The sequence below is a fragment of the Pituophis catenifer genome, unplaced genomic scaffold (genome assembly GCF_029215685.1).
Source record: "Pituophis catenifer annectens isolate HBS135680 unplaced genomic scaffold, rPitCat1.0.hap2 SCAF_18, whole genome shotgun sequence".
NCBI classification, from domain to species: Eukaryota; Metazoa; Chordata; class Lepidosauria; order Squamata; family Colubridae; genus Pituophis; species Pituophis catenifer.
The window spans coordinates 1,949,600-2,014,455 of record NW_027256898.1 but is presented as its reverse complement, the minus strand read 5'-3'; the positions used below and the strand labels follow the sequence as shown (position 1 = coordinate 2,014,455).

The 64,856-nt window shown below is 45.8% G+C and overlaps 1 protein-coding gene across 1 annotated transcript; it reads left to right on the top strand.

The window, feature by feature from the left end:
• Nucleotides 1-4,590: 4,590 nt before the first annotated feature.
• On the top strand, nucleotides 4,591-49,264 carry TP73 (tumor protein p73). The gene is given in 16 exon segments (XM_070956249.1): nucleotides 4,591-4,628; nucleotides 4,795-4,832; nucleotides 4,835-5,057; nucleotides 7,730-7,819; nucleotides 10,437-10,560; nucleotides 21,562-21,807; nucleotides 39,255-39,441; nucleotides 40,517-40,632; nucleotides 42,418-42,527; nucleotides 43,306-43,448; nucleotides 43,822-43,910; nucleotides 44,243-44,367; nucleotides 45,669-45,823; nucleotides 46,641-46,773; nucleotides 47,861-47,954; nucleotides 48,944-49,264. Coding segments are annotated over 16 exon segments (2,232 nt in total).
• The last annotated feature ends 15,592 nt before the right edge of the window (nucleotides 49,265-64,856 follow it).

Genomic DNA, 64,856 nt, shown 5'->3' with positions numbered 1-64,856 from the left:
GACTTTTTTTAAGGGGTGGGGAATCTGGTTACGCAGGCAATTGCTGTTGAGGGTAATGTATCCAGGTTAAAGATATCGGATACCTGGGTTTGAAAACGCAACAGAAATAAGCTTAAAAGGTTATTCCCCCAGTGAAAAGAAGGGGGGGGAAAAACACACCAGAGGCTTCCAAAAGATTTAATAGGAGTGCATCTGTTGCTTGCGAGGCTTTTAAATTAATTATCTGCAGGCAATAAATAAATAAATAAATAAATAAAATACAAAAACCCGGTAAGAAATATTTCAAAGCCTTCTTTCCAAATTCTTGACTAAACTGACTTGTTGGCAAAGCCAACATTTTCAAAAGTCCAAAATCCGAAGCACACAACATTTAAACCCCCATCGAGCTTCACTACCCTGGTTTCGTCCATCAAGCCAATCCCTCCCTAAACCAGGATTTTAGGATTTCCTCACGATTCACAAAACCCAACCAACAAAAAAAAAGCATTTAGTATTTTCTGAGATGCCTACAAAGAAACGCTCGAAATTGTTTTCTGCTTGTCTACTGATTGGTAATATTTCCGTGCAGGCAAAGGGAAAATCCGCGGGAAGATTTCCCATCAACTTTAAAAATAACTCAATAATAATAATAATAATAATAATAATAATAATAATAATAATAATAATAATAATAATAATAATAGAAGAGGAGGAGGAGGGACGGGGAGAGGGGGGAGGAGGAGGAGAAAAGAGAGGGGGAGAAGGAGAAGAAGGAGGAGGAGGAGGAAGAGGAAGAGGAGGAGAAAAGAGAGGGGGAGGAGGAGGAGAAGAAAAGAGGGAGAGGGAAGGGGAGGGGAAGAAGGAGATGGAGAAGTAGAAGGAGGAGGAGGAGGAGGAGGAGGAGGAGAAGAAGAAGAAGAAGAAGAAGAGAAGAAGAAGAGAAGAAGAAGAAGAAAGAAGAAGAAGAAGAAGAAGAAAGAAGAAGAAGAAGAAGAAGAAGAGAAGGAGGAGGAGAGGGAAGAGGAGGAGAAAAGAGAGGTGAGAGTGGAAGGCGGAGGAGAAGGAGGAGGAGGAGAAGAGGAGGAGGAGGAGGAGAAAAGAGAGGGGGAGGAGGAGAAGAAGAGGGGAAGAGGGAGGGGGAGGGGAAGAAGGAGAAGGAGAAGTAGAAAAGGAGGAGGAGGAGAAGAAAGACGAAGAAGAAGAAGAAGAAGAAGAAGAAGAAGAAGAAGAAGAAGAAGAAGAAGAAGAAGAAGAAGAAGAAGAAGAAGAAGAAGAAGAAGAAGAAGAAGAAGAGGAGGAGGAGGAGGAGGGGGGAGGGGGAGGAGAAAAGGGGGAGGAGAAGGAGAAGGGGAAGAAGAAGAAGAGGAGGAGGAGGAAGAGAAAAGAGAGAGGGAGGTGGGAGGGAAGGGGAAGGGGAAGGGGAAGGGGAAGGGGAAGGAGAAGGAGAAGAAGAAGAAGAAGAAGAAGAAGAAGAAGAAGAAGAAGAAGAGGAAGAGGAAGAGGAAGAAGAAGAAGAAGAGGAAGAAGAAAAACTCGGTCGATCCAGGTTAAAGATATCGGATATCGGATAAGATGCTGGCAGCAACCCGTATCAACCATCAGCGCCGGTCAATAATATTTGCAATACATTTTTACATGTTCAGTCGACTTGAGCGTCATGTTTAATGAATAAAATAATAACAACAGCGACAACAACAACAATAACAACAACGCAGGTCTCACGGACAAAAAAATCAGCAAAGATCTTCCGGCAGAGGCCGAGAAACGGATCCGTTATCTAAAAATAAAAAATAATAAATGCCCAGCTCCCCGTTTGCAAATTCTTTTGACACCGACCCCTACCCCAAATGAAAAAGAGACACACCCTTCCTTCATCCCTGAACGACAGAAAGAGAGAGGAAGAGGCAGGGAAGGGCAGTTAAGACGGGGACGTGTGTGTGTGTTGTTTCTGGGGTGCTGGGGGGGGGGTCCTCCCCACCGATCTCGCACAGGTGTTCCATTCAGGGCCCGTTTCCAGATGGAGAATTAATTCACCTTTTCTGCCTTTGCCGGGGCCGATGGAGTCTTTTAATTGCTCACCTGCTGTTTGGGGGAGGGGCCCGGGGACCCTCCGGGGAGGCCGCGTTCCTTGGAGGGTCCTAGCGGTGGGGAGAAATTTTTCTCCGCAGTGGGGGCAAGCACCGGGGGGGGGGGGGGTTTCCAGCTGTCCTAGCGGTGGGGCCACCGAGGGAGAGTGGTAGCATGGTGTGCTCGGAAGGGCCCCCCATAACACGACCGCACTTGAGCTCCGCGTTTTCCGCTGCGAAGGGTCTGCGAAAAATGTCCCCATTTTACGACCCTTTCGCCGCTGTTGTTAAGTGAATTCCTGCCGTCACACGTTGTTGTTAAGTGAGTCGGGCTTCCCCATCGACTTTGCTCGTCCGAAAGGGATGACGTGACCTCAAGACACGACAACCCGTCCATAAGTATGAGCCAGATTTTGATCACGTCACCATGGGGATGCTGCAACGGTCGTTAAGTGTGAAAAACGTCCGTAAGTCGCTTTTTTCCGGTGCCGTTGTTCACTTCAAATGGTCATTAAACAAACGGATGTAAGTCAAGGAAGGATCTGGAAAAGTATCGAATGTTTAAGCTGGAAGGGGTCCTCGGAGGTCATCCAATCCAACCCCATCCAGGCTTGAAACCAGCCACTTACAAGCATTCCCAACATTTGGTTGCCTGTTTAAGCATCTCACCCCAAAGAGACTTCGACGCCGTTTCCGTTGTTAAAATGTTGTGCCACCAACATTAATCAGACTGAAAGGAAAAAAATTAAAAAGTGACTTGCAAAGATGCTAGTTCTGATGAAGGAATGGACGCTGCAAAAAAAAAATTCAGATGTTCCTGCCGGCTTTGCCAGGGGGGTGGAGGAAAAATACATTATTTATCATTGGGAAGGACTGTGCACGCTTCTAGTAACCAAAATCTTTACTTTTCTCAAAGAATAAACTCTACTTTTCCATTCTGGGAATGTTTGTTCTCGGCGGCCACAGGGGGGAGAAACAGGCCTAAAATTCAGCCATTTAACCAACCCCGCTCTCCTTAAAAAAAAAACAAAAAAGTCTTAAAAATAAATCTTGTGAATAAAAATGCTGTGTTTAAGTCTTAAAAAGTCATGTTAAAAAATCTTGTTAATAAAAAACGGTGTCTTAATTCTTAAAAAGTCTTTTAAAAAAAATCTTGTTCATAAAAAACGGTGCCGTAAGTCTTAAAAAATCTTGTTAAAAAATCTTGTTAGTAAAAAAAGACTTTTTAAAAAATCTTGTTAATAAAAACAGTCCACAAAGATTACTGGGTGCAAATAGAAATTCGCACTATTTCCATAGCAAGGAAGATAAAGCAGGAATGGCTAAACGGATGATTTTATTCAAAGAGGAATATATATATATTCCTCTTTGAATAAATATATATTATTTATTTGGATATCACTTCTGGATTTTGCGCTAGTGATGGAAAAAGAAGCGAAACTATATCTTTCGTCTTTCCTGTTCTAAAAACGGCTAGTTATATATTAACGTGTAAAAGCCAAAATGTTAAGGGTTTTTTTATCTTGTACTGTGCTAAGAAGAGCCTTTTTTTAAACTTTTCTTTTGTATTTCACACCCCTTTTCCCTGCTCCTTTTCCTTCCCTTCATTTCCTATTTTTATTTTTTGACAAATAAAAATTGCCAAAGGACAATGTCTTAAAACAAACAAACAAATAAACACCCATTGATTCCGCTCGGTTGTAATTAAGAAAAAGAAAAAAAAATCTCCCACAATATTGCCCCTTCTATTTTGAACGGCAAAACGTGTTCCGACTTGTCGCTCCGATTCTCCATTTCTTGATCGCGGCTAATTATGGGTTGTAACGAGCGATCAAGTCAATCACGGGAGGCTCCGAGAATTATTCCCTTCGCTTTGTCGGGCTAGAACCAAGTTGGTAAACAATGCGTTAATTGGGTTAAAAAAAAAACAGAGAGAGAGAGAGACCAGGAAATCTCTTGGCAAGCCGTCCAGTCAGGGATGTAACGTCGACTCGATTGGCCGAGTTGAATTAAATTTATTAACTTTATTTATTTATTTAATTTATTTATTAGAATTTGCCAAACAAAAACGAGAACAATAATAAAAGAATAAAAACACAGTGGCAGGGACGATAGGCCCGTTAGTACACTTATGCACGCCCCTCGCCCCCTCTACTAATCACTTAAGTATGACGTAAGGTCCACGGAAGTAAATTTGTGACCGAAACTGAGGAAATGTGTAGCTGAAACAAAATACAGGAAGTCCTCGACTTACGGCCACGAGGGAGGCCAACGTTTCTCCGTCGCTAAAGTGAGACAATTGTCAAGCGAACGTCGCCTTGTTCTACAACTTTTCTGGCCACCGTCGTTCAGCGAATCCCTGCAATGGTTAAAGTTAGGTTGTTAAGTGAATTTGGTGTCCCCGTCGACTTGGCCAGAAGTGCAAAATTGCTGATGAATTTGAGGCAGAAAAACGGAAGCCTCAGGCCCAGCGAGTGCAAAATTCCTGGATGGATTTGAGGCAGAAAAACGGAAGCCTCAGGCCCAGCGAGTGCAAAATTCCTGGATGGATTTGAGGCAGAAAAACGGAAGCCTCAGGCCCAGCGAGTGCAAAATTCCTGGATGGATTTGAGGCAGAAAAACGGAAGCCTCGGGCCCAGAAGTGCAAAATTCCTGGATGGATTTGAGGCAGAAAAACGGAAGCCTCGGGCCCAGCAAGTGCAAAATTGTCGGATGGATTTGAGGCAGAAAAACGGAAGCCTCAGGCCCAGCGAGTGCAAAATTGCCGGACGGATTTTAGCATTAGGCTGAGCAAACCGAACTCATGGGCTGGTCCATGCTCCCTCCCTCCGTTGCGTGTTCCAGGAAGGAGTGTGCAAAGCCACAATTTTGGCATAGCTTTGAAGAGCTCGACCGCCATCTCCTTGGTGACGGGGACGCTCCTTGGCCGCTGGCGCCCGGGTGAGAATTGCAAATCCTTCCATGCCCCTGACACTTTCTCAAAGGGACACGCGAACGCCAACGGCCGAACAGGTAGGCCTTTATCCCCTCCCCCCTCCCTCTCCTCTCCTCCCCTCCCAAGCCCAGACCTCTGAAAAGCAAACCTCTGCAAAAACTGTTTCTTTACCCCCCCCCCCAAAAAAAGGTTTCAAATCTTCCCCTTTTCTCAGCCAAGAACCCGAACTCGGTGCAAAATGGCCATTGGGTGTTTTTTAAAGGGAAAAGGAATTTATTTTCAGAAGTTTAATCCCTTGGCACCGGTGTGTGTGTGGGGGGTGCAATTCCTTCCAAGGTGGGCCACGACTTAATCTCCCCTCCCTCTTAACAACGACAGACGGAGTTGGCCTTCCCAGCCGACGGGGAAACTTTGGTTTTAACTCTTTGGCGTCTTTGCGTTACGGGGCGAGCCGACTGTCCCTCTGGATAACTCGACACCCAGGGCGGCCATGCAGTTATGCGCCTGGACAGAAGGAGGACGTAGAAGGTGGAATAACAAAGAGTTGGAAGGGGCCTGGGAGGACTTCTAGACTGACCCCCTGCTCGAGCAGGAAACCCTAGGCCATTTCAATCAATCAATCAAAGAATAGAGGTGGAAGGGACCTTGGAGGTCTTCTAGTCCAGCCCTCTGCTCGAACAGGAGAACTTAGGCCATTTCAATCAATCAATCGATCAATCAATCAATCAATCAATCAATCAATCAGAATAGTGCTGGAAGGGACCTTAGAGGTCTTTTAGTCCAACCCCCTTCTCAAGCAGGAGATCCTACAGCATATCCATCCATCCATCCATCCATCCATCCATCAATCAATCGGAATAGAGCTGGAAGGGATCTGGGGGGGAACGCTGCGACGGTCATAAACTGAGTCAGTTGCCAAGTGTCCGTATTTTGATCCCGTGACCAGGGGGAAGCTGGAAGGGTCGTAACCGCGAAAAACGGTCTTAAGTCCCTTTTTTTTCAGGGCTGCTGCAAGGTTGAACGGTCACTAATCGGACTGTGGCAAGTCAAGGACTGCCTGTATTGTTTTCAATTTTCCTTGCTAAGCAGGAGATGGACGGACGCCTACCAAGAATTTGATGAAAGGATTTCAAAATCGCTTCTGAATAATTCCAGAGTTGTTGTTGTAGTTGTTGTCTCCTCCTCCTTCCTCTCCTCCTCCTCCTCCTCCTCTTCTTCTTCTTCTCCTCTCCTCTTTTCTTCTTTCTCCTCCACCTCTTCCTTCTCCTTCCTCTCCTCTTCTTCCTCCTACTCAATCTCCTCCTCCTCATTCTCCTTCCTCTCCTCCTCCTCCCTTGTTCTTCTTCCTCTCCTCCTCCTCCTCCTTCCTCTCTTCCTCTTCTTCTCCTCTCCTCCTTTCTTCTTCCTCCTCCTCCTCCTCCTCTTCTTCTCCTCTCCTTTCTTCTTTCTCCTCCTCCTCTTCCTTCTCCTTCCTCTCCTCCTCTTCCTCCTCCTCTTCTTCCTCCTCCTCCCCAATCTCCTCCTCCTCATTCTTCTTCCTCTCCTCCTCTTTCTCCTCCCTTGTTCTTCTTCCTCTCCTCCTCCTCTTCTTCTCCTCTCATCCTTTCTTCTTTCTCCTCCTCCTCTTCCTCTTCTTCTCCTCTCCTCCTTTTTTCTTTCTCCTCCACCTCTTCCTTCTCCTTCCTCTCCTCTTCTTCCTCCTACTCAATCTCCTCCTCCTCATTCTCCTTCCTCTCCTCCTCCTCCCTTGTTCTTCTTCCTCTCCTCCTCCTCCTCCTTCCTCTCTTCCTCTTCTTCTCCTCTCCTCCTTTCTTCTTCTTCCTCCTCCTCCTCCTCTTCTTCTCCTCTCCTTTCTTCTTTCTCCTCCTCCTCTTCCTTCTCCTTCCTCTCCTCCTCTTCCTCCTCCTCTTCTTCCTCCTCCTCCCCAATCTCCTCCTCCTCATTCTTCTTCCTCTCCTCCTCTTTCTCCTCCCTTGTTCTTCTTCCTCTCCTCCTCCTCTTCTTCTCCTCTCATCCTTTCTTCTTTCTCCTCCTCCTCTTCCTCTTCTTCTCCTCTCCTCCTTTTTTCTTTCTCCTCCACCTCTTCCTTCTCCTTCCTCTCCTCTTCTTCCTCCTACTCAATCTCCTCCTCCTCATTCTCCTTCCTCTCCTCCTCCTCCCTTGTTCTTCTTCCTCTCCTCCTCCTCCTCCTTCCTCTCTTCCTCTTCTTCTCCTCTCCTCCTTTCTTCTTCCTCCTCCTCCTCCTCCTCTTCTTCTCCTCTCCTTTCTTCTTTCTCCTCCTCCTCTTCCTTCTCCTTCCTCTCCTCCTCTTCCTCCTCCTCTTCTTCCTCCTCCTCCCCAATCTCCTCCTCCTCATTCTTCTTCCTCTCCTCCTCTTTCTCCTCCCTTGTTCTTCTTCCTCTCCTCCTCCTCTTCTTCTCCTCTCATCCTTTCTTCTTTCTCCTCCTCCTCTTCTTCTCCTCTCCTCCTTTTTTCTTTCTCCTCCACCTCTTCCTTCTCCTCTTCTTCCTCCTACTCAATCTCCACCTCATTCTCCTTCCTCTTCCTCCTCCCTTGTTCTTCTTCCTCTCCTCCTCCTCTTCTTCTTCTCCTCTCCTCCTTTCTTTCTCCTCCTCCTCCTCCTCTTCTTCTTCCTCCTCCTCAATCTCCTCCTCCTCATTCTCTTTCCTCTCCTCCTCCTCCTCTCTTCCTCTCCTCCTCCTCCTCCTTCTTCTTCACAATCTAACACAGCTTGTCTTTTCTCCGACAGGGCCACCTATCCTTCTCCAAGTTCGCTGAAGATGTCTCGGGCTTCTCCAGCAGATGAAGGCACAACCTTTGAGCATCTCTGGAGTACCTTGTAAGTAAGAGGAGGGGGCTCCATTGAAACTCACGGGGGCACTCGCAAAATGGTGGCACAACGGAGCAGCGGTCTGGTCCTCCAAGGGCAGCTGAGTTTGGGCTTGGCCTGATCTGGGGAGGAAGGAATTAGCATCTTTGCGACGGCCTCTGATATAGGTAGTCCTCAACTTACGACCGTCCATTTAGTGACCGTTCAAAGTTACAACGGCGCCGAAAATAGGGACTTGTGATCAGTTTTCACACATCTTGCGGCATCCCCCATGATCCTGCCATCAAAATTCAGAAGCTCGGCAGCTGATTCATAGATACGACAGTTGCAGTGCCCACACGATCCCCTTTGGGATCTTCTGACGAGCAAAGTCCACGGGGAAGGCCAGATTCACTTAACAACCAGGTCACTAATTTAACGACTGAAGTGTTTCACTTAACAACCGAGGCAAGGAAGGTCGTAAAATGGGGCAAAATTCACACACGTCTCACTTAGCAACAGAAAATATGTGGTTATAAATCGAGGACTACCTCTCCAATAATCTTTGGAATCTGAAGAGCCCATTAATCACCTGGGTTCCTTCATCACCGTTACTGAATTATTAACTGACTTCACACAACCTCACTAAATCCTAAACTAGCCCACAAACCAGGTTCATAAACCAGGATCAAACATGAAACATTAGAAAAAGGCTACCATGAACATCCCAGTTTACAAAGTAGTCCTCGTACCTTACGACGGTCCATTTAACAACGGTACGGTGGAGACAAAAAAGTGACTTACGACTTCTACTCACCCTTCCAACTATCCTTGAATTCACAGGATGCCGATTTGTATCTTTCGGGCCGATAGCCGGCAAGAAAAAAACCCCACTCCCCACCCTTGGAGGGAGCTGGCTTCATTTAAGGACCGGCTCAATTCATTTAACGACCCCCGTAGAAACGGTGATAAAATTTAAGTTCGACTCGACTCACAACTATTAACAACTCCCAACTGGTCCCCAAAAGTCAAGGATTAACCTAGATCACTAAAACCACGTTTTGCATTCCCATAACAACGTCGGCTGTGCATTATTGGGGTTGTGTCGATTTGGGGCCAAACTCAGCTGGCGTTTGCTTTGATCCATTAAGAAATCCACCCAACTTCTGGATCCAGTCTGATCCAATCTTATTTGGTGATCCGGTGAAAGCCCCCTTTGGCTGAAGCCAGCCGGGAGAATTCAGCACCTCGGCCAGCGCCTTGTCAGCCATTGTTGGCCCTCCATTTTAAATTTCTGGGGTTTTAAATTGAGCCGAATTATTTAATAATTTTAAATTATTTTCATTGATGTTTGTCTTGTGCTTTTAACAGGCTGTACACCGCCCTGAGTCCTTCGGGAGAAGGGCGGTATAGAAATAAAATTATTCTTATTCTTCTTATTCTTCCATCCAAGCGACCATCAAACTTTAAACGCAAACTTGAAGCTCCCACAACTTCTGAATAACAGAATAATAACAGAGTTGGAAGGGACCTTGTAGGTCATCTAGTCCAACCCCCATCTCAAGCAGTCATTTCTGACAGAGGGCAGTCTAATCTCTTCTATGATGAAGCTCCCACAACTTCCAAAGGCAACTTCTGTTCCATCGGTTGATGGTTCTCACTGCCAGAAAATTCCTCCTTATTTCTAGGTTGAATCAGTTTCCATCCATTCTTCCTTCTCTGGCCTTCAGATGCTTTAGAAAATAGCTTGACCCCCCCTTCCTCTCTGTGGCAGCCCCTCACTCAAATATTGGACGATGCTATCCTGTCTCCCCTGGTCCTTCTCTTCAAAGCCATTGAGGATGTCAACGCTAATTCTCTGTTTATTCCACTTTTATAGTTCCCCTTATCACATTCCTGACTCCGGAGGCCTTTCGCCCTTCGAAAGAAACCTCATTCCTTGCCTTTAGCAAAGCTGGAATTTTTGGGTTTCCTTTTTTTTTAACTCGAAGGACACAGAACGGAGTCCGTCTACAAGGCAAGAAGTATCCAAATTGCCCACTAAAAGGCCTGTGGACTTCAACTCCCAGAATTCCCCAGCCAATCGGCCCAATGGTTACAAATCACGACCATGTGACTTGGACGATGGTTATAAGTGGGAGTTAAGAGGTCATAAATCACATTTTTTTCCCCCACCGTGAATTTTAAACCGTTTATTTATTTATTTATTCAAATTTCTATCCCGCCCTTCTCCTAGTGGACTCAGGGCGGGTGGAGTCTGGGCAACTGAATGGAGCTAGTAGAGTGTTTTACTGGCCGGATGCCTTTCCTGTTGCCAGTGTGGAGTTTTGTTCAGCAGATCTATTTCTCATTGTGCCCAGAGAGAGAGAAATATCAGCCTCTACCTAGGATCGAACTCACAAACCTCCTGATTGTGAGGCCAGAGCTCCGCCTCTAAGTCCACTGCACCCACTCTTTCTGCTGACACCTTTATATGTACTCCTAATTAAAGGCAATTATTATTTGAAATCTGGGCCCCTCTGGCCAAAACATGGAACATGACCACAGCTTGGGTTACAAAAGAACACGCAAAATTTAGGGTTGAGATTGCGGCAAGTTTTTCAATCGAGCGCAAAGATTTGATGTTGTGTTTCCTTCTCTGGGACAGGGAGCCGGACAGTACCTATTTTGACCTCCCCCAGTCGGGAAATAGGGGAGAAGGTGAACCTCACAATCAGACAGAAGTCACCATGGACGTTTTCCAGATGAGGAGCATGGATGATTCAGTAATGGTAAGTTTTGGAAAAGCGGCGATAGAAAATGTACGAAAATCGGTGCAATTAGGATGCTGGAGATGGGGAAAAAAAATATGGTGCTGTGCTATTCCTCGAGTTACAATCGTTCGTTTAGTGGCCCTTGGAAGTTAGAACGGCACTGAAAAAAGGGACTTACGACCGCTCCTCGGACTTACAACCGTTGCGGCATCCGTTACCGTCGCGCGATCAAAATCCATGCGTTTGTCTTTACAATTTGCAGCGTCCCGGAGGGAGGGGTGTCTTGCGCTCGCCATTGGCCTTCGTCGCGGCGAGTAAAATCAACGAGGGAATGCCGGATTCGCTTAGCTACCATGCGATTCATTTAACAGCCCTGGGAGATTCACTTAACAACTGGGGCAAAGGTTGTGAAACCAGGGGGGAGGGGAGATGCGGCTCGCTGAATTTGCTTAGCGCCGGAAATTCTGGTCGTGCTTGTTAATTGAGAGCTGTAAGTTGTGCTTTCAGGTTTTGGTACAAAAATCCAGGTTTGGTGACCACGTTCCAAAAAAAAAAAGAGGTTGAGTCTTTTTGGAAAAGTGCAGAGAAGAGCAACTAGGAGAATAAAATATATGAAGAACGGGAGGATTTGAGTTTGGCCAGTCTAGAGCATGGGTCTGCAACCTTAAACACTCAAAGAGCCATTTGCACCCATTTCCCACAGAAAAAAAAAAAACAGCGGGAGCCACAAAAACCCTTCCAGTGCCTGACTATTTCTTGAGCGGCCACAAAACTAGCTACGTTGTTGAATTAAACGTTCTCTTTTCTTCTGAAACTTTTCTTTTCTTGGATTTATCCATGATTAGCCTACCGGGTGTTGAAAAGCTCAATAAATTGCGTGCCGACGGGTGTCGCACATTGGCGGTTGTGACGCATATTTTGAGTGACGGGGAGCCGCAGCAGAGGGGTGAAAGAGCCACATGCGGCTCCAGAGCCGCAGGTTGCTGACCCGACATGACAGCAATTGTTGTTTCAATTGTAGTTTGGTCGTCTGTTTTGTGCTATTTTCTCTCGGAACAAGTACTGTGTTTAGTTGTGAGTTCCCCAGTATTATTTGCAAGCTGGGCAGGGCCCTTTCCATTCGATCCAATGAAAGAAAGAAAAGAATGAATCCATACCAAATACGAATGGGTTTTCGACAGCTGTTCGACCGCTTCAAACGTTTGCACATTGCAATTCTTTAGTCTGAATTGTGTCACAATTGTGCGAGGGAGCCATTCGGGGCAGCCGTGGGCAGGACCCCACATTTTGTGCTTTGCGGGGGCTACATTTTTGGGGTACCGGCGGAAAACGATGAAGGCATGGATCAAAATTTCTCCCCAATTTTTTCTATGGGGCTGATCTTGGGAAGGTCTACTATAATAATAATAATAATAATAATAATAATAATAATAATAATAATAATAATAATAATAATAACAACAACAACAACTACTTACATCCTCCAACGATACCTTAACAGTTCCTAGGTCCTTGGTTAGGACTCGAGCTGCTGAGCTATTAACCAGCCTCAAAGGCTGTGAATCTCACTAAAGATTAAATAATAATAATAATAATAATAATAATAATAATAATAATAACAACAACAACAACAACAACAACAACTACTTACATCCTCCAACGATACCTTAACAGTTCCTAGGTCCTTGGTTAGGACTCGAGCTGCTGAACTATTAACCAGCCTCAAAGGCTGTGAATCTCACTAAAGATTAAATAATAATAATAATAATAATAATAATAATAATAATAATAATAATAATAATAATAATAATAATAATTTAAAAAGACCTGTGTATGGTTTGCCAATTGCACAGTGGCAGATAGGACAGGGCTCCAGAGGGTTAACATCATTGCCCATAGCAGGGGTCTCCAACCTTGGCAACTTTAAGACTTGTGGACTTCAACTCCCAGAGTTCCTCAGCCAGCTTTCCTTTGCTGGCTGTGGAACTCTGGGAGTTGAAGTCCACAAGTCTTAAAGTTGCCAAGGTTGGACACCCCTGACCCAGAGGATCATGGGTTGCCCTCTCTTCTCCTTGGAAGAGCTTTATAGCTCCCGCTGCTGTAAGAAAGTTCAAAACATTCTTAAAGATCCATCTCATCCTTTTTTTTTTTAAACTATTACCATCTGGCAGCCGGTACAGGACAATAAAAAACAAGGACAAATAGACTGAAAAAACAGCTTCTATCCCAGAGCAGTAACTATATTGAATTCTACTGTAATAGTATAATATTAATGCAATATCAGGGGGTTTCAATTTCTTTATTTATGTATGTATGTATGTATGTATATATATATATGTATGTATGTATGTATGTATGTATGTATGTATGTATTTATTTATTTATTTATTTATTTATTTATTTATTTATTAAATTTTTATACCGCCCCCTCTCCCGAAGGACTCGGGGCGGTGAACAGCCCAAATTAGAAAACATACAATATAAACATCAATTGCAATTAATTCAATTGCATAGAATGCGAAGGAGGTGTGTTTGTGTTTTATTTTTTTTTATGGTTATAATGTACACGGAAGACGGCATTTAATTTCATTGTGCGAGGTGCAATGACAATAAAGTCCACTAAACTTTAAAAAAAAAACAGACCAGGGATGACATGATAGCAGTCTTCCAATATTTGAGGGGCTGCCCCAGAGAGGAGGAAGGGGGTCAATCTATTTTCCAAAACACCCAAAGGTGTTTTGACAAGGAATAAGCGATGGAAACTGATCAAGGAGAGACTCAACCTAGAAATAAGGAGGAATTTCCCCAAAATTAGAAGAACAATTAATCCGCGGAACAGCTTGCCACCAGAACTTGTGAATGCTCCAACACTGGATGTTTTTAAATAAGAGACTCAAGAGACTTATCTGAAATCGCATAGGGGGTCTCCTCTTTGAGCAGGGGGTTGGACTAGTAGACCTCCAAGGTCCCTTCACACCCTGTCATTCTATGTTCTATGACAATAATCAGAGTTCTCCAACCGAACACACCCCAGGGGCCCCTGCGCACGACGTATGCTCTCTTTTCCCCCCTACCCATCGGGGTCCATGCTGGGCGTGTTTCCAAGATTTGCCCCATGCCACCGTGGGAATAAAACCTGCATCGCCGGCGACAAAGGCCTATTTTGCCACGTCTCCGTTGCCACCAGGTGCCTCGATTTCATTCCCACCAGGGCAGGGACCACCCCTGGATGTCGTTGACCGCCCCGGGAGGGCAATCTCAACCACCTTGTTTGCAGAGGGCAGGACGGGCATTCGCACCGAGCGTGGTTGCATTGCGCGCCAGCTCTGCCCACGTCTCTCCCTCCCCCCCATGGGGCACCCTTGGTACTGTCCAATCTTCCAACGGGCATGTTGAAACTTGCCTTGACTTTAATGAATAGTCATAAGGGAGGAAAAGGAGGTTGGCTACGGAGCGTTGGTTGTTAGATGCAACTCAATGACAGCACCGCAATCTAACGGGTGGGGAGGGGGGAACAAGAGAGAGTCATCTAGGCTACCACGAACAAGCCAGCTTCGAATCGGGCCCCCGGCCTCTGTCCTTCTGGCTGTCGGCACCCTCTTGGTGGACCCCCGAAACCTCCATCCTCTGTGGTGACCCTTCAACCCTCATGACTCCAGAGGCGAGACGCTGTCTTGTCATCATCTTCAAACCCCACATAGATAAATATGCTGTATGTTAGCAACTCGGTGCAGCCTTACACTACGGTAGGTGCTGTTTTTTTTTCCGGGGGTTTTTTTTTTAGGAAGCGGGCTAGGAAGTAGGAGAACCTCAACTGGCTTCTGAAAGGCCACCAAGACAGACAGACAGACAGATAGATAGATAGATAGATAGATAGATAGATAGATAGATAGATAGATAGACAGACAGACAGACAGACAGACAGACAGACAGACAGACAGACAGACAGATAGATGAGAGAGAGAGGGGAAGAAATGATAGGCAGGTAGGTAGGTAGGTAGGTAGATAGGTAGGTAGATAGATAGATAGATAGATAGATAGATAGATAGATAGATAGACAGACAGACAGACAGACAGACAGACAGACAGACAGATGAGAGAGAGAGGGGAAGAAATTATAGGTAGGTAGGTAGGTAGGTAAGTAGGTAGATAGATAGATAGATAGATAGATAGATAGATAGATAGATAGATAGATAGATATGGATCTGATAGATATGATAGATTAGGTAGGCAGGTAGGTAGATAAATTAGATAGATAGATAGATAGATAGATAGATAGATAGATAGATAGATAGATGAGAGAGAGGGGAAGAAATGATAGATAGATAGATAGATAGATAGATAGATAGATAGATAGATAGATAGATATGGATCTGATAGATATGATAGATTAGGTAGGCAGGTAGGTAGATAAATTAGATAGATAGATAGATAGATAGATAGATAGATAGATAGATAGATAGATAGATGAGAGACAGGGGAAGAAATGATAGGTAGATAGATAGATAGATAGATAGATAGATAGATAGATAGATAGATAGATAGATAGATGAGAGACAGGGGAAGAAATGATAGGTAGGTAGATAGATAGATAGATAGATAGATAGATAGATAGATAGATAGATAGATAGATAGATAGATAGACAGACGTGAGCTTGGTTTGATGAGCTACGGAGGATTTCGTGTCATTCCTCTGTGTTTTTCGGTACCCCCAAACCATCATCATCCGAATGTTTTGGGTTTAAACAGAGTTTGAGGATGCTCGAGGTCTTGCTTGAGATGACAGCCGGTTTGACTCGGTCCCCAACCGGTCAACTTTTCATCTCTTTGGGTTTGGATGAAAATTCCAGCAAATTTGGGGAACCCAACCGATGCACCCAAATTGGGATTTCCCCTATTGCCATTTCCATGCCATTCAGCCTGGGCTTTCCATCAAGCCAGGATTGGCTAACCGTGGCTAAACACCAAACCTTCATTAAATTTAGTTCGATGGTCTTGGCTGGCGACGGCCACGAAGGACGAAGTTCTGCCGTCACTCTCTTCAAAGGAGATATTAGATTACGATCTGGCTCCCAGAACGATGCCATTTTAAAATAAAATTAAAAAAAAAATTGCAGCCACCTTTATTTGATAGCATCCAAATAAACGTAGCTGCCTTTATTGGATCCCGTCAAATCAATAGGATTCGAACACCGACGGGGGTTAACAAACGGAAGCCTTCGATAAAAAGATTCGGGGTTTTGCCCGAATCTCGGTTACGTTGAGTTTTTAAGGATTTGCCCATGTCGAGAATTAGGGAAATAAAATCCGGATTTGACGGTTGTTTTGAGACCGGGCGGGGGAAAAAAAATCATCCTCGGCCGCGAAGGCGTGGCCTTGTTTGTTGCAGCAGCTGACAACATCTGCAGCTTTTCGTCCGTGTGTGTGTGTGTGCGTGTGTGTTGGTGTGTTTTCAGCAGTTTTCTCTGGCTTGGATCCACCAAACCGCAAAACAGTTAGCAAGCGACGTTTTCTGTTGACAAGGCAGCAGGCCGCGTCGTATCTCCAGACGCCGCGAAAACCAAAGCAAAGGTCAAAGGGGATTAAATCCCAAGATTTTGGGGACCCAGGATGGCAAATTTTAAAACCACAGGTCTCTCCCCGAGATCCAGCATTTCGTCAAAAGACCGAGCGTGCAAAAACGAGAGGATTGACATGTTTTTTTCGGGCGGTGGAAAGGAAAAAAATCCGTCCTTCCAAAATAAAAATAAAGTCGATTTTTGCTCCGGGTTTGTCTGTTACCGAATGCGACGTGGAGATGTTAAATGGAGATGCCCGTTAAAACGTGGCACTAATTAGCTCGATGGTTCACACTGGCCGAATGTTGGGTACCCGCCGTATGTGTGTTTTGCGGTAACCTTAGGAGTTAATTGCCAAGCGGGAGGGATTGTGTTCCTTTTCATTTGTGCAATGCTCGGCAACTGTTGTTTTCCAGTGCATGCAAATTCCAGGTTTTCTCCATCCGGCGCTCTCCCCATCGCAGGCTGGACTACAATTCCCAGCAGCCCCAGCCAGCAGGAGCGTTATTCTTTTGAGTGTAGGTAGTCCTCGACTTATGGCAGTTCGTTTAGTGACCGTTCGGAGTTACAACAATACTGAAAAAAGGGACTTACGACCGCATTTCGCACTTATGACTGTTGTTTTGCACTTACGACCATTGTGGGATCCCCATGGCCACGTGATCCAAATTTTGGACGCTTGGCAACTGATTCGTGTTTATGACGGTTGCAGTGTCCCGGGGGTCACGCGATTTCCCCCTTTTGCGACCTTCAACGGGGGGAAACCCTGATTCGTTTAACCACCGTGCGACTAATTTAACCACTGCTGCGATTCGCTTAAGAACGGTGGCTGGGAAAGTCGCGAAACGGGGCAAAACTCAACTCAACCAATGTCCCGCTTAGCAACCTCAATTCTAGATTCGGCTGTAGTCGTAAGTGAAGGTCTACCTCTCCCGATTTTTTTCCAAAGAAGGGGAGGGGGAAAAAAAAATCAGTCGGGGGAAATTTTCAGATTCCGGTTGTAAGGTGGAAAAGCCATCTGTCAGATAATGGGGTAGGCTGTCCTGCTTGGGCCGGGGGCTGGACTAGATGACCTCCAAGGTCCCTTCCGACTCTGTGATTCTGTTAATTAATCAGTGGAACGACCCGCCACCAGAAGTTATGGATGCTCCATCACTGGAAGGTTTTTAAGAAGAGACTGGACAATTCATTTGTCTGAAATGAGGCCAAGGATCTCCTGCTCGAGCAAAGGGGTTAGACTAGAAGACCTCTAAGGTCCCTCCCAGCTGTATTCAGGTTGATTGATTATAAATTGTTTGATTGATTGATTGATTGAAATGATCCAGGGTCTCCTGCTCGAGCAAAGAGATTGGACTAGAAGACCTCAAAAGTCCCTTCCACCTGTATTCAGGTTGATTGATTATTAATTGATTGATTGATTGATTGATTGATTGATTGATTGAAATGGTCCAGGGTCTCCTGCCTGAGCAGGGGGTTGGAGTAGAAGACCTCCAAAGTCCCTTCCAGATGTGCCATGTGTTTTTTGGGAATGACCCCCAGCCCGATAGAACTTCCCTTCTAGGTGGTCTACAAAGAAGGAGAAAAAAATTAAACATTTTGGGAACCGGGCTCTTGTGAGAAGGAGAAAAATATATTTATATATATATATATATTATTATTATATTTTTTTCCCCCTGTCCCATCATGCATACTTTCGGGGAGAAAGGAGGTGTTTCTCTTTGCCGGCGCAAGTCGAAGCTTGCTGCAAATTCCAACCGTTACTCACTAAACACTGCAGAGATTGTGGGAAACGCAACACAAGCGGAGGTCTCTTCAGCCCCCCCCCACCTCACCCCCCCCCCCCACCCATTAAAAGGAAAAAAAAAAACCACGATTACAGAACAACTTCGGAAAAAGTTCTAAGTGGGAGAGGTTCTTCAAATCCCAAGTTTTAACATGTTCCTTGAACTCCCGAGCCTGCCGAAGTTGGAAGGAAGGATTGAAATGGATTTGGGGAGGGGGAGCCGATATCTCGGAGAGGCCAGACAAGGTTATCAGCAGCCGGTCCTCGACTTACGACTCCGCCAAAACGGGGGACTAAACGTTCCGTCGTTAAGGCAAGGCGGTGAAGCGAGCGGCGTCCGATTTTATGGCCTTTTTTGGAGGAGGGGGCACGGCTGTTTAACAAATAGTCATGGTCGTTAAATGAATCACATGTCATTAAGTGAATCCGGCTTCTCCCCCCCCCACACACACACACTTTGCCAGTCTGAAACCGGCTGGGACGGTCACCAGCTGATCTCCGGGATTCTGCCTCGGTCGTAAAGACGGCCAGATTTGGATTTAGCTGATTGGGAGGAGGCTGCGATGGTCGTAAGTGCGAGGACCCGCCGGTTGTTTTGTTTTCCAGTGTTGTTGTGGTTAACGGTCGTAAGTCGAGGGCCACCTGTCATTTTTCCGCTGGGACAAGAAAGTAAAATTGAAACGGGGGACCGATGGACGCAGGCGAAGGCAGATGTGTTACCACAGAGCTGGGCAGAGCTCAAAGGAGTCAAGATGGCGGCCGCCACGCAGGACTCGAATTCGAATCCCGGTTTGTTTATTTTTTTTATGTGGACCATCTTGGCTTCTATTAAACCATGCAACCTTGTGTTTGATGTCAGAATCGGCTTGGTTTAATTTTTGGGTGGGGGGGCTGCATTTGCAACCCTTCCAAGCACGGAAAACACGCAATTATTTTATCAATCCATCCATCAATTCAGACTAGAGCTGGAAGGGACCTCGGAGGTCCTCTAGTCCAACCCCCTGCTCAACCAGGAGACAATAGACCATTTCAGACAAGCGACTGTCCAGTCCCTTCTTAAAAACCTAATAATAATAATAATTGCATGATAGCGCCCAGGGTTGCAGATATAAAAATTAGCCTCTCCGTCTGTAGGCTTAGCTGTAAATCCCAGTTTTCCACAACTTGCAATTCCTGACTGGTCTTGGACTGTGGCGTTCTGCTCATCCGCTTCATTTTTGACTCCGAGAGACCATGGTTGACCATGGTTAAAAGGAATAAACCAGCATCGGTTGACTTCACATGTCATATTGCGCCTCGTCGACTCCCGTTCCACGCTTTCAAAAAAAAAAAAAAAAAACATACTACAGGTAGTCCTCGTCTTACGGCCACAACAGAGCCCTCAAATTTCAGTCGCTAAGCGAAACAGCCGCTCGGGAAATTTGGCCCGGTTTTACGACTTTTCGTCCTCTGTTGTTAAGCGAATCTGTCTTCCCCTGGCCGGAAGGTTGCAAAAAGGGGAGTTAATCACGTATCCTCGGGACGCTGCGACCGTCATAAATATGAGTCGCTTGCCGAGCGTCTGAATTTTGATCCGGTGACTTTGGAGGTGCTGCAACGGTCGTTAAGTGTGAAAAAGGGGGTCATTTGGTAACCGTCACTAAACGAACGAGGATGCGGCATATTTTGCTCCATAAAATTGTCTTGTGGATGGCTAAGCTCTCTCTAGGTATTTCACCCCAATAAATTGAATTTCCACGGTTATTTTCTCGCCCGTAACGCCTTCGGATGTAACCCAACAGCCCGAAGCCCAGATTAAAACTCCTGATAAGCCTACTTTGATGGTTTGTGCCTAGCTACCGGCCCCCGGTTTTTCGAGAGGCCATAAATCTCAGCTGAAGATAAGCACCATGGAGATTGTGGTCATTGGGTCAGTCGTTTTCCCGGCAGGCTTTGAGTCCCAGGAGAAGGGGGCCTCCTTCTCCTCTCTGGGGAAGTGGGGTACCGAAGCCCATAAATGCGGGGGATCTTGGCTAAGCAGCACAGGAAGATGGGCACGCTCCAACTCGCCTGTGCAAACTTGCCAAGGGCAGATCGGAGTCCAGGAGGGGTTGAGTGTCAGGAGAGACGCAGGCCGGGACAGGCTCAGGTTGGCAAAGCCGACACCCCCCTCCCCAATTTCTTCGTTCTTCAACCCCCCCGCACCCCAATGCCCCCCCCACGCCCCGTTTTATGAGCCTCCGAATCTCAGCCTTTCCCAGAGCAGGAAAAATATTTGCACTGGGACTTCAGAGGAAATTCTGAGCTCGGGAGGAAAAGGCCTTAGGAGGCATTGGCTTGGCCCGATTCTATGCATTGAAAGGCTGTGTTTTCCTTCCTTCCTTCCTTCCTTCCTTCTTTCTTTCCCCTCTCCCTCCTTCCTCTCCATTTCTTCCTTTCCATTCCATTCCATTCTACCCTTTCCTTTCCTTTCCTTTCCTTCTTCTAGCTTCCTTTCCTTTCCTTTCCTTCCCTCTTCCTCCTTTCCTTTCCTTCCCTCTACCTTTCCATTTGTTCCTTTCTCTCCTTCCTTTCCCTCCCTCCTTCCTTTCCTTCCTCTCTTTCTTTCTCCTTCCTTCCTCTCCTTTTCCAATTCCTTTTCCTCCCTCCTTTCCTTCTTTTCCCTCCCTCCCTCCTTCCTTTCTCTTTCTTTCCTTCCCTCCTCTCCTTTTCCAATTCTTCCTTTCCCTCCCTCCCTTCTTCCTTTCCATTTCTTCCTTTCCCTCCTTTCCTCCTTCCTTCCCCACTCTCTTTCTCCTTCCTTCCTCTTCTTTTCCAATTCCTTTTCCTCCCTCCCTTCCTTCTTTCCCCTCCCCCCCTCCTTTCTTTCCTTCCTTCCTCTTCTTTTCCAATTCTTCCTTTCCCTCCCTCCCTTCCTTTCCTCCTTCCTTCCCCACTCTCTTTCTCCTTCCTTCCTCTTCTTTTCCAATTCTTCCTTTCCCTCCTCCATCCTTCCTTCCATTCCTCCCTCCCTACTTCCTTCCCTTCCTTCCTTCCCTCTCTCCTTCCTTTCTCTCTCTCCCTCTTTCTCCTTCCTTCCTTCCATCCATCCATCCATCCATCCATCCATCCAAGCTACATGGTCAGTTTAGGCTCAATGCGTAACGCCAGGTTTCCTTTGCCGTCAGTTTACGCCTCTCAGTGCCTGGTCCTTCCCCAAACCTCCCGTCTTAGCAGCCCTCTCCATCATCCTCTGGCTCGCGCCCCCCTCCCCGCCACCGATGGATCTCTGCCCTCCGAAACCCCCTCCCCACCCACCCACCCACCCCCACCCTTCCCTGCCCAGCGTCCCCTCTTCTTCGCCAACCGTTCTCCTCCACCCTTTGCAAACGCAAAAGGGGGAAAAAAAAAAAAGAAGAGAAAGGAAACTCTGGCGGAGAGCAAGTGTGGGCTTGTTTTGAAGGGGAGGGGGTGGAATGCAAAAAAAAAAAAAAAAAAGGCTCCACCGGAGGACCCCGGTGAGGTATGTTGCAGGAGTTTCTCCTTACACCTGGTGCATCTTTGTACGGGCACGCTTGCTGCCAAAGCAAGGCCACCAATTCGTCTGTGCAACTGGCAGTGTGACTTCTCTCCTCTTCTTCTCTCTTCTCTTTTCTTCTCCTCTTCCCCTCCCCAACCCTCCCTCTCTCTCCCCCCCCCCATTACCCCACCCCACCCCAGTCCCAGTACAATTTGCTAAACAGGAGCATGGATCAGACCGCTGACAGCCGAGCCGCCTCCTCCACGCCTTACAGCTCGGAGCACATCGCTAATGTCCCCACGCTCTCGCCCTACTCCCAGCCCAGCTCGACCTTTGACACCATGTCCCCGGCGCCCATCATCCCCTCCAACACCGACTACCCGGGACCCCATCACTTCGAAGTCACCTTCCAGCAATCCAGCACAGCAAAATCGGCCACCTGGACGGTAAGTGGGCGATCTCTTGATTTTGCTCTCTCCAAAGTTGCTCGCTGGGGGCGTATTGTATTTTTGGGGTGGGTGGGCTTCCTTTTCATTGGGGGAAGGCCACCCCAGGTGGGATAGGGGTGAGCTCTCTGCCCTTTCTCTCCCCCCCACCCTCAATTCAACCATCTCGGTCCAGAGTCCTAAAATCCGGCACCACCAAGCCCATCCTCCAGAAACGGATGGCCAGCCATCCACAGCCAACCTCTCCCAGACTTTTAAGGTTGGTCTCTCCAAAATTATCCCCCCCCCTCAAAAAAAGAGACTTATCAGGGGTCCTTGGTGCCCTCTGATCTTGGTTGTTTACTTCCGGACGTTTCATGACCAAACTAGATAATATCATCAGTGCTAGAAGGGAGTGGGAGAGGAGGAGGAAGGACTGTGGGGTCCTTGGTGCCCTCTGAGCCTGGTTGTTTTCTTGCAAACGTTTCGTGACCAAACTAGGGAACATCATCAGTGTTAGAAAGGAGCGGGGGAGGAGGAGGAAGAGAAGGAGAGGAGAAAGAAGGAGAGGAGAAAGAGAAGGGGATGGGGAAGGAGAAAGAGAAGGAGAGAGAAGGAGAAAAAGGAGAAGTAGAAAGGAGAAAGAGAAGGAGAAGGAGAATGAGAAAGAAGGAGAGGAGAAAGAGAAGGGGAAGGGGAAGGAGAAAGAGAAGGAGAGAGGAGGAAAAGGAGAAGGAGAAAGGAGAAAGAAAGAGAAGGAGAAAGAGAAAGAAGGAGAAAGGAGAAAGAGAAGGAGGAGGAGGAAGAGGAAGAGGGGGAAAGAAGGAAAAGGAGAAAGAAGGAGAGGAGAAAGAGAAGGAGAGGAGAAAGAGAAGGGGAAGGAGAAGGAGAAAGAGAAGGAGAAAGTGAAGGAGAGGAGAAAGAGAAGGGGAAGGGGAAGGAGAAGGAGAAAGAAAGAAGAAGTGAGAAAGAGAAGGAGAAAGAAGGAAGGAGAAAGAAGGAGAAGGACTGTGGATTTCCTTGGTGCTCTCTGAGCTTTTTTGCTTTCTTGCAGACATATCATGACCCAAACTAGCTAACATCATCAGGGCTAAATCCTAGTTTGTGACCCAGTTTGGCTCATGAAACACCCACTGAGATTGATCTTGTTTTCTATCGGCAATTTTTTTTTAAAAAAAAGTTTTTTCGCACAGTGGCGGCCACGTGGGGTGTGTTACTCTGCCAAAGATCCCAGCCCGTGGATTAAATGTTTTGGTTTTTCACGTTGTGACCGTCCCTTCCAGGATGCCCTCGTAAAACCCTGCCTTGTTTGCTTGGAAAGCAGATAAAATCTGTGAAATGGGTACAGTGATGGAGTCTTTTATCTAGATAGCTGCAATAAAGCATTGCCTTCCCATAAAAAAAACCGGGAGGATAGCACAGCATTTACCATTAAATTCTCCCAGGGTTCACTTTAATTCAATTAAAATGAATTATTATTTTTTTTTTAAAAAGAGTGACATCTCACAGAGCCAGCCAGATGTTCGGACTGGATCTGGCATGGTTGGGGGCACCTCTGGCGCCTTTGCCAAGAAACGGGGGCTGGACAGATGTTGAATAATATTACACTATCCTTGAAGGATGTCAGTGGTTCCGAGTCAAAGCTGCCTTTTTGCAATTGACCGACGGGGATTCCGTCAATGCCGAGGGGGTGCTCCAGATGTTTTATTATCACAGGTAGTCCTTCGATTTACGACGACCACGGAGCCCCCCCCCCCCCCACATTTCTGTCGCCAAGCGAGATGCCGGTGAAGTGAATTTGGCACCGGTTTACGGAGTTTCTGGCCGCGGCTGCTAAGTGCCAGTTGTTAACTCAGTCGCACCATTAAGTGAACGTGGCTTCCCTATCAACTTGTTGGTCAGAAGGTCGCAAAAAGGGGGAAGGGGCTGTCACGCGACCGTCATAAATGTGTTTTCACTCCTTGTATGTGTGTGTTTCAAAATTAGCATTTTGCCATTTCATTGCTGTGTGGATTTTTTTAAAAAAATATTTATTTATGCCGTATAACTGTGTTAAGGAGCTCCTATTCATGATTCTCCACCCGGTAACCAGGCTGGGATAGAAATATATATATATATATATGTTACATATATATAACATATATATATGTTTTTCCTCTAGCCAGGTTTTCCCTAGAGGAAAAACACACATAAACCCTAGTTAATCTCATCTGCCATCATCAGGCTTATGTGAAGGGTCTTTTTATATATATATAAATATAATATAAATATAAATATATATATTTCTGTGTACATTTCTTTTTGATAGAAAAATATATATATATTTTTATCTATATTTTTTTTTCGTCCTCATCTTATGCTCAGTTTCTCTCTCTCTCTCTCTCTGTGTGTGTGGCTTGCCAGCAAATACTTGGTAATGCATAATTTGTACCCACAGACACAGATTTCACCCGTTGAGGCCTTTAGGAGAATTAGAAATAGAATCCTAGGGCTGGAAGGGAAACTCAGAGGTCATGCAGGAGATCCTATGCCATTCCAGACAAATGGATTTCCAGTCTCTTCTTGAAGACCTCCACAATTGATGGAGCCCCCCCCCACAACTTCTGGTGGCAAGTCGTTCCACTGGTTAATTGTTCTGACTATCAGAAAATTTCTCCTTAATTCTAGATTGGATCTCTCTTTGACAAACTTCCCACCCATTACTACCTCGAGTAGTACCCATTACTCGAGATGAGATTTAAGATCTTGTAGGCTGGACTGGATGCTCTCTGGAGTTCCTCCCTATTTTAGGATCATCCTCATCATTCGGTCCGGGAGGTAATACGAGCCCATTTTAAATACACCGCAGGAAAACAGCCTGCGAGGTGGAGGTATCACATCAAATTTCACGACAGGGGAAGCACAATTATAAAATAAATATCAACATTTAGAAACAAAAACCAGGGATAAACCGACATTTCGCTAGCTCTGGATTAAAAGCATCATTTTTGAACGCGGAACTGCCTTCATACTCGGGAGGGTATTTTTCGAAGGGGGAAAAAAATTCCCAATATATTCCAAAGTGTTTTGGGTTTTTTTTACCTGTTAAGGTTAAAACCTCAAGGTGTTTTCCACCCACAATTTGTTTCATTCGGAATGAATTGATTATAGTGTTCTTGGTAGTCATCCATTAAAAAAAATATAATTCTCCCTTGCAATATTCGAATATTTGAATATTTAGTTCTGTGTCTGGTTTCAAGAACTAGAAGCTATTAAATGTAGCAAAACATTTGCCTCTAATTTTTTTACCAAATACCAAAGATGGAGAACTAAAGTGTACAAATTGGGCAAACCAAGTTTACTAGCTGAGCTTTTGAAGTCAGGCAAATTAAGTTTACTAGTTGAGTGTAAGAAGTGGGGCAAACCAGGTTTACTCGAGCTTTGTAAGTTGGACAAGCCAAGTTTACTAGTTGAGCTTAGGAAGTTGGACAAGCCAAGTTTACTAGTTGAGCTTAATAAATCGGGCAAACCAAGTTTACTAGTTGAGTTTAGGAAGTTGGACAAACCAAGTTTACTAGCTGAGTTTAGGAAGTTGGACAAACCAAGTTTACTAGTTGAGCTTAGGAAGTTGGACAAACCAAGTTTATTAGTGGAGCGTAATAAATCGGGCAAACCAAGTTTACTAGAGGTTTTTAAGTCAGGCAAACTAAGTTTACTTGAGCTTTGTAATTTGGACAAACCAAGTTTATTAGTTGAGCTTAGAAGTTGGACAAACCAAGTTTATTAGTTGAGCTTAATAAATCAGGCAAATAAAGTTTGCTAGAGCTTTTTAAGTCAGGTAAACCAAGTTTAGTAGTTGAGCTTAGGAAGTTGGGCAAACCAGGTTTGAGCTTTGTAAGTTGGACAGACCAAGTATACTAGCTGAGCTTAATAAATCAGGCAAACTGAGTTTAGTAGTTGAACTCAGGAAGTTGGGCAAACCAGGCTTACTACTTGAGCTTCGTAAATTGGACAAACCACGTTTCCCAGCTGAGCTTTTGAAGTCAGGCAAACTAGGTTTACTAGTTGAACTCTGGAAGTTGGGCAAACCAGATTTCCTTGAACTTTGTAAATTGGACAGGCCAGGTTTACTAGTTGAGCTTAATAAATCAAACAAACCAAGTTAACTTGTTTTGTGGCTGCTCAAGAAACAGGCACGGGAAGGGTTTTTGTGGCTCCCGGTGTTTTCTTTTCTGTGGGAAACGGGTCCAAATGGCTCTTTGAGTGTTTAAGGTTGCCGACCCCGGTCTTAGGACAACCCAATCCAAAGAGATGGTTCCCAAAACCACCAGACCCACCATAAACCAGGTTAACCCCAATCCCATAAACTGGACCAATTAACAAGCTGTTTGGAGGCATACCTGCTTTTCAGGTGACATCCTGGCATGGCGTCATGGCTTCACCCTCCTCCTTCTCCATTGGCCACGTAGGAAGCAAGGGGGCGTGGCTTCGTCCACCACGAACCAATCAGCGTTTGCGAAATTTAGGCTGCCCTAGCCATTTAGGTGGCCTGACTCAGGTGAGGGAGGGGCTAACTTTTCCAGCCAGTCTTTCTCTCCAACTTTTTTCCTTGGAGGACTAAATGCAGGCTAAATAAATACATTCATTCATTCAGGGACCGTTCAAAGTTACGACGGCAGCGAAAAAAGGGACTTAACGACCGTTTTTCACACTTATGACCGTTGCGGCGCCTCCATGGTCACATGATCAAAATTCAGAATAGAATAGAATAGCAGAGTTTATTTATTTATTTTATTTTATATCGAATTTATATCGAGTTGGAAGGGACCTTGGAGGTCTTCTAGTCCAACCCTCTGCTTAGGCCGGAAACCCTACACCAGTTGCCAGATGCTTGGCAACTGACTCATATTTATGACGGTTGCAGTGTCCCGGGGTCACGTGATCCCTTTTTGCGACCTTCTGACGAGCAAAGTCAACGAGGATTCACTTAACGACCATGTTGCTAACTTAACAACCACAGATATTCACTTAATGACGGCAGGAAGAAAGCTCATGAAATGGGGCAAACCTCACTCAGCAAATGTTTCACTTAGCAATATAAATGTTGGGCTCAATTGCGGTCGTAACCCGAGGACTACCTGTATTACTCCAGAATCGTCTTCTGTTAACGAGCCCATAATCCCTTGCGGGGTGGAGTCTGGGCAACTGAATGGAGCTAGCAGAGTGTTTTAATGGCCGGATGCCCTTCCTGTCGCCAGAGCGGAGTTTTTTTCCCAGCAGATCTATTCTCATCGTGCCCACAGAGAGAAAAATATATCTGCTTCTACCTAGGATCGAACTCACAACCTGTGTTATTGCAGACGCCCCCAAAAAACCAGGCGGAAGGATTAGGAATCGGTTTGCAAATATCTCTCGACCACTTCCTAATTTCAAGCCACCCCAAAAAATGTGGCTCGTCACCCACAAAGATTTAATCACCATTTTCTTTTTCCTTGCAAAAAAGATAAGGATAGGATAGGATAGGATAAAAGAATAGAATAGAATAGAATAGAATAGAATAGAGTAGAATAGAATAGAATAGAGTAGAGTAGAGTAGAGTAGAGTAGAGTAGAGTAGAGTAGAGTAGAATAATAGAGAATAGAATAGAATAGAATAGAATAGAATAGAATAGAATAGAATAATAGAATAGGAGAATAGAGTAGAGTAGAGTAGAGTAGAATAGAATAGAACAGAAAAGAGTAGAGTAGAGTAGAATAGAATAAGAGAATAGAATAGAGTAGAATAGAATAGAACAGAACAGAACAGAACAGAACAGAACAGAACAGAACAGAACAGAACAGAATGACAGAGTTGGGAGGGCCCTTGGAGGTCTTCTAGTCCTACCCCCTGCTCAGATGCTCAAAGCATTCCTTGCCCTACAAAGCAAAGGATGGATTAAAAGCATGAGTGACGTGGGGTTTTTTTTAAATTAATTATCCATCAAATTTATATATTCGCACATCTAACTTTGGCCGGTGAATGTATAAGAAACGGACAATCCGTTTAAAAAAATTTTTTTTTTACATAATTCGCAGATTCGCACCTCCTCAGCAAAGCTTCCTGGCTGTTAAAAATGATATTTAAGGGATATTTATTTTTCTCCCTCCCTCTCCTTCCTTCCTTTCTCTCACCTTTCTTTCTTTCTTTCTTTCTTTCTTTCTTTCTTTCTTTCTTTCTTTCTTTCTTTCTTTCTTTCTTTCTTTCTTTTTTTTCTTTCTTTTCTTTCTTTCTTTCTTTCTTTTTTCCCCTTCCTTCCTTCCTTCCTTCCATCCATCACTCTTACTCTCTTTCCTTTGGTCCATCCATCCTTTCCCTCCCTCTCCATTTCCTTCCTTTCTCTCACCTGCCTTTCTTTCTTTCTTTCTTTCTTTCTTTCTTTCTTTCTTTCTTTCTTTCTTTCTTTCTTTCTTTCTTTCTTTCTTTCTTTTTTTCCCTTCCTTCCTTCCTTCCTTTTCCTTCCATCCATCACTCTTACTCTCTTTCCTTTGGTCCATCCATCCTTTCCCTCCCTCTCCATTTCCTTCCTTTCTCTCACCTGCCTGCCTTTCTTTCTTTCTTTCTTTCTTTCTTTCTTTCTTTCTTCCTTTTTTTCCCTTCCTTCCTTCCTTTTCCTTCCTTCCTTCTTTGGCCCATCCATCCTTTCCCCTCCCTCCTGAGAGCCATTCACAGCCTGGCCAATCTTCTAGTCCTCTGTGAGGAAAGTGGGTGGAAAATCTATCTATCTATCTATCTATCTATCTATCTATCTATCTATCTATCTATCTATCATCTATCTATATCTATATCTATATCTATATCTATATCTATATCTATATCTATATCTATCTATCTATCTATCTATCTATCTATCTATCTATCTATCTATCTATCTATCTATCTATTCCTAGTCACACAGTCAGGATTTCTGTTTAAAAAAACCCCCACCAAAAATCACCACTATGTTTTCTTGGGAAAACATCCTCCCCACTTCACACACACCCCTTTCCTGACTTGTGACTCATTTTGCCAGCGGGCGATCGGTCAGCTGTGGCGGCACCCGGCATGACGGTGCACGCCAACCGGTGCAAAAAAACTGGGGGTCTGCCCGTTTGGGCATGTTGGAGTTAGGAACCGCTCACAGCTGTTGCTCCTTTGCTAACCGAGAGATAATTAATATTTTTTTTCACAAATCCACCTCCAGTCGTGAGGTCCCTTTGGATGGCCTGGCAACTGGTGGGGGGGGGATCCTGTCTCCATCTGGCTTAATTGGCATCTGGGGGGGGCGGCTTCGGTTTTGGGGTTCTGCAGAGGCGGGGTGGGGGTGAGAGGGAGCAAGCCGCAAGGAGCCGGCTTCCTAAATTTGGTGGGGGGCTTTTTTTTTTTTTGAAACCAAAAATGAATCTGTAGCGCCAAGGAGATTTCTTTGCATCCCCATGGACTGGAAATAGGAAAAGAAATCTCCTCTGAAAGTACCTTCATGAGTCTTGCGACTTTATCAATAAGATGGAAGAACCCAGAACGCGGGATCGGGGGGCTGGAAGGGACCTTGGAGGTCTTCTAGTCCAACCCCCTGCTCAAGGCAGGAATAGCATCATTAGGTAGGGTCTCCTGCTTGAGCAGAGGGTAGGACTAGATGACCTCCAGTATTCCTTCCTTCCTTCCGTCCTTCCTTCCTAATTTTTTTCTATTCTTCTTCTTTCCTTTTCCTTTCTCCTTCCTTCCTCCTAATTTCTTTTTCTATTCCTTCGTTCCTTTTCCTTCTTTCTTTCCTTCCTCCCTCCTAATTTCTTTTCCTACTCCTTCTTTCTTTTTCCTTCCTTCCTTCCTAATTTCTTTTTCTATTCTTCTTCTTTCCCTTTCCTTCCTTCCTTCCTCCTAATTTCTTTTCCTAGTCTCCTTCTTTCCCCTTCCTTCCTAATTTCTTTTTCTATTCTTCTTCTTTCCCTTTCCTTCCTTCCTCCTAATTTCTTTTCCTACTCCTTCTTTCTTTTTCCTTCCTTCCTTCCTAATTTCTTTTTCTATTCTTCTTCTTTCCCTTTCCTTCCTTCCTTCCTCCTAATTTCTTTTCCTAGTCTCCTTCTTTCCCCTTCCTTCCTAATTTCTTTTTCTATTCTTCTTCTTTCCCTTTCCTTCCTTCCTCCTAATTTCTTTTCCTAGTCTCCTTCTTTCCCCTTCCTTCCTAATTTCTTTTTCTATTCTTCTTTCCTTTTCCTTCCTTCCTTCCTAATTTCTTTTTCTATTCTCCTTCTTTCCCCTTCCTTCCTTCCTAATTTCTTTTTCTATTCTTCTTCTTTCTCCTTTCTCCTTCCTTCCTTCCTAATTTTTTTCTAATCTCCTTCTTTTTCCTTCCTTCCTTAATTTCTTTTTCTAGTCTCCTTTATTCTTCCTTCCTCCTAATTTCTTTTTCTATTCTCCTTCTTTCCTTTTCCTTCCTTCCTAATTTCTTTTTTTAGTCTCCTTTATTCTTCCTTCCTCCTAATTTCTTTTTCTAGTCTCCTTCTTTATTCTGCCTTCCTTCCTAATTTCTTTTTCTAGTTTCCTTCTTCCTTCCTTCCTAATTTCTTTTCCTATCCTCCTTCTTTCCTTTTCCTCCCTCCCTCCCTCCTTCCCTCCCTTCCCCTGTGTCCCGTATCCCAGTCAAACGGTTCGTAAAGAGAACGAAAATTCAGTTCTTATTCTGTTTCCTAAAACAATAAGAATTAAAAGCTTATTCCAAAGGGGATCAGCCCTGATTTGTGAGCCGGTGGTTAAATTCACGGAACAAATGTACTCACTTAGCGACAGAAATTTCCATCCACTGTGGTCGTAAGTCGAGGACTACCCACAATAGGAAGAGGAGCGTGTCTTTTCACTCCCTGGATGTGTCCGAACAGATTTTGCCAAGTCGGTTAACGGTATTTGCGGTTTTGCAAGCCGCTACACGCCAGAGCGAGACGACATATGTGTTATTAGCACCTTTCTCGCACAATCTGTCTAAGCCTGCCCTGCGGACGGGACTCCTTGCAGCTGCTTGTACAAAGGCGGTAAGGAAATGAGACGCCCCAGGCGCTCGCTTCTCTTCCCCAAACAACACACAAACACCATCGCCCATTGTGCCTTCCTGCCCAATCCAGAATCAAGCCTTCTTCGGGACATAAAACGGAATGGAAACTGCTCTAAACACAAGAGTAAACCATGTGTTTTTTTTTTTAAAAAAGAAAAAAAGAAAAAAAAAATTGTACCAGACTTGTCAAAAATCCTGGTATATGCAACATGGTTTTCTTTTTGAAAGCTGAATGCCACCAAAGAGGAGAGGTAGGAAGGTAGGAAGGAAAGGAAAAGAAAGAGGAGATGGAGGGAGGGTGGAAGGAAGGAAGGAGAGAAGATGGGGGAAAGGAAGAGGCAGGAAAGAAGGAAGGAAGGAAGGAAGGAGAGGAGGAGGGAAGGAAGAGCTAGGAAGGAAGGGAGGAAGAAGAGGAGGAGGGAAGGAAGAGCTAGGAAGGGAGAGAGGAAGAAGAGGAGGGAAGGAAGAGCTAGGAAGGAAGGGAGGAAGGAAGAAGAGGAGGGAAGGAAGAGCTAGGAAGGGAGGAAGGAAGAAGAGGAGGGAAGGAAGAGCTAGGAAGGAAGGGAGGAAGGAAAGAAGAGGAGGGAGGAAAGAGGAAGGAAACAAGGAAGATGGGGGAAGGGAGATCTAGGAAGGAAGGAAGGAAGGAAGGAAGGAAGGAAGGAAGAAGAGGGAGGAAAGAGACAGGAAGGAAGGAAGATGGGGGAAGGAAGAGCCAGGAAAAAGCCAGGAAAGAAGGAAGGAAGGAAGGAAGGAAGGAAGGAAGGAAGGAAGGAAGGAAGGAAGGAAGGAAGGAAGGAAGGAAGATGAGGGAAAAAAAGAGCCAGGAAAAAGCTAGGAAGGGAGGAAGGAAGGGAGGGAGGGAGGGAGGAAGTCAAGAAGGAAGGAAGAAGAGGAAGGAGGAAAGAGGCAGGAAGGAAGGAAGATGGGGGGAAGGAAGAGCCAGGAAAAAGCTAGGAAGGAATGAAGGAAGGAAGGGAGGGAGGAAAGAAGGAAGGAAGGAAGATGACGGAAAAGAAGAGCCAGGAAAAAGTTAGGAAGGGAGGGAGGAAGGAAGGAAGAAGAGGAAGGAGGAAAGAGACAGGAAGGAAGGAAGGAAGATGGGGGGAAGGAAGAGCCAGGAAAAAACTAGGAAGGAAGGGAGGGAGGGAGGGAGGGAGGGAGAGAGGGAGAAAGGAAGGAAGGAAGGAAGGAAAGAAGGAAGGAAGGAAGGAAGGAAGATGACGGAAAAGAAGAGCCAGGAAAAAGTTAGGAAGGGAGGGAGGAAGGAAGGAAGAAGAGGAAGGAGGAAAGAGACAGGAAGGAAGGAAGGAAGATGGGGGGAAGGAAGAGCCAGGAAAAAACTAGGAAGGAAGGGAGGGAGGGAGGGAGGGAGGGAGGGAGGGAGGGAGAGAGGGAGAAAGGAAGGAAGGAAGGAAGGAAAGAAGGAAGGAAGGAAGGAAGGAAGATGACGGAAAAGAAGAGCCAGGAAAAAGTTAGGAAGGGAGGGAGGAAGGAAGGAAGAAGAGGAAGGAGGAAAGAGACAGGAAGGAAGGAAGGAAGATGGGGGGAAGGAAGAGCCAGGAAAAAACTAGGAAGGAAGGGAGGGAGGGAGGGAGGGAGGGAGGGAGAGAGGGAGAAAGGAAGGAAGGAAAGAAGGAAGGAAGGAAGGAAGAAGAGAAGGAAGGAAAGAGACAGGAAGGAAGGAAGGAAGATGGGGGAAGGAAAGTAAGTCTCGATTTAAAGAACAGGGCAGATGCCCAAGAGCCAGGGTGGGCCCAACTCCCCCCCTCCCACCGATTCCCCTGCCAGTCCTGCCCGACTTCCAGAGAAAAAAAGGCACCCTTGGCAGATGTGTCCCCCCCCCCCTCCCCAGGGGCTGTTGCCATCACCCTCTCTGGGGCGGCCCGGCGGGAGCTGTTGGGGCTTGACAGAGGCGGAAGCTCGTCTGCGTGGGACGATCGCTGCCATGGCCCCGGGCTTCTCTCCGCTGTTCCTGTCCCAACATGGCAGAACAAACCAACATGCACAGAACATCTCCTCTCTCTTTGTTTGTTTTTGTTTTGGGGGGCGGGGGGTTTGCCTCCTTTCCCAGGAAGACGGTCTCCTTTAAGCCAAGCGAGCCTAGCCATAAACAAGCCACCTTGTAGGTTAAGTTCACACCATGCCCTAAGCCAGGGTTTGTGCACCCTGATCAATAAACTATGATCCGTTGTTGCTCAGGTAAGCACGTCAAGGTGGAAACCCTGGCTGATAAACCACACAAAAGTCATTTGATCTAGCCACGATGCTACGATACCAGCCAAGATCAAGATTATTTGGAGGGAAGTTGAGTGTACATGAGGATACGTGCACTGGGCAAGGGGTCAGACTAGATGACCTCCGAGGTCCCTTCCAGCTAGGTGTCTACCCCACCCGGAATCCATGCAGAGGGTTATAAATATTGCAAATCTAAACACGTAAATATGTATATCTACATATTATATTATATATGTACACATACGTGTATTTGTTTTCGTATATTTGTATACAAAATACATACGTATATAAACGTATATATGAATATATACGTATATATGTATATTTGTATCTATCACCTATCCAACTATATCTATCTATCTATCTATCTATCTATCTATCTATCTTTCTCTCTCCCTCCCTCCCTCCCTCCATAATTTATCTCATTCTATCTATCTATCTATCTATCTATCTATCTATCTATCTATCTATCTATCTCTTTCTCTCTCTCTCACTCCCTATCTTTCATTCTATCTATCTATCTATCTATCTATCTATCTATCTATCTATCTATCTTTCTCTCTCCCTCCCTCCCTCTCTCCATAATTTATCTATCATTCTATCTTTCTCTTTCTCTCTCCCCCTCCCTCCCTCATCTTTCATTCTATCTATCTATCTATCTATCTATCTATCTATCTATCTATCTATCTATCTATCTATCTCTCTTTCTCTCTCCCTCCCTCCATAATTTATGTATCTATCTATCTATCTATCTATCTATCTATCTATCTATCTATCTATCTATCTATCTTTCTCTCTCCCTCCCTCCCTCATCTATCATTCTATCTATCCATCCATCTATCTTTCTCTCTCCCTGCTCCCTCATCTATCATTCTATCTCTCTCTCTCTCTCTCTCTATCTATCTATTTCTCTCCCTCCCTCCCTCCCTCCCTCATCTATCATTCTATCATTTTATCTATCATCTATCTATCTATCTATCTATCTATCTATCTATCTATCTATCTATCTATCTATCTATCTATCTATCTATCTATTTCTCTCTCTCCCTCCCTCCCTCATCTATCATTCTATCATTTTATCTATCTATCTATCTATCTATCTATCTATCTATCTATCTATCATCTATCTATCTATCTATCTATCTGTCTGTAAATACAAAGATATGATTAAACTGAAACTTGCATGTTGTAGTTGGTGACCGAATGAGGCCACCCAGAGTTCGAAAGCGATTAACATTGAAATCATAAAACTTCCACCTCTTTTACAGCCTGTGCACAAACACCCACTCGCACAAACCCAGGTGTGTTGATTTACCTTTGGCTGGGAATGGAGGGTTTCTTGCCTTCTGCAAATTCCCATCGCTTCCCAATTGCTCCAGGGATGAGCCAAAGGGGGCGATGGGCCGGATGGAGGAGGGGGCTTTGCTGGGAAGGGGGATTTGGGGGTGGGGGGGGAATAGAGCTGCGGATGACAGAGGAAAGGGAGGGGGAGCCGGCTTCTTTTAAGCCATGGGGTGGGGGCAGAGGAGGGGTCTCTGCAGGGGCTCAGGGCTACGGAAGGAGACATCCGGAGCAAAGGCCAGCCGGGCCCGGCCGGTGGGGGAGATTTGCCCACCGAGAGTGGCGTGTGGGAAAACAGGAGACTGCAGGGTTGTTGTTGTTTAAATGCCTGGATTTTGAGGCATTTGTTTTCTTGTGAAGCCTTTTTGTCGAGGGTTAGGAGGGAAAATGTCTCTAATTTTTCATTCGTTCACCGTTTCTTGCTCTTCTATGCATCTATCCACTTTTATTTCCTTCGGTCTTTTCTCGTTCTCCTTCCTTCCTTCCTTCCATCCATCCATCACTCTTACTCTCCTTCCTTCGGTCCATCCATCCTTTCCCTCCCTCCCCGTTTCCTTCCTTTCTCTCACCTGCCTGCCTTTTTTTCTTTCTTTCTTTCTTCCTTCTTTGGTCCATCTATCCTTTCCCTTCCCTACCTCACTCTCACCTCCTTCCTTCCTTCCCTATCTCCCTTTTCCTTCCTTCCTTCCTTCCTCCCTTTCTTCCTCTCCTCCCTTCTAAGCCTCCCCTCCCTCCTGCCTTTGGTCCATCCATCCTTTCCCTTCCCTACCTCACTCTCACTCTCACCTCCCTCTCCTTCCTTCCTTCCCTATCTTCCTTTTCCTCCCTTCCTCCCTCTCTTCCTCCCCTCCCTTCCAATCCTTCCTCTCCCTCCTGCCTTTAGTCCATCCATCCATCCATCCATCCTTTCCCCTCCCTACCTCACTCTCATTCTCACCTGCCTTCCTCTTCTTCCTTCCTTCCTTCCCCATCTCCCTTTTCCTTCCTTCCTCCCCTCCCTCCCTCCTGCCTTTGGTCCATCCATCCATCCATCCATCCTTTCCCCTCCCTACCTCACTCTCATTCTCACCTGCCTTCCTCTTCTTCCTTCCTTCCTTCCCCATCTCCCTTTTCCTTCCTTCCTCCCCTCCCTCCCTCCTGCCTTTGGTCCATCCATTCATCCATCCATCCTTTCCCTTCCCTACCTCACTCTCACCTCCTCTTCCTTCCTTCCTTCCTTCCTTCCTTCCTTCCTTCCTTCCTTCCTTCCTTCCTTCCTTCCTTCCTTCCCCATCTCCCTTTTCCTCTCTTCCTCCTCCCCTCCCTTCCAACCCTTCCTCTCCCTCCCTCCTGCCTTTGGTTCATCCATCCCTTCTCCCCCTCGGTTCTTGCTGACTCCAGCTCCCATCATCCTCCCCCAATCGGGAACCGCTGGCCAGGAGCGAGCGAGGAGGCGTGTTTGGACAGGAGGCGCTTTGGTGTCAAAACATACCTGTGGAGTTTGGGGGATGAGGTGATCTTTGGATCCAGGGATTTCCGAGCATGTGTGTGCACGGCTGGGACACGGCGCCTTGGCACGGGGCTCGCCTTTTCGCGGGAAGCGGGCGGAATGCTTGGCACGGCGAGGCTTGCCCTGGCGGCATGGGCATGCCGAGCCTTGCTCTCGACCCCCCCCCCAATGGGGAAGCCAAAGGGTGGGGAGAGGCGTCTGGAGCTGCTCCCCAAACCACCTGCATGGCTGGGTGGATGGGTGGGGGGGGGGTCCCGCCAGCTGGTGCCCACTTCGCTCTTGGTCACAGGCTGCCCCTCTGCGGAGGGCAGGGTCTTCATCTGGAAGGCCAGGAGGGTGGAGGATGGGTCCCAGAGGGGGCAATTTGACTTCTCCTCACCTAAACTGGCTGGCTGGGGGGAAACGGTTTGGCCTAACCATGGTTTATGTCAGTCTTCCTTCTTTTTCCTTCCTCTCTCTCTCCTTCCTTCCTTTCCTTATTTCCTTCCTTCCTTCCCCCCTCCCTCTCTCTCTTCCTTCCCTTTCCAATCTTTCCCCTCCCTCCCTTCCCTGTTCCTTTTCTCTCCTTCCTTCCTTCCTTCCTTCCTTTCTTTCCTCCCTTCCTCCCTTATCTCTCCCTCCTTCCTTCCTTTCCATTTCTCCCTTTCTTCCTTCCCTCCCTCCCTTCCAATCCTTCCTCTTCCTCCCTCCCTCTTTCCCATCTCCCTTTTCCTTCCTGCCTCCCTCCCTCCCTTTCTTTCCTTTCCTTCTTCTCTCTCCTTCCTTTCTTACACTCTCCTCCCCTTCCTTCTTCCTTCCCTCCCTCTCTTCCTCTCCTTCCTTCCTTTCCTTATTTCCTTCCTTCCTTCCCCCTCCCTCTTCCTTCCCTTCCAATCCTTCCCCTCCCTCCCTTCCCTGTTTCTTTTCTCTCCTTCCTTCCTTTCTCTTTTCTTTCCTTCCTCCCTCCCTCCCTTATCTCTCCTTCCTTCCTTTCCATTCCTCCCTTTCTTCCATCCTTCCTTCCCTTCCAATCGTTCCTCCCTCCCTCTTTCCCATCTCTTTCCTTCCTTCCCTCCTTCTCTTCCAATCCTTCCTCTCCCTCCCTCCCTCTTTCCCATCTCCCTTTTCCTTCCTTCCTTCCCTCCTTCTCTTCCAGTCCTTCCTCTTCCTCCCTCCTTCCCATCTCCCTTTTCCTTCCTTCCCTCCCTCCCTCTCCCATCTTCCTCTTCCTCCCTCCCTCCCTCTCTTTCCCATCTCCCTTTTCTTTCCTTCCTTCCCTCCTTTCCTTCCAATCCTTCCTCTTCCTCCCTCCCTCCTTCTGGCAATTGAACTCCCCCCTGTCTTAACATTGCAAAGGTTGTGCAACCTTTCTCTGAACCAAAAATTGCCAATCCCCGCCACTAAGCCACAAAGGATAAATTGTCCCAGAGAGTAACAGTGGTGTCATATTGTGAGTCATTACACCATTTTCCTCCTCTTCACTAAAACGAATGGTGGTTAAGGCAAGGATTTCCTACAATCCTTTGAGTTTATTTCTTTATTCGCGTTCTATAGCGGCCCTCCTCTTTGTCAAGTTTGCGCCAAGTTTGCTCCCGACCTCCCTCGAGAAGCATTTCGAACACAGAACCCCCGTTTCTCTCTCTCTCTCTCTCGTGGCCAAGTCAATTTTTATCTCTTGGCTTCGCACGAAACACGAACGAATGAACCGAAAAGGAACTCGGCTTTAGGATGATGAGCCGATAATGAAGCTTTTATGATCGCAATTATTTCCAGATGGGACGCGCTTAATGCCACATTTTTTTTGACAAGTTGACGGGAATAAATCCACCTTGGCAAAGTTTTTGACAGCTGGATGAATTAGGGAAAAGAGAAGCTTGGATTTTCCCCACCGCAGGCTCCCTCGAGCCATAGCTTAACTGATAATAATCCCAAGGAATTTTTTTTTTGAAAGCCTGGAAAATGGTCCTTTAAAAGCAGGTTGCGATTTAAAATTTCGCACGGGCTGCACTGGGTGTGTGTGGAGCTGTCCAATTTCCGCCATCCAATGAATTGGATCGAAACCATCTAAAATTCATCCGCTTGGTTTCTTCTTTGAAGCACACCCACAAGAATATATATATATATATATATATTTAAAGGATTTAAAAGCCGAAATATATGCTTTGGGTAGGCGCTTTCCAAGGGCCGGTGGCAAAGTTTTAGTTTTTAAATTGTAAAAAAGTTTTAAAAACTTTTTTAGTTTTTAAATTGTCAATGGGTTTTAGTTTCAATGTTTTAAATTTGGGGCCAAAGTCATGTAATTCTTTTAAAATTTTTAAATTTTGTATTGGTATGTGTTTTAGTTCTGGCTGTGCACCGCCCTGAGTCCACTAGGAGAAGGGCGGGTATACAAATTGAATAAAATAAATAAATAAATAAATAAATAAATAAATAAATAAATAAATAAATAAATAAATAAATAAATAAGAAAGAAAGAAAGAAAGAAAGAAAGAAAGAAAGAAAGAAAGAAAGAAAGAAAGAAAGAAAGAAAGTTTAGTGCCGAGGACTAGAAGCGCGAAACTTTTCACAGTGAGGACTAGAAACATGAAACATCTCCTCCACGCTGCTAAGCGTGTGGCTCAGGCAGCCCTTTTGAGTGGCGATGATTTGCAAGGACTGGAATTTAATGGCTTTTAAGGGCTGAATTACTTCAACCCCGAAGCCTGAAAGGTTAAATTTTAAAAGAGCGCACGCTAGAGAAAAATTAGTCACGAGAAGAAACACGGATTTTCAGGCTGCAAAATAATAATAATAATAATAATAATAATAATAATAATAATAATAATAATAATAATAATAATAATAATAATAATAATTTATTTATTTTATTGATTTTATTTCGAATTTATATACCGCATCTTCTCCCGAGGGACTCAGGGCGGTGTACAGCCAGATAAAAACATACAATACAAACATTAAAAAACAATTAAAAGGATATATATTAATTTGGCCCCAATTTAAGATAACAAACCAATTAAAAATTAAAATATGTTAAAAAATATGTTAAGCCAGCCCGGCTTGCTGAAAAAAGAAAGGATGATGATGATGATGATGAATGATGAAAAATAACGTGAAAAATGGGGCTGGAGAGATTGCAGGTTGGAGAAATGAATAGGTCTTGGTTAATTAATTAGATACAGATTCTTACAGAGTTGGAAGGGACCTTGGAGGTCATCTAGTCCAACCCCCCGCCCATCCATTGTTCCTTGTCTGGCCTTCGGGTGCTTTGGAAAATAGCTGGACCCCCTTCCTCCTCTCTGGGGCAGCCCCTCAAATACTGGAAGACTGCTATCCTGTCTCCCTTGGTCCTTCTCTTAATGTGAATTTTATTCCGATTTCCAGTATTCGCCTCTGCTGAAGAAACTCTACTGTCAAATTGCAAAGACGTGTCCGATCCAGATTAAGGTCTCCACGCCTCCTCCTCCCGGGACAGTCATCCGAGCCATGCCGGTATACAAGAAGGCCGAACACGTAACCGAAGTGGTCAAGCGGTGCCCGAATCACGAGCTGGGACGCGATTTCAACGACGGTGCGATCTTTTCCTTTATCCTTTTATCTCTCGAACTCGGCTCTCTTTGGTCTTATCTCGAACTCGGCTCTTTGCTTCTCTGAATGCAGTTTTTTTTTTAACGTTCCGCAGAAGAGGCTTCTGGTTATCATCATCTTTTAACAATCCCATAATCCCTGGCGGGGTGGAGTCTGGGCAACTGAATGGAGTTAGCAGGGTGTTTTTAATGGCCGGATGCTTTTCCTGTTGCCAGTACGGAGTTTTGTTCGGCAGATATATTCTCATTGTGCCCAGAGAAAGAGAAATATCTGCCTCTACCTAGGATAGAACTCACAGCCTCCTGGTTGTGAGGTGAGAGCCCTACCTCTAGGCCATTTCACCACTCTAAGAGGCTTCTGGTTATCTGCCTCATTAAATGTCTTAAGATTTTGGGATGTTTTTTTTAAAAAAAAGAAAATCGTTTAGAGACTCCTATATATATATATTTTAAAAATCCCTTCCAAGATTTCCCTGGGGGAATTTGATGAATCGATGGATGGATGGATTGCTCTTTGATTAAAGAGTTGATAACTACATCATACATATGACCGTCATAAATATGACTCGATTGCCAAGCATCTGAATTTTGATCCCGTGAACGTGGGGATGCTTACAATGGTCGTAAGTGTGAAAAAACGGTCGTAAGTCACTTTCAGGGCCGTCGTAACTTCAAACAGTCACTAAACGAACTGTATCTGTCCCCCGTTATAAAATGGGGACACGTTCACCATTTAGCAAAGAATATCTTGCAATCCCGGAAAGAGACGTGGGGGAAAAAAAAGAGATGACACCCGATGAGATGTTAATATTCATAATAATAATAATAATATTACAATAGGAGAAAGATTCGCCTTGGGAGCATTTTCGTAGCGGCTTCCCCCTGTTCCTTGATGGAGCTTCCATGGACAGTGGCAGTATAGCTGAAAATAACCACTTCTCGCATCGGGAATGATTGCAGATAATTTTTACATTTTTCCTTCTTCTTCTTCTTCTGCAATGCAATTTCCTTGCTCAAATCTGCAACTTTGCAATTAAGACAGATTTTTTTTTCCCCTAGGCCTCTCGGCGCCCGCCAGCCATTTGATCCGCGTGGAAGGCAACAACCTGTCCCAGTATGTCGACGACCCCGTGACGGGAAGGCAGAGCGTCATGGTCCCTTATGAGTCCCCCCAGGTGACGTGTCGGGTCTGCAAAGTTAAGGGCTGCTTTGCTTTGCTCTTTTGTCCGATTGCCAAAGATGCTAGTCCTCTTGAAGGTTCGGGGGAAAAAGGATTGCCATTGCTCGGGGCCGGGAAAGCAGCGCTTTCAGGAAATTATTCTTGCAAACGTATTGCATCAAAAGAAGCGAAGGCTGAGCCTTTTTTCCCCCCCTTCCGATATTGAGCCAAAATTTCCATTACGGGGTTAATTTTCATTGGCGGAATTGATTTCTTTGCAGGCGGTAATGAAGGTGAAAGAGAACAAATCTGCCGCCATCTGGTGGCCGTCTGAGCAACTGCAGCCAAGTCTGCAGGGTCTCGTTTTAAAAGGGCCTGCAAGCTAAGCAGGGTCAGGCTGGGTGAGGAGTTGGAAGGGAGACTGGGGAGCGGAAAAAGCCACCCGACAAGATAGCCAGGGTGATTTTCTTGTGTGTTGTGGCCCAGAAATGTTATGGAGGTTTCCATCGCAGTGGGAGTCAAGCTTTAGTCTGATTTTACGACAATCGAAAGAAATTTCATATTTTTTGGCCAGAAATATCTCAAAAAACGATGGATAGAGTTCTCTTTTTCTTGCAAGATCTGAGAATTTTTTTTTTTTAAAAAAACAGCCAAGATTGGTTAAGTGTGCCCCCTGCTGGACTCCCCAGACATTGTGTTTGGTACACAGATAGTCCTCAGTTTACGATTGTAATTCAGCCTGCAGTTTTGGTCCTAAGTCATGATAGTCACACAGTGGGTTGCCGCACGACTGCACTCGAATTTACGACCTTTTTTTTCCCCGACGGCCGTTAAGCAAATGCTGTAGTTGTTATGTAAGTTCGTCGTTCACTAGGGGGCGTCTTTTGCTGGCAAAACCATCGTCCATTGAACGCTCACGGGACGGCGGGATGCCGCAAACCGCCTTACGCGCAGGCCAGTTGCCAACCCCCCCCCCCAAAATGTGCTCCCGTGAATCGAATCTGGCTCACGAATCGCTTTTGCTGGGGTCCGCCGTAACTTCGAACATTCGCTAAATTCCGAGGGCTACCGGTAAAAACGAAAGCCGAACGTTGAATTCGGGAATCGTACAAATCGTTTTGTATTCTTCTCCTACGGCAGCACTTTTTAGAGTGTGGGGGGGCGGGAGGTGATTCTGACACGGGACCCGGACTTGCGATGGCAGGGAGTGTGTGGCCCATCAGCCACCGGCCCCTCCAGCAGCCGAATCAGATGAGGAGAAATGGGAGTCAAGGTCAGCATCAGAGCAACCTGAGAGCTCCGAGGGGGAAGAGGGAATGGAGCTGTCAGAGAGAGAGAGACACAGGCGCAGCTGGGGGTGTCCGTCAGCCCTCAGATGGAGAGTCAACAGCCCCCAGGTCTGGAGGTGGCGGATGAGGAAGAGGAGGAACAGCTGGGTCCAGTGCCCGATGCACAGAAGGCAGAGGAGAGGAGAGCAGTGGAAATCTATGGGCCGGTCCTCGGGACGGAAGAGCCACTGCTGCTAGTGAAGCCCCACATTGGCTCTGGGGATAAAAGGCAGGGGGCGGAGATGAACAGATGTGGCAGACAACTATTCATCTCCCGGATGGATGGATTTGTTAGTCTACGGTGAGAGAGAAACTTTTTGCCGGGGCTGCCGGCGCTCCTAATAAAGGAATCATTGCTTCAACTACAGAGGGTTTGTCGTGTTCGGGGGAGCTGGGTCAGAACACGTAGCTTACGAATTCCGCCCGCCGTTCATTTGGATAAACGAACCTCTCTCTCGTTTTGTCTCGTCAAGGTGGGCACCGAATTTACCACCATCCTGTACAACTTCATGTGTAACAGCAGCTGTGTGGGAGGCATGAACCGGAGACCGATTTTAATCATCATCACGCTGGAGACGAGAGAGTGAGTTCAGCCGCGTGGGGGCGTCCCACTTCGGGGCTCCTCTGGAGTCCCGCTCTGCAAGGTCGGTTGTTGAGATTAGAACCCGAGCGTCGCGAACGAATCCCGGGGTTGAAACGGGAGTCGATACGGGCAAGATTCCCATCAACGAATCTTTGCCGGTCCTGTTGAGGGTTTTTTTTTGTTTTGTTTTTTTGAGAAAACCAGATGCTCGTACGGGAGATTTTATAGAATTTTGGGACCCCCCTACCGTGTGAGAATTTTGCAATTTTTGCTTTCCACCCAAACTGGAAAAGTTGTTTGTTCCTTGTAAAAGTTTCACAAGGGTTTTAGAAACTCCACCAAGCTGATTGAAGATATTTCGGGTCTTCTCAAACACGGCATGATTTGCATGGCGGAATTTTTTTTTTTAATCATGTCCGATTTTCGGACAGTGTTGTTTTCTTGGCAAGGTTTTTTTTTTCAGAAGCGGTTTGTCCTTGCCTCCTTCCTAGGGCTGAGATGAGAGTGGCTGGCTCAACGTCATCCAGCTGGCTTCATTCCCAAGGCGAGATTCGAGCCGTTTCTATCCCGGTGTCGTCAGCACGACACGAAACTGGTTCTCTCGCGTGGCAGTTAAAAACCCCAAATCCAAGCAGCCCAGAGTTAGTAACAACCGTGGCGAGAAAGGTCGTAAATTGGAGCAAAACCCGCTTAACAAATGTCTTGCTTTGCGATGGAAATTTGGGGCTCAATTGTGATCGTAAGTCGAGGACTACCTTGTGCTGTTGTTTTCCCCTAGCGGACAAGTCTTGGGCCGCCGATCGTTCGAAGGCCGGATCTGCGCCTGTCCCGGACGAGACCGGAAAGCCGACGAAGATCACTTCCGAGAACAGCAAGCGCTGAATGAAAACGCCGCCAAGAACGGAAACCCCAATAAGAGGAGTGAGTTCTGGGATTGGTGGTCCTGTCCCTCTGAGGCTGGTTAGGGAGATGGGAGATGGAGTCCCATCATGGGGGAGAAAGCATCAGCTTAGGGTTAAAGGATAAACCTTCCACGATACTGAATCATCCAACATGTTGTAACAGATTCCCGCCCTGTATTAGCGGGTTGAACTAGATGACCTCCAGTTTCCCTTCCATTCTATGATTTTTAGTTTAGATTCCTTCCCTGGGCATGGGTTGAACTCGATGATCTCCAAGTTCCCTTCCCTTCTAGGATTCCAAGCTTTAATTTGGATTCCTGGCCCTCAGGAGGGGGTTGGACTAGATGACCTCCGAGGTCCCTTCCCTTCTGTGATGCTATGATTCTTCCCAGCTTTCAAACAGAGCCCGCAAAGTATCCCAGCGTTGGGGGCCGGGGTTAAGAAACGGAGGCACGGCGAGGAGGAAACGTATTACGTGCCTGTAAGTAGTAAATTTGCACCCCAAAAAAATCCCGTTATTTGTGTTCTGTTTTGTGTTTAATCTTTGCACCCTGTTTCTTACCATTAAAAAAATAGACAAACACCACCCTGAAAATTAGAGATATTTAGTCGGGGACTCCGCAATCCGTTCCAGATAATTTCATCTCCAGCACTCAACCACCGGCGGACACCGATGGGAGCTGTAGTCCCAAACCACCGGCGGAGACCGATGGGAGCTGTAGTCCCGAAAGGCGGCAAAGCAGGGATAGGTTCCCGATAAAATTACTTCCTTTGGAAATCCAAACGGTCCCCTCTGGTTTCTCCTTCGCTCAGGTTCGAGGTCGGGAAAACTTTGAGATGCTGATGAAGATCAAAGAAAGTTTGGAACTGGTCGAGCTGGTCCCCCAGCAGTTGGTCGACTCTTACCGACAGCAGCAACAGCAGTTTCTGCAGCGACAGTGAGTCCCGCACAAACCCCCATCCGTTTTTTGTCAACGCTGTCTCCTTGTTGCAACGATGCAAGGAAAACCTGGCAAGAGTTGACGGGGTGACGAGGAGGGTGACCGAAATATCGTGTGTTATTCTGTGGGTTCACTTCTCCTAACAGGGGTGGGCGACCGGAGGCCTCGGAGCCCTGTCCCGCCCGGATCTTTGAATCGGGAACTTCTTGTCCAACTGCTCCTATGAAACTTAACCGCGTCGTATAAATCCTGCGTTTCAAGTCTTGACGGTGACCGAGAATCGCTTAGGGCAGAGCTGGACACATCTTATGGACCCCAGGGCCAACTCGGGCCCTTTGATTGTCCCTGTCTAGCCGGCGTGAGGTCAATTGGAAATTAGAAATGAAATGAAAGAAGCAATAAAGGAGAGTGTGTGTAGGTCAGGGTTGAAATGAGGGATCCTTGGTGCTCTCTGAGCTTTGGGCTTTTCTTGCAGACGTTTCACGACCCAACTAGGGAACATTATCAGGGCTAGAAAGGAGGGGGATTTGCAGTGGTAGCACTGAAGATATTCCCTAGTTGGATCATGAAACGCCTGCAAGAAAAGCACCAAGGTCAGAGAGCACCAAGGACCCTACAGTCGTCCTCTTCCCCCTCTCTGCAAACCTTCTAGCTCTGATGATGTTACCTAGCTGGGTCATGAAACTCTTGTGTTAGAGATTCTGTTTATATTACAATCACCATGTACAATCACCATGTGCTTTACTGCTCAACTATTTTAACTGTAACAGAGATCTCTTACTTAGAACAAAAGAGCATAGAGCATATACCATAGATCCAAACTTGTAAACACTGCCATCTACTGGCTGAATACTACTGTAGTTGTTGCCTACAAATACATTCCAACAATCTGCAAGGAAAAAACCAAGCTCAGAGAGCACCAAAGACCCCACAGTCCTCCTCCTCCCTCCCTCTCTCTGCAAACCCACTCCCTTCTAACACTGATCTAGTTGGGTCATGAAACATTTGCAAGAAAACCACCAGGCTCAGAGAGCACCAAGGACCCCTGAAATGAAATAAACAGGCTGCAGGGGGCAGGACAACCTTTAGCTGACTGGTGCCCTCAAGTGGTCTGCTTTGGAAATTCAATTGCCCATATCCCTGGCTTAAGCGCGACTCCAGGTTCCCCACGTTGGTTTTTGCAGATGATGGGCACAGCTCCCCCTAACCTGCGGGGAGGGCAGCACCTTGGTCCAGTTGGAAAGAGGAGGGCGCCCCCGGCATGTTTTGGGCTCACTCTCTGCTCCTTTCGCCCACAGGACGCACCTCCATTCTCCATCGTCCTACGGCCCGGTCTTGTCCCCCGTGAATAAGCTTCATCCAGGAGGCATCAACAAGCTGCCATCCGTGAACCAGCTGGTGGGGCAACCTCTTCAGCAGGGGCCTGGCACGGGGCCAAACCTTGGGCCTATGGGTAAGACCCCTCCCCCCTCAAAGGTATCCCCATAACTTATTTCACACCTGCCCTGCTGATGATTTCAAGGAATCCGTGTTGGTTGAACCATGCCCAGTTTAGGTAGTTGTTGAGTTTTTGGTCCTTCCATCACTTCTACAAATACCGGTAGTCCTTGACTTACAACAGTGACCGTTTGAAGTTACCTAACGGCCCTGAAAAAAGCAACTTACGACCAGTGGTGGGATTCAAGTAATTTTAACAACCGGTTCTCTGCCCTAAGGATTTCTTCCAACAACCACTTTGCCAAACTGCTCAGAAAGTTAACAACCGGTTCTCCCGAAGTAGTGCGAACCGGCTGAATCCCATCACTGCCCTTGGCACTCCGGGCAGTGGTGGTATTCAGCCAGTGGTGGGATTCAAGTAATTTAACAACCGGTTCTCTGCCCTCGTGATTTCTTCCAACAACCACTTTGCCAAACTGCTCAGAAAGTTAACAACCGGTTCTCCCGAAGTGGTGCAAACCGGCTGAATCCCATCACTGCCCTTGGCACTCCGGGCAGTGGTGGTATTCAGCCAGTGGTGGGATTCAAGTAATTTAACAACCGGTTCTCTGCCCTCATGATTTCTTCCAACAACCACTTTGCCAAACTGCTCAGAAAGTTAACAACCGGTTCTCCCGAAGTGGTGCGAACCGGCTGAATCCCATCACTGCTTCCTGCTTTTTAGGGAAGCCTAGGTCAGAACAGGAGCCGACATCCGAGCCGAATGCATTCCATATTTACAAGTAAAATGGGATTTGTAAACTCACCGGCTGTGTTTCTTTTCTGGATCTCAGGCCCGACGATGCTCAACAATCACGCCATGCAGTCCAACGGCGAGATGAACGGGGCACACGCCTCACAGCCCATGGTCTCCAGCTCGCACTGCACTCCGCCCCCACCCTACAACCCAGACCCCAGCCTTGTCAGGTACGGACGCCACAGGTGGTGGTGGGGGGAGGGGCAGCCCCTCTTGTCTGTTTTAACGTCTAGCTGATCCAGGGATGGGGACCCCAATGATGTTCCAGGTGCAATAACCTTGATGACTTGTGGACTACAGTTCCCATAATCCCCCAGTCATGCCAGGGTGGAAGGCCGCTGGTCTAGGGGGTCTCCTGAGTGAGCAGGGGGTTAGACTAGAAGACCTCCAAGGTCCCTTCCAACTCTGTTACTCTACATCTTATATCATCTCTGGAGCAAGCTGGTTTTGGGCTGAGGGCTGCGCACAATTCGATTCCAGGGGTCTCCAAACTTTGCAACTTTGAAGACTCGTGGGCTTCAACTCCCAGAATTCCCCCAGCTGGTTGCCAAATTCAGAGACCCCTGGCCTAAAATACCTTAAAGGTAAAGGTTCCCCTCGCACATATGTGCCAGTCGTTCCCGACTCTAGGGGGCGGTGCTCATCTCCGTTTCAAAGCCGAAGAGCCAGCGCTGTCCGAAGACGTCTCCGTGGTCATGTGGCCGGCATGACTCAACGCCAAAGGCGCACCGAACACTATTACCTTCCCACCAAAGGTGGTCCCTATTTTCCTACTTGCCTTTTTTACCTGCTTTCGAACTGCTAGGTTGGCAGAAGCTGGGACAAGTCACAGGAGCTCATCCCGTTATGCGGCACTCGGGATTCGAACCGCCGAACTGCCGACCTTTCGATTGACAAGCTCAGCGTCTTAGCCCCTGAGCCACCGCGTCCCTTAGAATACCTTCCTCCCTCCCCAAAAATTGGAAAATCATCCTCCTGACACGCCATTCGTGGAAACCAATTCTGCAGTTCTCAAGAATTTGGGCAGATGGTTGCTGGGTGCCTCCTCGTTGGGGAGGATGGGTTTGGTAGTGCTGCGGCTCCTTGCCCAACGGCACCACACAAACCCTGTTGGCAAGTTCTTCTGAACAGACTGGCACAGGACGTCAGGATTTAATCTAATTTTTGATGATGATGATGATGATGACGACGAAATATCTCGCTTCTGTCAGGATTTAATCTTTTTTTTTTTTAATTCTCCTTTATTTTCCTTGGCAGTTTTCTAGCAGGATTGGGTTGCTCGAACTGCATTGACTATTTCACTTCGCAAGGTTTACAGACTCTTTATCACCTGCAGAATTTGACCTTGGAGGTAAATGCACCTTTTCGGAAAGGTCTCCTGCTTGTGGGGTGGGGGTGGGCACGGAGGGATCAACGGGGATGAGGAGGGGTGCAGGACCCCAACCCATTTCTCCCCCCCACCCCCTTTTGCAATGTTCCCTTCGCTCCGTCTGGGGCCTCTCCATGCCTCCCCATCCAAGGACTTGGCCCATTTTGCAAAAAAAAAAAAACTAAATTCATATCCGGTGGCAAAGGTGAATACAGGTTGCCTCCCCCCACCACCACCACAATCCCCCCATTTTCCATTTTCTTCTAACATCTTCCTTCTCTTCCCCCTCTCCCCGCAGCTCTTGTGGTCAGGAGGACGGAGAATAAATTTGGAGATTGTTTTGTAGATGGAAGAAGCTGGGGAGGGTGGGGGTGGGGGTGTGTTGTTTGCTTTCTTTTCATTTCTTGCAAATATTCTTGAAAACAGGATATTTGGGGCTCGGGGTTGAACTGTGGGGGTCCTCGGGGGCTCTCTGAGGTGGGTGGTTTTCTTGCAGACGTTTTAATGACCCAGCTAGGGAACATCATCAGTGCTAGAAGGAAGTGGGAGTTGAGGAGGAGGAAGAGGAGGAGGAGGAGGAGGAGGAGGAGGAGGAGGAGGAGGAGGAGGAAGGACTGTGGGGTACTTGGTGCTCTCTGAGCTACTTGGTTTTCTTGAAGACATTTCATTACCCAACCAAATAACATCATCAGTGTTAGCAATGAATGAGGTTTGCCGAGAGAAGGACAAAGAAAAAGGGAAGGAGGGGGAGGAGGAGGAGGAGGAGGAGGAGGAGGAGGAGGAGGAGGATTCATTCAAACGTTTCATTGCCCAACTAAGCAACATCATCATTCCACCGTCAGTTATGACGTTACCTAGTTGGGCAATGAAACATCTGTAAGAAAACCACCCAGCCTCCGAAAGCACTCAAGGACCCCCACGGGATGGAGATCTGTCCTTCGGAGTTGATCCGCGCCTTCGTCTCTCGGTAGGATCTCGCGGCCCTGAAGATCCCGGAGCAATACCGCATGGTCATCTGGAGGGGCCTCCAAGATCTGAAGCAGAGCCACGATTACGGCGGGCAGCAGCTCCTCCGTTCCAGCAGCAACGCCGCCACCATCTCCATCGGGACTTCCGGAGAGCTGCAGCGGCAGCGCGTCATGGAAGCTGTGCATTTCCGAGTCCGTCACACCATCACCATCCCGAATCGGAGCGGATCCGACGAATGGGCAGACTTTGGCTTCGACCTGCCCGATTGCAAATCCCGCAAACAGTCCATCAAAGAGGAGTTTCTCGAGGGGGAAATCAACTGAAGGGGTCTGGGGGGGACGGGGAGGTCTGGGGCGAGCCAGCCGGCTCTGCGGACCCGTAGATTTTGGTGCCAGACTAAAGCCGCGCCAAAAAAAAAAAAAAAAGTATTGCGGAGAGGTTGTGGTGGCGGACTATCGGCGGTGTCCGCTTTCGTACGCCCGTCGACGGCGTTGTCGTGCAACCCATCGGAAGGAAAGAGATGGCGTTCAACTGGCAGACTCGGAAAAATCGACGAATACATTTCACTTTCATGTGTTTTGCCTACAGCGACGACGTGCGAAAACACAAAGCGATCAGAAGGAAAGAGACTCGGAAAAATCGACGGAAACTTGCATTTGAATTTGCTGAACATCTGGGTGTCAATTTTGCGTCCACAAGGAGAGAGGAGGGGCAGGTTTCGTTCCTGAACAATCAACCCTCGACTTCTCCTCCAACGATGGCCATCGTTTCTTCTGAAAAATGGGTCAATTCCCCCATTTGGTTGAAAAGGATCTAGAAACGAGGGGTACCGCCTTCCGCCGACCCCCATCCCTTCCTTTAACGGACTGCCAAAAAGTGTTTGTTTTTCTACAGTGCTACGTAGACTGAAAACAACAACAGAAACTGTTTATAAGTCGGTCGACAAAGCCAAGTGACGTTTGTATTAGTTAGGCTCACCCTTTGCTCCGCTCGAGCAGACATACGCTGTACATAACTGTATTTAATCACTGTTGTAAGGTTTATGTAAGCTATTTTAAGATGGACGTGGCTTTGTCTACCACCAAGATTTGACCATTTGGGGGTCTAATTCCAAGGGTCTCCTAACTTGGCAACTTTAAGACTTGTGGACTTCAACTCCCAGAACTGCCCAGCCAGCAGCAAATGGGGGGAAATTCTGGGAATTGAAATCCACAAAACTTTGCAACTTGTGGACTTCAGCTCCCAGAATTCCCCAGCCAGCAGCAAATGGCTGGCTAGGGAATTCTGGGAGTTGAAGTCCACAAATCTTAAAAGTTGCCAAGTTTGGAGAGAAAGAGAGACTTATATGTACAGTCAAAGGGATTAAAACTCACAGATAATTTCGGCTTGGGGAGTCCATTCCTAAACTGAATGTCCAATCTCCATAAAGAAACGGATTTTTAAAAAATTATATGTGCTTTGCCATGAAATCCGAAGAGATCCGTGCTTGTGTGATGGAGTTGCGATTCAGAAAATTTTGGGTGTCGTTTGTGGATTCAAAGTTTTCCCTCTTATCACAATTTGCTGCCTAAGAGTCCTGCTTCAGTCTGTCTAATGATAAAATTAGGAGAAATACTTACAACCCCCAAGATAAACAATCTGTACGTAACACCTACATGCAAACTGAATATACACACTTTTTTCAATCTCCAAGGACATTTTACAGGGGTAAAATGCTACCGGTTCGCACCAGTTCGGGCAAACCGGTAGTTGAAAAAAAGCTACCAGTTTATTTCCGACTATCAGCTGTGCCACGTGATTTATATTCTAAATTGGGCGGCACAGCTGTTTCCCCCCTCTCGCTGTTCTACTTACCTTCTTAAGCCTCCTTTTCCCACACTTTTTCCGCACTTTTTCCCCCACATTTGGTGCACGCATCAAACCCACCACAAACCGCGGAAAATTTCACCACTGGACTGACCCAAACATGCAGCAAATTCCTGGGGAATTTTTTTTGGGGAAAAAATAGCTAAGATTAAAAAGAAGAAAAAAAATTAAAGAGGAAAGTTTAAAATCTTTAGAAAGTGTAAAAAAAAAAAAACTCCACTCTTGCCAGTCTCCCGAATGTAAATTCAACGGATCGTAAATATTTAAAAAAAAGGTTGTATTAATTTTGGAAGATTGTCCTCTGATCCCAAACACATTTTTCCCCCCCAACTTTCAAGTTGTTGTTGAAGCTTGGAGGTCCAAATTTAAACAGTGCTCCGAGTTGTTTATAGCAGGAAAAAAAATATATCAAAATTCTCCAGCCAGGTCCAGGATTGAGTTGACTTTTAAAAAGCGTTCCTTTTACGTTTTTTAACGCAACGCATCTTACCCAAGCAAGGGATTCACACGGCTTGGTTTATTTGCTTGCAGAATTGGTGTTGTTACTGTTGTGTTTGTGTGTGTGTGTGTGTGTGTGTGTGTGTGCGTGTGTGTGTTGAAACAGCTGGCTGTTTCGCAAACAAACACATTTCCAGGTGATTTCGAATTCCCCATCTTACTAGCAGTTTCTGCGCGTGGGACGAGGGGTAAAACTTCCTCCTTGTCTAACCAATTCTCCGAGCCAACTGAGAGAGGCGTCCCCGAACTGTGCTTTGCGATCCCGGATCCCGAGATCGAATCACGCCAGCCAAGTAGAAATCCAGTTAAAGCACTTTACTTAAAAAAAAAAAAGTGGAAAAAAAAACCTTTTCAGTCTCTTATGTTGTGGCAGTAAGAAAAAATGTCTTTTCTGAGCTCTTTTCTGAGCTCTTTTCCCTGGCAGCAGTATTAACTATTGTAGAGTTCTAGGTAAGCCAAGATTAGCAGCCAAAAATAAAAAAAATAGCCCAGGAAGAAGCAATGAAAGCTATCACTGGCTTATTTGCTTGAAGGGCAACTATGGTTGATTCTGATTTTTTAAAAAAATTGCTTTTTTTAATGCGGAGAAGAAAGTAGAAGAGACGGAGAACTATCTTTTTATCTAAAAATCTCTGCTTTAGGATAGGGCAGCGATACCCTACAAAAAACTGATTTATTATCCCCACCACTTCTCAAACCACGGCCTTAAATGACCAAAAAGGGCCAAGAAAAAGTTTCTGAGATGCTGGCCATATCTTAAAAAAAAACAAAACCGCACATTTGCGCCAGATTGATATTTTCTCCCACGGGGGAAAAAAAAAAAAATTACGTTGTCACTGGAAAAAAAGAGGCTTAGGGCCGTTTTTCAACACTTACGACCGTTGGTTCACGAGATTCCAAATTCCGGCACTTGGCAACCGACTCGTCTTTATGACGGTCGCAGAGTCCCGAGGTTGCACGCGATTTCTCTTTGGCGAACGCTCCCGACACGCAAAGCCGATAGGGGACTCGGGTTCACTGAACAACCGCGGCATGAAAACGAGGCGAAATTCATTCGAACCGCCGTCTCGCTTAGCGACAGGAAAACGTTGGCGGTCTGCGGTGGTCGTATCTCGAGGACTACCCGTACTACACATAACATGGCGAAGAGTTTAAAGTTGATTAGAATTCACGGCTTTTGTGGGACTGGCTCAGGACGCAGCAAATATATCCGCTTCTTTCTGGATGATCGTTCAGACTAGTAGTGTGTTTAGCCGGATCTATCCGGTTTTGGCAAACTGGTAGCGGCGGCTGCAAGAGGCTCCGCCCACACACCCGGACGTCATCACATCACGTTTTTTGACGCTCTGCGCATGCGCTCAAGACCCTGCGCATGTGCGGAGATGGCCGGTGTGCTCGCATTTGCGAACCGGTAGCGAAGGTAAGCGAATGCCATCCCTGATTCAGACAATAATGCTGGCTTCAGTTTCGGGGATCGGACTGGGACCCCAAGAATCAGACAGAAATGGACTTCAGTTTAGTTTTGGTTTTTCCCCCTGAATGGTCAAACATGTTTGCTTTGCTGTAATGATCTTTCTGAGGAACAAAAAAAAAAGAAATTCTTATTTTTGTAAGGTTTTTTTTTTTTTCCCTTTTGGTAATACAATAAATGTATTTCGAATGTTGTCTTCCCTCTACAGGGAGGGGGAAAAAAAATCCCTTTTGTATAAATGCATCTTTTTTTCCCACATTCCTGAGCAAATATTTCTGACTGTGCTGTAGCCAAAATATTTAACACTAATGTTAATCGTTCCAAGTGTTTTAAAGCAGTATTTCTCTGCCTTAGCAACTTTTAAAACGGGTGGACTTCGACTCCCAGAATTCCTCAGCTGTTATGTCTGGACTTCAACTCCCAGAATTCCCCAGCCATTATGTTTGGATTTTAATTCCCAGAATTCTCCAGCCAGTATATCTGGACTTCAACTCCCAGAATTCCCCAGCCAGTATTTCTGGACTTCAACTCCCATAATTCCCCAGCCATTATGTTTGGACTTCAACTCCCAGAATTCCCCAGCCAGTATTTCTGGACTTCAACTCCCAGAATTCCTCAGCCAGCATGTCTGGACTTCAACTCCCAGAATTCCTCAGCCAGCATGTCTGGACTTCAACTCCCAGAATTCCCCAGCCAGCATATCTGGACTTCAACTCCCAGAATTCTCTAACCAGTTGACCTCCATGCACCTTAAAGCAGCTAAAGTTGAGAAACACCGTTTTTTAACCACAGCCCATCACTCCCTGCCAGAATGGCTCCTGGAGACTACTGAACGATGGTAGATGTAGTCAAAACAGTCCAGAGAACCCAAATGGAGGGAAGCCGATCCAGAAACAAATCTTGTTAGAAAACATTTCATTTTATTTTTAACTTTTAAACTCACCAGGCCTAGGAGTGTTCTGAGCAATCATTTCATCCAGACAATTCTCTTTTTTTTAAAAAAAATAAAATATATCAAGGTGACAAGTACATCCTGAGATGCTAGCTTTCTACATGCAGGAGTGGAAGGAGAATTTAACGACATCTCCCTTGGGAAAGGTTCAAACTCGAAAAACCAATGCAGGTAAAAATTAAAAAAACAACAACAGTCACTCACCAAAAAGGAAGGAGACGTTGGTCCAATGGCCATCATATTTTAATCACAGTCTTCATCAATTTTTTAACCTTTTGCTGCTCCTAGTTGGGTGGGGAGAAGTGGTACCCGAAGACTTTCCACCATCCTTTTCTCAGCCTCCGATGGTTGCCCCGAGAACTACAGATCCCATGCTGCTGGAAAACCTCTCGTAGTTCCAAAGCGCCGGAATCTGAACTTTGGCAAAAATTCCATCAACTATTCATGATACTTCGCCCAATGCCCCCTCCGACTATTAATGAAATAAAGACAAATTTAAAAGAAGCGTCTTCCAAAGCGATTCTTTACACTCGGGTCTCTTTGCAAACCTATCCTTTTATTTCGATGCCTTGAGAATCTTTCCAAGTGGATCTCCAAGACCAGGGGGGGATTCCTACAAGGCTTCAGACATTATTTGGGTTTTCTGGATGGATCAGCAAATACTCACTTTTGGGGTTTGATTATTTTTACTGAATCAGTTTCCCAGGTACGATGGATTCAGAAGGCTCGGCTAGGAATCTGCAGAGTGCCTCCTGCAAGCAAAAATATAATAATAATAGAATAGAATAGAATAGAATATAAGAATAGAATAGAATAGAATAGAATAGAATAGAATAGAATAGAATAGAATAGAATAGAATAGAATACAGTAAACTAGATTAGAATAGAATAGAATATAGTAAACTAGAATAGAATAATATAGAATGGAATAGAATGGAATGGAATAGAATATAGTAAACTAGAATATAATAGAATGCAAAATATAATAATATAATATAATATAATATAATATAATATAATATAATATAATATAATATAATATAATATAATATAACATAACATAACATAACATAACATAATATATGATATGATATATGATTGATATGATATGATATGATATGATATAATATAATATAATAAATATAATATAATATAAGAATAGAATAGAACATAGTAAACTAGAATAGAATAGAATAGAATAGAATAGAATAGAATAGAATGGAATGGAATGGAATGGAATGGAATGGAATGGAATGGAATGGAATGGAATGGAATAAATAGAATAAAATAGAATAGAATAGAATATAGTAAACTAGAATAGAATAATATAGAATAGAATAGAATAGAATAGTAAACTAGAATAGAATAGAATGCAAAATATAATATAATAATATAATAATATAATATGATATGATATGATATGATATGATATGATATAATATAATATATAATATAATATAATAATATAACATAACATAACATAACATAACATAACATAACATAACATAACATAACATAACATAACATAACATAACATAATATAATCCCTTTTGTATAAATGCATATTTATACCAATACAATATAATACAATACAATAACAACAATAAAAATTTTAAAGAAGATACTTGGCCGATCCCTAGGATGCTGGCAGCAACCCGTATGAACCATCAGCACCAGTCAATGATATTTGTGATACATATTTAAATGTTCAGTTGACAATAAATCTGACCTGACTCAGTTTCCACACACAGAGAAAGAAGATCAAATGGAGTTTTCCTTCTCGGTTTGTTTGGATCAAGAACCGGGGGGGGAGGGGGTCTTAGTGGTACTTATAGGGGGTCCCTCACCGGAAAGCCACAGGTGCCTTCTTCGTATCCGTGACCGCTACAGTTCTTTCCTCCGTGTTCCGGAGAAGGGCTGTTGCACCGCCGTGACCGCCGGACGACTCCTAATCCACAGGAGACGGGGCAGGGCGTCCATGAGGCCCACGGAGACCACGCTCCATCCACTAAGGCAAAGAACAAACCATAGTTTAATCTCCCGAGACGTGACTTGGAAAGGGGGGAGAGCATCTTTCCCACCTCCGAAACCATCTTTTGGGGGAGTGGTACGGCTTTGAGGTCTGGCTCCGAAAAAGCAGAGGGGGTCGTTAACTGTGACGGTCTGTGGGAAAGACCTCGTGAGATGGAAGGAGGAGCCGCAGACTATATATCGGTCTGATAAGAGGCCACTGAGCCTTCAAAAGGAAAAGGGGCATAGGAAGCACCTCAAAAGGGACCCTCCCTAGTTTCTTGGGCTGTAAAGAGGAGGAGGAAGAAATATTCTCATGGTCTGCGAGAAGGAAGGGATGCAGTAGGCAATGGTTAGATAAGAGGCCGCTGAGCCTTCAAAAGGAAAAGGGACATGGGAAGCATCTCACAAGGGACCCTCCCTAGTTTCTTGGGCTGCAAAAGTGAGAGGGGAAGAGAGGTACTTTCAGACTTGCGAGATTTTGCTCCTGTAGTGGGAGATAGGAGGTTAAGCCACAGACTAGATATCAGTCTGATAAGAGGCAGCTGAGCCCTCAGAAGGAAAAGGGGTGTGGGAAGCACCTCAGCAGGGACCCTCCCTAGTTTCTTGGGCTGTAAAGAGGAGGGGGCAGAAATATTGTCATGGTCTGTGGGAAGGACCTTGGGACACAGGAGGAAGAAATGCAGACTAGGCAATGGTTAGATAAGAGGCAGCTGAGCCCCCAGAAGGAAAAGGGGTGTGGGAAGCACCTCAGCAGGGACCCTCCCTAGTTTCTTGGGCTGTAAAGAGGAGGGGGCAGAAATATTGTCATGGTCTGTGGGAAGGACCTTGGGAGACCGGAGGAAGAGATGCAGACTAGGCAATGGTTAGATAAGAGGCAGCTGAGCCCCCAGAAGGAAAAGAGGTGTGGGAAGCACCTCAGCAGGGACCCTCCCTAGTTTCTGGGGCTGTAAAGAGGAGGGGGCAGAAATATTGTCATGGTCTGTGGGAAGGACCTTGGGACACAGGAGGAAGAGATGCAGACTAGGCAATGGTTAGATAAGAGGCAGCTGAGCCCCCAGAAGGAAAAGGGGCGTGGGAAGCATCTCAGCAGGGACCCTCCCTAGTTTCTTGGTTTTTTTAAAAAAGCTGAGATTCCAAATTAGTTAGAAAGTGATTGATAAGCTGGTGTTGTGTCTCGAAGAAAAGGGAATTCCATCAGGTAGTGTAATGGTCTGTGGGAAAGACCTCAGGAGGAAGAGACACAGACTAGACAATAATCAGATAAGTGGCAGCTGAAGAAAAAGGGGCGTGGGAAGCAACTCAGAAAGGACCCTCCCAAGTTTCTTGAGCTGTAAAGGTCATTAGAAGCTCCTTCCCTGAGTGGTGCGGTGGCCTAGAGGTGGAACTCTGGCCTCACAATCAGGAGGCTGTGAGTTCGATCCTAGGTAGAGGGAAATATTTCTCTCCCTGGGCACAATGAGAATTTATCTGCTGAATAAAATTCCGCACTGGCGACAGGAAAGGCATCCGGCCAGTAAACACTCAGCTCCATTCAGACTCCACCCCGCAAGGGATGACGGGGTCATTAAGAGGAGATGATGATTAGAAGCTCCTTCCCTGTTGAAGGAACTGAGGAATCTACTCAGGAAATATCTCTGAAAGGATGAACCAGTGAGTCACGGGGTTGCTAGTCCTCATTAAATACCGGCACAGTGGCTCGAGTGGCATAATCCGAGTTGCTCCTTCTCCCCTTTGCAAGGGAGACCTCCTCTGGAAGGGGGAGGACTGTCACATAACCGGAGCCGTTTCTTGATCCCCGAACACGTCTCCAGGCACACCGACCAAGGGGACCACACCGACCAGCTGCCGTTAGCTGAGACGAGGGAAGACAGAAAGAAGCAAAGGCAATACTGATTGGTGGCGGGGCTGGTCAGAGACCAATTAAAACAGAACAGGCAGGTAGTCCTCGATTTACGACCACAATGGAACCCAACATTTCTGTTATTATTATTTTTATTCGGACGGCGAAGAAAATGGACTTACTGGGACAAGGCTGCAGGTTGGGGCACCTCTTGAGGTCAGCCAAAGGGCCCAGGCAGCGCATACCGCTCTCCTCGTGGGTGCATTCACGGATGCGCATCTGGTTTTGGATGCCGCAAGTGACGGAGCAGGGGGACCACGGCGACCACGGCGACCAGGTGCTCTTGGCTAGGCCGGGAGAGGGGGGAAAAAAACCCCCCACAGATAGCATTCAACTTCGCTTAGCGACCATTCCAAGTTACGACGGCACTGGAAAAAAAGTGAGTTTAAGGCCATTTTTCACCCTTTACGACCGTTTCAAGCACGGTCCCGTGATTTACATCCGGACGGCTTGGAAACGGGTTCACATTTACGACGGCCGCAGTGTCCTGGCCCCCCCTTTTGCGACCTTGCGACGATCAAAGTCAATGGGGATGCCGGTTTCACTTAACAACCGTGTGACGAATTTAACGGCAGGGATTCGCTTAAACAAGCGCGGCGAGGAAAAGCCGTACAACAAATTTCTCACAAATCCGGGGCTCCCTTCGTGGCCGTACCTTGTACCGATAATCCTTGACCTTATGACTATAAGGGAGCCCCGAATTTCGGTTGCTGAGTGAGGCATTTGTGAAGTGAGCTTTGCCCCCCGTTTTACAGCCTTTTTTTTTGCCATGGTTATTAAGCGAATCCCTGCAGCTGATCAGCGAGCCACGCGGTTGTTAAGTAAATCCGGCTTTCTCGTGGAGTTTGGAGGTCACAAAGGGGGATGGCGTGATCCCAGGGCACTGCAACCGTCATAAGTACATGCCAGTTGCCAAGCATCTGCATTTTTGATCACATGACCATGGGAATGCTGCAATGATTGTAAGTCTGAAAAACAATCATAAAAATCACTTTTTTAGTGCCGTCGTAACTTTGAATGGCCTCTCCATGAGCTGTCGTTAACCTGAAGACTAACTGAACATGCTCAGACCATTTGGCTCTGTTCCAGTGCAAATTTCCCCCACCCTATAGAAATTCACATCTGGGGAGAGGGGTTTACCTGTACAGCGCGAGCCGTCGCCGATGAAGCCACTCTGGCAGGCGCAAACGTAGGAGCCCAGAGTATTCAAACACAATGCGTTTTGGTTACACTTGTGGGTGCCTCTCGTACATTCGTCGACGTCTGAGAAAGAGAAAAAAAAAATCAGAAATAAAATATAACTTAATATATACTTGATCATTCGTGCAGCTAGGATTTTATTTGCAGAAAATCGGAAAAAACGAAGAGATCCCTACGGACGAGGATGCGATTAGGAAAATATTAGAATGCGCGGAAATGAATAGGTCGGTCAACGCTCGAACTCGAAGAGAAGGAACAACCTGATTATTATAACGTAGGGGAATTATTTTATCCATGGTTAGAGGATAGATATGAAAAGTGGGGGAAAAAAAGCGGAAGAGTGAAATAGAGAAAATGTTTCGACGAAGTTAAACGAGTTAAGAAGAGGATTGTTATTAGTATTAGGTAAGGTATATATTGGTATTAGTATTAAGTATAGAATAGATAAAATGATAAATATGGTTGTAAATTGTAATCGTTATGGTATAAAATATTTGCAGAAAATATATGTTTACACTGTTTAATGGAAGATGATGTTTGAATTAAATTAAAATAAAATAAATTATTAAAAAAAAAAGAAAAGAAAATATAACAGAAACACTGAAGTGGGCCAAAGAAGAAGAATCTGTTGTCCAAAAATGTCAAAATTGGAACCCACAATCTCATACAGGTAGTGGTCCTAAGACTTACACAAACTCACTAAAACCTCACCGGGCAAGTGAGAAAACTTCTCCCTACCTACGCAGCGAACTAGGCCATCTCCTTCTAAGCCCCGGGGGCATCGGCAGAAATACGACCCGTAGGTGTTGGTGCACATGGCCTCGTCCAGGCAGCTCAGGGCTGTTTTCCTCTCACACTCATTGATGTCTTTTGGAGGGGAAAAAGGGAGGAGGAGGAGGGGGGGAGGTGGAAAAGAAGAGGGGGAGGAGGAGGAGGAGGTGGAGAGGAGGAGAAGAGGAGGAGGAGGAGGAGGAGAGGAGGAGGAGGAGGAGAAGGAGGAGGAGGAGAAGAGGAGGAGGAGGAAGAGAGGAGGAAGAAGAGGAGGAAGAGAAGGAGAAGAAGAGGAGGAGAAGAGGAGGAGAAGGAGGAAGAAGAGAAGGAGAAGAAGAGGAGGAGGAGGAGGAGAGGAGGAGGAGGAGAAGGAGGAGGAGAAGAAGAGGAGGAGGAAGAGAGGAGGAAGAAGAGGAGGAAGAGAAGGAGAAGAAGAGGAGGAGGAGGAGGAAGAAGAGAAGGAGAAGAAGAGGAGGAGGAGAAGAGGAGGAGGAAAAGGAGAGGAAGAAGAAGAGGCGGAGGAATAGTGAAAGAGGAGGAAAGGAGGAGAGAAGGGGGAATGGAGGAGTGGTGGAAAAGGAGGAGGAAGAAAGAAAGAGAAAAGGAAGAAAGAAGAAAGGGAAAAGGAATGGGAGAGAAGGAGGAGGAGAAGTGAAGGAGAAAGAACAAGGAAGGCAGGAAGGAAGGAAGGAAGAGAGAAAAGGGAAGGGAAGGGAAAGAAAGGAGAAGATGGAAGGGGAGGGAAGAAGGAAGGAAGGAGAGAGGAAGAGAAGAAAAATTACACTCTTTATAAAAAAAATTGGCTGCATTATGGTTGTAAGTCCAGGATAAAGAACTGAATTTGAATACTTTGAATGTGATATTGATATTGAACATTGATAATATTTTGAATATATTATCATCTTGGAAAGAAGAGAAGAAGGATGTGTCAATGAAGATTCAATCATCCAGGCCAAAAGTGTCTTAAAAAGGTTTAAATGATGGCCACTGGACCAGTTGATTTTAACCTTTTTAAGAAAGATAAGAAGAAGGATAAATGATAATACTACAGCCATACGACATGAATTAAGCATCTGTCCCTCCTTGTCGATCATCCTGCTGCTTTCGATCTGAGAGACTGCTAATCTGGGATCCCTTTTCCTGGAGATTCCACAGGCTCTCTGATCGATTGATTGATTTTTATTTGCTAGGGGGATCCACTTAACTCATCCCCGTCATGAATTTCCCATCGTTTTAAATCTCCTTTTCGGTTACAAAACCTACTTCGGTGACCCTCGCTCGGAGCAGATTTCACCATTCTCGCAAATGCTAACGCACAGACCCAGGCGCACATCGCAAACGCACAGCTACACCAAGAGACAAAGCTCAAAAGTTACCGACACAATGCACACCCCTGCCTTCGAATCCCGGGTTGCAACGGCAGCTCCTTTCTCCTCGGCTTCCCTCGCAGGTTTTGCTGACGTCTGAAATGGAAGCAACGCGGCTTGTCTGTTCTGGGGGTTTCAAGGGAGCGTCAAATCAGAACGGCACGCTCAAATTAAACCGAGATTTAACACTGGAAGTTTTTAAGAAGAGATTGGATAACCATTTGTCTGGTGTAGGGTATCCTGCCTAAGCAGCGGATTGGACTAGAAGACCTCCAAGGTCCCTTCCAACTCTGCTATTCTATTCTATTCTATTCTATTCTATTCTATTCTATTCTATTCTATTCTATTCTATTCTATTCTATTCTATTCTATTTACTCTTCTATTATATTTTCTATTATATTCTATTTTCTTTTCTTTTCTTTTATTTTCTATTCTATTCTACATCTTTTCTGCATTCTGTTCTGTTCAGATTCTATTCTATTCTATTCTATTCTATTTTGTCTTCTTCTCTTCTCTTCTCTTCTCTTCTCTTCTCTTCTCTTCTCTTCTCTTCTCTTCTCTTCTCTTCTCTATGCTGTCCATGAATTAAAAGAGACAGAGAAAAATCCACTACCTTTCTTTATTAAGAAGAGCCTCTCGGCTACCAAAACACGTCCGGGAACCTCCGAATGGAAATCGTAAACCAGGGCTCGGACGTAACCAAAACTGGACTCCCTGCGAGATGGAAAGAGGAAAAAAAAAACACAGTAAATATTGGCCAATTCTGAAAGGAAAAAAAAAAGAGAGAGAGAGAGAGACACATCTGTAAAAAGAAAGTTACAGGTTGCCCTTAACTTAACGACCAGAATTGAGGCCAAAATTCATGTCGCTAAGTGAGACATTGGTTAAAGTGAGTTTTGCCCCCGTTTTACAACCTTCCTTGCCATGGTTGTTAAGTGGACGCTGAATGGCCCCTCCCTGGCTGGGGAACAAATAGAAGGAAAGGGGAGTGATGGTCATAGGAGACAACCGTTCGTATTTCTGAAGATTTTGCTCAGGGTGTTTCGTGCCACAGAGACTGCTTGCCAGAATTTAATTTGCAGCTCACGGCCTGGCAATTATGGCAAGGAATTGATAAGATCTGTTACTGCAATTAACTCCTTGAAGGACTCTTGCCTGGACTTTTCGGTGGGTGAATGCCATTAATTCACGAGAGGTAAATAAAGAGGGGTTTTTCGCGACCAGGAGTCTGTTTTTTTGCTTCTGCTAAGGCTGGGTCAGAACGTAACGCGGTTCTTATTTTACAAGCGGACAGAAAGCAAGCCAGCCTACGTTAAACCGCTGATCACCATCTTTTCCACCTCGTCGGCGATGACCACGGCTTGGTCGTCCAGCAGGGTCAGCGGACGCGGTTCCTTGATCCACTGAACGAAGCTGGAAGGCGAGAGGTGAAGGTACTCGGGTAACCGGAGGACCGCTGTATCTCCTTCCAAAAAGGGTCCAACTTCTTTTCCCAAAACAAAAAGAAGAATGGGGGAGGGATGAGGGAAGAGGAGATGCATCGATCAGAAACATGTCAGGGAAAAGGAAGGAGCTAATCCCCTTTTGGAAATGACTCTGGTAAGACGAGAAAGGAAAGAAGGAAATCTTATATATATTATCCTATTCTATATTCTATATTCCATTCTATTCTTCTATATTCCATTCTATTCTTCTATTTCTATTCTATTCTTATTTTATTATTATTCTATTCTATTCCAATATCTATTCTATTCTATTATTCTATTCTATTCTATTCTATTCTATTCTATTCTATTCTATTCCATTCCATTCCATCTATTCTATTCTATTTCATATTTTCTATTCCATTCCATTCTCTTATCCTATCCTATCCTATCCTATCCTATCCTTCTATTCTATTCTGTTCTGTTCTGTTCCGTTCCGTTCCGTTCCGTTCCGTTCCGTTCCATTCCATTCTCTATCTTATCATCTTATCCTATCCTATCCTATCCTATCCTATCCTATCCTATCCTATCCCATCCCATCCCATCCCATCCCATCCCATCCCATCCCATCCCATCCCATCCCATCCCATCCCATCCCATCCCATCCCATCCCATCCTATCCTATCCTATCCTAGTATAGCTGGCACCTGGCTCAATAGAAGTAACTGTGAGAGTGATCTTGGAGTCCTAGTGGACAATCCTATTTGAGCCAGCTGTGTGCTGCAGCGGCCCAAAAGGCCAATGCAATCCTAAAATGCATCCACAGAGGATAGAATCAAGATCGCATGAAGTGTTGAGACCACTTTATAAGGCCTTGGTAAGGCCACACTTGGAATACGGCATGCAGCTTTGGTCGCCACGATGTAAAAAAAGATACGGAGACTCCGGAAAGAGTGCAGAGAAGAGCCACAAAGAGGATTCACTGGAGGATAAAACATACGAAGAACTGGGTATGTCTAGTTTAATGAAAAGAAGGACCAGAGGTGAGATGATAGCATCGTTCCAATATCTCAGGGGCTGCCCCCAAAGAAGAGGGAGTCAAGCTATTCTCCAAAGCACCCGAGGGCAGGACAAGAAGCAACGGATGGAGATTAATCAAGGAGAGAAGCAACTTAGAACTAAGGAGAAACACCCGTGCATTTATTTTTCCCTGCCTAACCGCAAGACTGTGTTTTTCTCACCACTCACTCCATCTTACCGATCGATGTTCCTTCCAGGGCGAAATAGAATCTCAGTCCCGAAGGGTTTAACAGTTGAAAGCGGCTTAAATCGTAAGCTTCAACTCCCAGAGTTTTGGGGATCAGGGCATGGAGCCTCACTTCTGCCCAGAAAAGATTGGGGTAAAAATCATCATCCTGTATCGATAGGAGGGTCAGGATACGGCTGCGGTTGCCCACCCTTATCCTCAGAGTCCTGTTTCCCACTGATCCCAACCGCTGTCGGTAGCTGCAAGGAAGAAAGACGGTCTGTAAAAAGAAAGTTACAGGTTGCCCTTAACTTAACGACCAGAATTGAGGCCAAAATTCACGTCGCTAAGTGAGACATTGGTTAAAGTGAGTTTTGCCCCCGTTTTACGACCTTCCTTCCCATGGTTGTTAAGTGGATTCCTGCCGTTGTTAAGTCAGTCACGTGATTGTTAAGCGAATCTCGTTCCCCGTTGATTTCGCCTGACAGAAGGGGATCAGGGACAGCGACCGTCATAAATACGGACCACTTGCCAAGCATCTCAATTTTGTTCACATGATCCTGGGGAGGCTGAGAGTGGGTGCGGTGGCCTAGAGGTGGAGCTCTCGCCTCACGCCTTGTGAGTTCGATCCTAGGTAGAGGCAGTTATTTCTCTCTCTCTGGGCACAATGAGAAATAGATCTGTTGAACAAAACTCCACACTGGCAACAAGAAAGGCATCCGGCCAGGAAATACTCAGCTCCATTCAGTTGCCCAGACTCCACCCCGCAAGGGATTATTCTATTCTATTCTCTCCTTTCCTCTCTTCTCCCCTCTTCTTCCAATCTGTCCCTCTACTCCTCTCTCCATTCCCACTCGGTTGTTGTGTTTCTTTTCAATTCAATATATTTTCAAGATGGTATCCGAACAACCCCGATTCTCTATTTACATACATTTTCCTTTCAATTTCTTTTCTATTTTACTGGTTACGCATATATCATCATTAACGTACATTTATACGATGACACCTTTTTCGTTTTCCCCCTCTTTCCCCCTTTTTCATTTACTCAGGGGTCATCTAGGTCTCTATTCCTTTTTTTGGTCTTTTCTCTCATTTACTTTTACCCTATTGTTGTGACTCCGACCCCCCGAGCCTGTCCTAACAGAGGGAGAGGACTCAGAAGGTGAAGGAGAGGATTTGGCAAGGCCTCCCTCTCCAGGACCCTCC